This window comes from Psammomys obesus, unplaced genomic scaffold (assembly GCF_907164565.1).
Source record: "Psammomys obesus unplaced genomic scaffold, mPsaObe1.curated_primary_1811, whole genome shotgun sequence".
Taxonomy (NCBI): domain Eukaryota; kingdom Metazoa; phylum Chordata; class Mammalia; order Rodentia; family Muridae; genus Psammomys; species Psammomys obesus.
The window spans coordinates 247,990-319,051 of NW_026590767.1; the positions used below are offsets into that span (position 1 = coordinate 247,990).

General features: G+C 47.9%; 1 protein-coding gene and 1 long non-coding RNA gene across 3 annotated transcripts; one reads left to right on the forward strand and one right to left on the reverse strand.

Moving 5' to 3' along the window:
• Nucleotides 1-25,503: 25,503 nt before the first annotated feature.
• On the reverse strand, nt 25,504-26,570 carry LOC129678219 (uncharacterized). The gene is made up of 2 exons (XR_008720329.1): nt 26,417-26,570; nt 25,504-26,302 (listed from the first exon to the last, which is right to left on the reverse strand). It is a non-coding gene; the product is annotated as an uncharacterized LOC129678219 (long non-coding RNA).
• A 153-nt stretch (nt 26,571-26,723) lies between these two features.
• Nucleotides 26,724-50,235, forward strand: Bag3 (BAG cochaperone 3). Of its 2 annotated transcripts, none has more exons than XM_055608948.1 (4): nt 26,724-27,182; nt 43,128-43,457; nt 44,915-45,316; nt 48,886-50,235. In XM_055608948.1, the coding sequence occupies exons 1-4, from the start codon at nt 26,997-26,999 to the stop codon at nt 49,699-49,701; spliced, it is 1,734 nt and encodes a 577-aa protein (XP_055464923.1). In that variant the 5' UTR covers nt 26,724-26,996; the 3' UTR covers nt 49,702-50,235. The 2 variants fall into 2 exon arrangements, with proteins under 2 accessions (XP_055464923.1, XP_055464924.1); XM_055608949.1 differs by having other exon boundaries at nt 48,889-50,235.
• The last annotated feature ends 20,827 nt before the right edge of the window (nt 50,236-71,062 follow it).

The following is a 71,062-nucleotide window of genomic DNA, read 5'->3' on the forward strand; positions in this document are numbered from 1 at the left end:
AGTATGAAGAGCCCTTTCAATACTGGGACTCTGTGGGGGAACCACTGATACTAACAAAAAGAGACTTGGGAATTTCCGTAGCCATAATGCTTGGGATCGGGCTAGGAGCAGCAGGGACAGCAGCTGGAGGGTCAGCCATAGCCCTCCGGCATAGCAGGTTAAATGAGCTTAGGGCAGCTGTTGATGAGGACATAGAGAGATTAGAGAGCACAATTAGAGAGCTCAAAGATTCCTTACAGTCATTATCAGAGGTGGTGTTACAAAATAGAACGGGCTTAGATTTATTGTTTCTGCAACAAGGAGGTTTATGCACTGCCCTAAAAGAAGAATGTTGTCTCTATGTTGACCATACTGGGGTTGTCACTGAGACCCTAGATAAGGTCAAAGAGGGCTTAGAAAAGAGAAAGCGAGAATGAACCCAAAGCCTAGGATGGTTTGAAGGATGGTTTAATTCCTTTCCATGGATGACCACTCTAATCTCCACCTTGCTTGGCCCTTTGCTAATTCTTCTCCTGATTGTAACCTTTGGTCCCTGCATTTTTAACAAGCTGCTTAACTTCATGAGAGAACGGATTAGTACCATTCAGGTCCTTATGCTTCAACAGCAGTATCAACAATTAGATGTGCAGGCTGAATCTAGCCTGTAATTTTAAGGTTAAAATTATGCCAAAGAAAAAGGGGGGAAATGAGAAATGATACCATCCCAGACTAGAAAGAAAAACAACTGGACCTTGAATAAGGGCCATCTTAGAAAGAAAAACAGTTAGACAATTAGGGCTACTAAACCTTGAGTAGAGGCCAGACCAGATGGCCCTCCTCAGAGGACAGGATGAGCTTATTTTAAGATAAGAAACCTGGGGCAGGAAGGACTGCCCTTGGAAGAAGCTACAAGCTGCCAGCTGCAAAACTGCTATCTTTCTGCTGGAACCGCTGTCTGTGAGTCTCTTTGAGGAGGGAGCAGTTTGGAGTCCCTGCATCGGGAGTGCAGGTCTTGCGAGGCTAGGGCTGGAGAGATGGTTCAAAGGTTAAGAGAGCTTGCTGTTCTTCTGGAGGACCCAGGATCAGTCTCCAGCACAGAGGTTGGTTAGTCAGCTCATAACCACCTATAACTTCAGCTCCAGAAGATCTAGCTCTCTTCTGGCCTGTAAATGTACCTATGCATGCATACATGGCATAAACTCTCTCTCACACCCATACACACACACACACACACACACACACACGCACGCACGCACGCACGCACGCACCCACCCACCCACCCACCCACACATTTTTTTAATAAAACAAGTATTTTTAAAGGTCTACTTGTTTTGTTTATTTGCTTTTTTGTACGGATACCCCTGAATAGAGTCAAAACCCCATGAAAGTGAAAACCCAGGCTCATCCTATTGTTACTTTCTCCTAGCTCAGTGCCTGGAGCAGGGACACTCCACTTTGGTGGAAGGCATGCTGTGTGTTAGTGACTTAGACCCCCGATCTTGTAACACACGCTATCTCACACTGTAAGTTTCCAAAGGAGCCAAAGCCCGGCAGAACCACCAGAGCTGCAAGTCTGACCCTACCCAGCCCAGCACCCAGCCATCCAGGCTACAGTCAGAATGTAAACAGGCCCCAGGAGCCGAGAAGAGTTGAAATGCAAAGCCAGCAACAGCACACCTCCATAAATTGGATTTCCTATTGCTCCTAGGATTAACTCTGGTTCCAGGCACTTCCACTTCAATTAAGATTTGGCACATTTCAAAATACCTCTGAACAGCAGGACACTGATTGAATTTGAGGTGCTGGGAAGCCAAATGGAAAATATAATAGAAAAACCACTAGTCCTTTTACATTGTAGTCAAAAGCTTGAACAAACAACTATTACCACCTCTGATAACGCTCCATTCTGTTCCAAATTAATCTGGAATAAATATAGTAACTTGGGCTGTTTTTAACCTGTCCCATGAGGTGTCTGTTCTGGCTCTTGATCTGAGGTCCCAGTTTGTCTCTCAGCTGTGTTCCTTATTGGATTTGTGGATGTCAAAACTGTGTTTGAATTATTCAAATGGTGGTCTGCATGCATTTTTCAAAAGGAAAATCTCTGAGTCATTATGTATATTAAATCTCCTCTTTGGTCATACAAATTATGGTACACTCATTCAGTGAAATGCTGTCCATAAAAAAAGAATGGTAAATCAGTACTCATTCATATAGAAACATACTCAAGATATTGTGTTAAAGATAACCCCTCTGGGGCTGGAGAGATGGCTCAGAGGTTAAGAGCACTGTCTTAACCTCTTCCAGAGGTCCTGAGTTCAATTCCCAGCAACCTCGTGATGGCTCATCACCATCCTCAATGAGATCTGGTGTCCTATTCTGGGCTGCAGGTGTACATGAAGACTGAACATTATATATATATATAATAAATAAATAAATCTTAAAAAAAAAGATAATGCATATGTGCAGGACATTTCCTTCCTTCCTCATCCCCTTCTCTTTCTGAGACAAGGTCTTCCTACATGGAACTTGCTACACAGGCCAAGCTGCCCTAACATTCACAGAGATCTGCCGGACTCTGCCAATCCCAAGTGTTGGGATTCAAGGAACGTGTTGCCATGTTCATTTTTGTTTTTGTTTGTTTTTTTTGTTTTGTTTTGTTTCGTTTTCCTAGACAGGGTTTCGCTGTGTAGCATTGGCTGTCCTGGACTTGATTGTAGACCAGGCTGGCCTCAAACTGGAATTGCAGGCATGCACCTCCTCACCCAGCTGTTTGTTTGTTTGTTGTTTGTTTGGCGAATATACCGTGCTGGCCTTGGATTCACAATGTTACCTTGAATTTCTCCTACTTCCTGTCTCCATCCCCCAGTTGCTGAGATCACAGACATGTGCATATACTTCCTTGTGAGCACAGAACACTTCTGCAAAGAGACTCAAAGTCGTCTTTGGAGGCAGAGTGTCTGCCGTAGCCACTGACATACTATGTCGGGTGCTTGTTTTCTGTCAGGCTCACACCTCGTGCTTCTCCTACGCACCTGTTTGATCTCCACAGTAATCACCTCGTGGAGACCACCACTCACATATGCAATTGGCAAGAATCCCACACCCGGGGGTCAGCCACTTTACAAACTGGTGCCCACAGGAGGAGACCACAGGCTCCTTTTAAAGCCAGCCAGGGCATTGTCACTCGTGGTTCTGTAATCCTTACCAGGAGTGGATAGGTTTGTGATAAGGGATACTTGTTTGTTCCTGATTGGCTCCAACCCTAGGGAAGGAACAGTTCCCACATATAGCCCCAGGCAAGATGCTGGGGCACTTGCCGCTGGCTGCTTACCTCCTGTATTTTGTTTTGTTTTATTGTTTGTTTGTTTTGGGTTTTTTGTCTTTATTATTATTATTTTTTAACTCATCAAGCAGGAAAGGGGGAAGGGTGGCAAGAATTTTGGCCCAGCTTTGGACACAGTCTCAAAATGGAGTTAGTCAGGTCCTCTCATGTACAAAGAAGACGTTACTATTACCCTCCATGTACAGATTAGGAAACTGAGTCCAGATGAGGCAAATTATAATAATAAATTATAATAAGTAATGTTTTGTGTTTTATTTGTTTGGATGTGTGTGCAGAGAGAAGACAGGGCCAGGAGGAGGCCCTCAGGAAAAGTAACTTGTGATTGTTTTCCTGGTTGTGGACCTTTGGGAGACATCTACCACTGTGACCGCCCAGTTCCCCGAATGCGGCCTTTACCCAGCAGCCCCCGGATAAAACCTATCACTGAACACTAGTGATGTGAGACCTCCCAGGAGCGTTCGCTTGACATCTCCAACAGATTTCCCGTTGACTTGTCATTAATGATTTTGGTATTTTATAAAATTAGGTTGTGTCCCTCACACCACTGATGAAGTTGGCGTCTGATTCTCTACCAGTTACCATGTGGGACCAGCACCCAGATACGGCAGTTTGTTCAGGCCCCTTTTACAAAGCATCGTTTCATAGTTGCTGGTTGCTGTCATGGTTTTGCTGCACTGGGTCTAGAACCCCGGCATCTAAGGTATCCGACAAGCAGCTCACTGCCGACCCGTGCCCAGCTCAGTAAGCAGCCCTCGACAAATTGTGTGACACAGGAAAAAGGAACAAGTATGTCGAGGTGGAGCTCCCAACACATGAAAGGGCGCCGAAAGCTCTCCTCTTCAGAGCTATTTCCACATTGACAATTTTTTTTTTTTAAGACAGCATCACACAACGCAGGCCTGCCTGGCCTAGAACTCACTTTGTGAACCAAGAGATCCACCTGCCCTTGCCTCCAAAACACTAGAATTAAAAGCATGTGCCACACACCCGGCTGGTGGAACTAACCAGCTGGAAGAACGTGATGGCCACCGCCCTATGGGTCTTGGGAACTGTTCTGAAACTCATTCCTGTGGGCTACAGCTGAGTCCTTCCAGAATTGGCTGTATCCCAAGGCTTTTCCTAGGCACCTGGCTGTTTGGCCTCTTCATTGATTGTTCTGCCTCCTGCTGAAGCCTGACTCGGAAACCTAGAGATGGGAGTTTTGAAAAACTAACTTGTATCTCTACAAAATTTGGGAGAGCTCATGAGACTCCATCTTTCAGGTCCTTGAAATCTGTCATCTTGAAGAGAAGACACGAGGGAGATGCTCTTGTGGATCTGTGACCAAAATACCCAAGAGAACAATTGAAAATGGGAAAGATTTGTTTGTTTGCTTGCTTGTTTACATTCATTGTCATTTCGGAGGGTTCAGTCTAAGCATGGTGGGGAAGGCATGGCAGAGAGAGCAGCTTTGTAACACAGTGGCCAGAAAGCAGAGGACCGGAAGGAGCCGGAGAAAAAAATGCTCCAGGGACTGACTTCCTCCAGCTAAGCTCTGCCTCCTCAGGTTCCCTCACAACAGTTCCACTGGTTGGGGACCTACTGTAGAAGAGCTTCATGTCCAAACTGCAGCGTCTGGGCGGTGTGCAAAGAACTTCCAGGTGCTAAAACTGAAAGCCGGGGGTAAAGGTATAGTTACCTAGCACCGCTTGCTTTCTCCTCCCTCCTTCCTTCCCTCTCTGTCCCCACCTTTGAGACAGAACAGCCTTCGTCCACGGCTGGCTTCCAATGTCCTATGTGGCAGAGGATGACCTTGATCTTGTGATCCTCTAAGTGCCGGGAATTCAGCCAGTCTGAGTAGTGCTGGCACCCTGGACTCTCACGCACACTGGGCAGGCACTCTGTTCCCTGAGCTACGTCCCCAGCTACTCTGTTCCCTGAGCTACGTCCCACAGGCAAACCCCTGTGTTTGCCTTTGGACCCTGCACTGCAGTTACAAGCACAAGCACGTTTGCATATCATTTGGTCTGTGCCTGCCCCTCCGTCTGCCTTGAATGTCCTTCCCACCTTTGTTCAAAAGCTCACTATTGTTCAGTCTTGGTGATTCCAGTTGCAATCACACAGACTCACTCTCTAGCCGAGGGAAGGCTTCCATAGCTCCCGCTTTTAGTGCCACCTGTTTCATGGAAGTGATCAGGTCACTGGGCCCTGTCTTTCATGAGGTGCCCGAGTCTGGCTGCCCGGGAGTTGCTCAGTGCATGTCTGGCCTGGTGCAAGTGCTCAACGTTGGTACAGCGCTCTGATCAGCAGGGCTGTGTGCTTAGTGTCCACAGGGAGTCTTCAAATTCCAGTCGTGGGGATTCCTTAGGTAAAGCCGGAGCCTTTGAGTTTGCTGCCTACCTGAGCTTCTACAAGAAGCTGCCCTTGAACAAGTCCCAGAATGGGAAGAGCACAGCTGTAACTTACTTTCTGAGCTCCCAGCCTGCGTGGTTGAAGCTGATTTCAAGAGATGGTTGGGGCACCCGTGTTCCTGGGTTGAACCCAGATGGGCGTGTCTTCTGGCAGGAAAAATGTTAATCCTGTCTTTAGCAGCAGAGATGTCGGACACTCACTTTGTAGTAAATTAGCAAAATAATGTACTTCGGCTTGTGTGTATACGCGGTGTGTGGTGTATGTGTGTGCCTGTGTGGTGTGTGTGTGTAGTGTGTGTGGTGTGTGTGTGTGGTGCGTATGTGTGTAGCATGTGAACGTGTAGCATGTGTGTATGTGTGTGGGGGTATTGCATGTATGTGTGTGGCATGTATGTGTATGTGGGTGCTGCATATGCGTGTGTGGCGTGTGTGTAGGTGTTACATGTGTGTGTCTGGTGTGTGTGGTATGTGTGGACTATGTATGTGGCATGTGTATGTACGTGTTACATGTGTGTAGCGTGTGTGTAGGTGTTGCATGTGTGTGTCTGTGGAGTGTGTCTGTGGCATGTGTGTCTGTGGTGGTGTGTGGTGTATGTAGAGAGGCCAGAGCTCAGCACTGGGTGTCTTCTTCAGTTGCTATCCTCCAAGCTCAGGGAACCTGAGCACATGTCCGGCTAGACTGGCTGGTCAGGGAGCTCCAGGACTCATTTACCGCAGCTGCCCAGCACCCGGGCTGCACTTAGAACCCAGGTGAGGACCTGGATCCAAACCCAGGCGCTTTGGAGCTGCTATCCCTGATCCCAATTATATGTTCCTTAAAGGTTTGTTTTGGTTTGTTTTCAAAATGAAGTGAGAAGAGAGATCAAGGATTTTAAACAGGCGCTGTTGGGAGGTCTTTGTTGGCCGGGGAGCGTGCTGCTGGCTTTCTAAGAGTTCTGAGTGGTTGTTCCTATCACAAAGATCAGGCAGGCATGGGGCACATTCCTGTAGTCCCAATACTTGATTGGTGAGGTGAAAAGGATTAGGAACTTGAGGCCAGCCTTAGCTCCATAGAGAGTTGGTGGGGAGCCTGGATTAAAAAAACAGCCACCAAACAAACAGGAAGAACCAGCCAAAGACAGCGATGTGTGAGGCTGGGGAATGGAGTGGAGCAAGAGCCTGAATTTGTTCTTACCCAGCATTATGTTAAAACTTTTCATGTCATTCAACCCACTTTTTGTTTCATTTGTTTCTCGAGACAGGGTTTCTTTGTGTGGCCCTGACTGTCCTGAAACTCACTATGTAGACCAGGCTGGCCTTGGAACTCAGAGATCTGCCTGACAAATGCTGGGATTAAAGGAGTGTACCACCATAGCCTGGCTCCTTCTTTTTTCATTTTCTGTTTAATATAAAATCTCCGGTATCCCAGGCTGGCCTCTAACTCTGCTGTGTGGCTGAGGCTTCCTCCTGCCTTCGTGTCTCAAGTGTTGGGATGCCACTCTGCCTGGCCTATGCAGTGCTGAGGGCCCAACTCAGGGCTTTGAGTGTGCTAAACAAGTACTCTGCAGGCTGAGCAACATCACAGCCCCTCAAACACGCTTCAAAACCACGCCTTCCCCGTTCCATTGGCAATTGAAAAGTCAAGATTCAGTAACTGAGAGCATTGGGTGATCTTCCAGGGGACCCAGGTTCAATTCTCCGCATCCGCCTATTACTACAGGCTAAGAGGAGTCAACGCCCTCTTTTAGTTTCTGAGGACACTATATACGTGGTGCACAGACTGGCTGAGTGGGATGGTGAGTATCGACAGCCCAAACCTCCCCGGATGCCCCAGGGAATAAAACACCGAGCCGGGAGATCTATCGAAGCAGGAACTCAGTTTATTAAATTAAGCAGCCCCTTATATAGGTTTGGGCCAGGAGGTAGGATTAAGGAAGTGAGGTAAGATGACGTAGAAGGCAAGGTTAAGTGGTGCAAGGAGAGGTGGGCCAGGGACAAAACTCCATGTAACAGTTACCAGGCAGGGTTGATTTTAAGGGGGATATGCTGAATCACTAAGGCAGATATGCTGAATCACTTTTGCCCGGAAATGGCGCCTCTTAAATCAGAAGCTAAAGACAGGTCTCCAAACTCGAGCCAGGCTCAGGTAGATGCAGCAGGCCTTATCAGGCCCAACATGTTCCTTTGGAACAAAAGTTATTGACGGTTGTGAGGTGCTGTGTGAGTGTTGGGAGCAGAGTCTGTGTCCTTTGCAGATGCTCTAAATTGCTGAGCCACCTCTCCAGCTACTACCACCATAACACCTTTTAAAATCCCAGGATGCTGGCTGAGCAGTCAGCCTGCTGCTTGGGGTGGCCATTCTGTATGGAGATTTATTGCCTCCTCAGCAGAGGTCCCCCAGGCAGCTGGGCACAGTCTCTTCTGTTTCTTGTAAGTGCTTCTTCAGTGTAGCACTCAGCCCCTCACACGACAGCAAAAATGAGAGATTCAAGCTAAAGCAGTGACCAGCCACCTGCTCCTCCTGTCTAGGCCCTCTGGGATTCTGTATCAAGTTACAAAAGCAGAGACCCACTAGGGGAGATGTAAGGCTTTTTGGACGCCACGTGATCCTTGCATGGAAGTATTTCTGGGCTCCCTGTACCACCTCTCCATGGTGCTACAAACAGCAAGAGGTCAGAAGAGCCTCTCTGTCCATCAAGAGTGTCGCCTTGCGGTGTCTGAAGCTAGAGCACTGAACAGTCGTCTGGCCCCTGAGCTCAGCCCTGTAAGTCATCCCCAGAACTCCGCCTCGCAGGAGGATTTATATGTGTGCTCTGCAATTAGTTAATGAGCTGTCTAAATGGTATTCTTGCTTCCAGTCAACCCCCACCCTTAGGGTGTAATGGTATGGCAGGTTTTTTGTAAAACAGTATTGTATCCAAATAGAGTTTGCATCAGCAGAGATCACGGTTGCAGTCACCCTGCTATCCCTGGTGGTTCCAAGTTGTGCTAAAAACTGCCTGGTGAGTCCTACCAGGAAGCAGCCAGACTATCTCCACCATTCCAGGGGCTTCTCAGCCAGACGCCACCAGCCCGCTAAGATGGAGAGTAGTAAAAGTGGTTTACGGTCTGGATCGTGTGGGCCAAGGTTTAGAACAAATTGTTTTCAAGAGCTCTGATCATCTTCTTTGGACGAGGACAAATTCTTCCTCACCTTTACAAGAAAACCCTGAAAGGCCCTTCCTCTTGCCTTCTTTTACCACCTTTTTTGGAGACACTAGAGGGTTACGGTTAGAAATCTGAGCACGGGGTCCTGGAGTGTAGCTCAGGGGTAGAGCTAGTATGGACAAGGTGCCTACTACGCACAGAGCTCTGGGTTCCATCCCCAGCGCATCCTTCCTGCACCCAACCGAAAGGTCCTGCCGTAGCTTAACCAACGTCTCAAGCTTCTGTTCCTCTCCTGTACTCGTCAGATGGAGATCGTCGTCATTCTGAGCTTCTTTTCCTGCCGTGCTGATAAAGTATGCTGACGAAGCCAACTTGAGAGAAGGAAGGGCTTCCTTTGAGGTCACAGCTCCAGGCTGCTGACTGTCAGCGCAGGGAGGTCAAGGCAGCAGGTGCTTGAGGCAGCTGGTCATGTTATGATGGCAGCCAGAAGACAGCAATGAGGTCATACCCACCAGAGCTCCCTTCACTTTAATCTGATTTACTCATTTATTATTTATGTGTGCGCGTTTAGATGTGTTCGTGTGTGTACGCGTATGTATGTACATGTTTGTGCGTATATATGTGTATATGTGTATGTTGTGCATGTGTGTGCCTGTGTTAGTGTGTAAATGTGTAGATGTACATGTGTGAGCCTGAATAAGCTTCTGTTGGAGGGCCCTGCTGCTGAAGGTTGCAGCCTCCGTGACCGGACAACTCTCTGAGCTCCATACAAGATGGAGGAGTCCCTTGCCCCAAGGGAGCTTCCATGTTTGGAGGATGTCCCTGAGCTAGAAGCCTGGCTTATCCTAGAATTAGCCTCTGCTTCCTGCAGAGTGCTCTCCCCTGCCCATATGACAGTGAGCCCCCCCCCACACACACACAGGCGATAGGACCATGCTGTCTAATGCAGATGAAGTACACTGTGAGCACCTCCTGGCTGCTTCCGGTTTCCTATATTTTCCCCTCGCCCCTGGGATAACGTTGATCTGCCTCCCTGCAGCTGGTCCCAGATGCTCTTCTGTCGTGCTCTTGGCCTTCTGAGCCCTGCAGCCCGCCTCTGCTCCTTCTGCCCTCGTGACCAACAGTCCCTGAGGGAAGAGGAGACCCACAGCTTCCTGTGTGTCACGTACATGCAGAGACCCTCAGAGACCACACCTGACGGTGCTGAGCCGAGCGTGGGTGCTGTGAGCCTAACTTATGTCCTCTGGAGGAGGGGGGGGGGAGGTGAGGCTTTTGTTTTTGTTTTTCCAGGCAGGGTTTCTCTATGTAGCCCTGGCAGTCTTGGATTCGCTTTGTATGCCAGGCTGGCCTCAAACTCACAGAGATCTGCCTGCCTTTGCTTCCGGAGTGCTTGGATTAAAGGCATATGCCACCCCGCCGGTGCCATTCTTAATCTATGAACCATCTCTTTAGCTCTACCTTCTCCATTTTATACAACCCAGGATCCCTTGCCCTGGAAATTATCCTGCCCAAAATTAAGATGAGTCTTCCCACATCAATGAACATAATTAAAATAATCTCTCGCAGGCATGCCCAGAGGCCGTCTCCCAGTTGATGCCAGGTTCTGTGGACAGATACCATAACACCCAAGGCCATGTAATGAGCTGAAGTACTTTAGAGTTTATCAGGTGTCCTGGCCCATTCCAAGCGAGGTCAACTAACCTCTCATGACACCCTCATTTGGTGTTGTAACTAGACACTGTTATTATCTCTACTTTTAATGTCCTGAAACTGAGTTATGAAGACAACTCAGTAACTTTTACACTCAGAGCAAGTGAGAGAGCCAGGATCCAAATCCAGGAGACTGATTTTTAGGGCCTGTTTTTCTCATAAGGTTTTTATAAGAACACAGTGAGACTCACTAATAAATAGTTACCCCAAGCCAAATGTCACCAACTGTGTTAAGCACAGCTCTGGGAAGGTATTGCATTCTAGCGGGGAGGATTATTCCCTTAGGCTTTCAGTACAACCTTCAAGACAAGGCCTCTACCCCGGTGTGGGCCTTTGTACTTTTTTGCATAATAGTTTAGTTGTGTGTGTGCCAGTTTGAATGTTCCCACAAGATTATCAGTTCCCTGAAGGCAAGATTAATTTCTTGTTCTTATTTGATGTCTTCTAACTCCTTATACATTAGTAGAAATTTAATAAATACTAATTAAATGAATGAAATTTTTGTTATTATATATAAGTGCTTGTACTTATTCTTTAGCCATTATGGTGGTTTGAATGAAAATGGCTCCCATTGACCCATAGGAAGTGGCACTATCAGGAGACGTGGCCTTATTGGAGTATATGTGGCCTTGTTGAAGAAAGTGTGTCCTGGGGGTGGGGAGAGGTGAGGGTGGAGGCTTTGGCATTTTAGAAGCTCAAGCCAGGCCCATTGTCACTCTCTCCTCCTGCTGCCTGCAGATCAAGATGTAGAACTCTCAGCTCCCTCCCCGGCACCATGTCTGCCTGCCTGCCACCATGTTTCCTGCCATGATGACAATGGACTAAACCTCTGAACTGTGAGCCAGCCCCCATTAAATGTTTTTCTTTGTAAGAGTTGTCATGGTCGTGGTATCTCTTCACAGTAATATGTAGCTCTACACCCACTTCATGGTAGCTCGTGCATGCTTGGGGAGCTGGTGTTGCCTACAAGGCCTCAGCTTCCCGGCATGAGCATCTGCACAGACCTCATGGGTGTCTTTGCCACGTGGGGACTGACTAGCTTCCCCTTGAAGCAGGTAATCGTGAACCAAGGATGGAACCTTCGAAGTCTGCTATGCCATATCTTGGAATTCACAGCAATCACTTCTACAATAGCCGAGTAGTAACACATGTAATTTTCTGTTGTTGCCATTCGTTTGTTTTGAAGCAGAGACTCCTGTAGCTCAAGCTGGCTTCAAATTCATTACATCGCCCAGGCTGGCCTCGAACTGCTCATCTTCCTGCCTCCACCTTGTAAGAGCTGAGATTATAGGCAGTATGCCACCATCCCGGCACAAATCAGCTTTATTCAACGTGAAAGAGGATTTGTAGGCATAAGGTTATTGTTGTTAGTATTTATTTTAAAATGATGCCACCCACACAACATATGTTATATGAAAGAGATTTATTGGATGGAGGTGGAGAGCTGGAGAGGAAAAGGAAAGAGAGAGACATGGTGGGGGGGGGGTGCCCCAGGAAAGAAAGAAAGGTGGAGAGAGCAAGAGAGGAGAGTAAGAGAGAAGCAAAGTGGCGGGTTGGTCCTTTTATAGCTAGTACATATGCAGCTGAACTGCGTCTGCCACACACAGGGTGGGCAACACTTGATGACATCATAGGTTCCTAGGCAACCCGGAAGCAGGCTGCCTATAAGCTAACAATTGTGTAATTCAAATGCTGATTTCTGTATCCCCACCCTCCCTATCTGCTTGTAATCCTCATTCTAAGAATCAAACTGTTGTGTCTCACTGTTGTGGAAACACTGCTTTCTAATTGTCCTCAGATATGCTAATAAAAGTTTACAGCCAATCAATTAGCAGGGGAGCGGCTAGGCTTGGCATTCCTGCCAGCCAGGGGAGGAGGAGTTAGAGGAGGAAGGAGGGGAGTCAGCCATGGACAGATGTCCAGGGGACACTAGAGAGGAGCTGGAGCAGAGAAAGCTACGAAGTTCAAGTATCTCTTGGATATATGCTGGAAGGAAACCAGGTTAGTTTAGAGGGTTAAAAATAGAGTCAAGGGCTGGAGAGATGGTTCAGTGGTTGAGAGCACTGACTGCTCTTTCAAATGGACCTGGGTCCAATTCCCAGCACCCACGTGGCAGCTCACAACTGTCTGTACCACCAATTCCAAGGAATCTGACACCTTCACACATAAAATAAAATAAATTATTAAAAAAATAGAGTTAAGGGAGGGTGGGGCTGGGAGGGATTGAAGGAGGAGGGGTCTATGGCTGGGATACAAAGTAAATAACCTGTGATTAATATAAAAAATAAAAATTAATAAAAAAAGAAGAGTTAATAGTGCTCAGTTATTGTGCCTTGAAGCTTATTACTAGATAAATATAGAAGAATCTTAATTATTTGTATGATAGCCGGGTTAAGACAGAAACAAACACAGTTTTATAAAAATAAAGGATTAGTAAGGGCAAATACCAGGTGTGACGATTATCTTATAGCCTGGAGTCTACCAAAAAAACTGGTCTTGGAAACCAAAAACTGTGCAAGAGCCTAGCTGGGCTTCCCTAAGACAAGGGCATCCCAGGAAGCAAGGCCAGCTCTGTGTGCTCTGAGAGATCCTGAGTCTTCTCTCCTGTTCTCTTCTCTTCATGCTACTCAACCGTTTTCCCAGCCCCTGGTTCCTTGCCTCTCCTGACAGTTCTCACATCTTTGCTCGAAGTCCTAAAAGGAGAGCCTGTGGCTCAATTCATCTTTTCTTGGGTCATTATAGGTTCCATGCTAGTCCAGGTTGCTTTCAAAGGGTCCTAGTGCTACTCTAGAAGGAGGAAGATAGGATTCACAGATCTAAAACAGGGACTTCAGCTCTGGACTCTGGTCATAAAAGTCTTGCAGTGATGAAATAGCAGGTGTGACAGAGGTCAGGCTATCTAACCTGTATTGCCAATGTTCTTAGGCATTGTGCCAGGTGGCGGGGGCCACAGGAAGAAAGCAAAGGCAAATAAACAGATTGTTAGCCTCTCGGTATAGAGAGGAAGACAGGCATCCAAATAATTGGCGAGCAATGTAACTACTAAAAGTACCCACGGCATCATGGGTGGAGATGAGCCCTCTCCTAGGGACATGGAGACAATGCCCCCAAGAAGACCCTTGAAGAGATAAGATAGAGTTTGCCAGATGAAGAGAAGGAAGAAGTACATGTCCATCGGGAAGGAGGCTGTGGAAAGTGTTGTGGGAAGCTTAGATGTCACAGGTGGAACTGGAGGATGGGAGCAGAGAAGAAAGCTGGGGTAACACTGAGTTAAGCTTGATGGGTTTAGCCAGTTCTTGGGCTCTGTCCAAGCAGTGGGGAACCCTCAAGGGACCTGCAACATGAATGAGGTGGAATGTGGCTTCAGTGAGTGTGTGGCTATCCTGACAGCAATCCAGAAATGGAGGGCAGGCCTAAGACATTCTTGAACCCAAGGTACATAAAAGTGCCCTCCCCTGCAGCATGGCGCTCATGGGGGACTGGGTTTGGCTCTTTGAAAAGCTGTATTCTCCGTTCTAGAAGGTCACCTAGCTTAGAGGAAACAATGACACTTCTCTGTGGTTTCTGTTAACAGCCATCTCTACAAACACAACTCGACAGGCATCCGTATTAAGCAACGCTGCTTTATTAAGCACAAAAGGGCACATCCTCCTAATGAAAACTTCACTAAAAACCTTAGAAGAGTCTCCTCACGGACTCATCACCAAACAACTCCTCCAACTCCTAAAGCCTCCTGACCACTTCAAAAAGTAGTGTCTGGACAAGGGACCCCTCTGTGCAGTTTAGGACACCAATAACCGTGTCCCAGCAGACTGCAGTTTACACAAAACAGAGTGAAATCTGAGTGTGCTGTCTGTGGACTGTCCTGTTGACGTGTCCCAGAGCCAACTGTGCACCTTGCCAAGTGCCTTAGTCACTGTTCTTTAACTGTGAAGAGACACCATGACCAAGACAACTCTTAGAAGAGAAAGCATTTAATTGGGGGCGTGTCTGCAGTCCCAGAGAGTTAGTCCATGATCAGCCATGATGAGGAGCATGTTAGCAGGTGTGGGGTGTGCTGGAGAAGTAATTGAGGGCTATGCTGAGCCACAGCCAGAGAGAGAGAGTGAAAGATGGGCCTTTGAAACCTAAACGCCCCCCCCCCCCCCAATGACACACTTCTGCCAACAAGACCACACCTACTCCAACAGGGCCATGCCCCCCTAAACCTTTCAAATAGTGCCACTCCCTGTATCCAAATATATGAGCCTATGGGGGCCGTTCTTATTCAACACCAGCCATGTCTATAGAGAGACTTAAAAGGCCAAAGCATATTCTTCAGAGAAATGGCTTGCTTTGGTGAGGACAGGCTTAACACTGCAGAAGCGCCTGCAGGCTGCACAGCCTGGAGATCAGAACTCATGCCCTATGGCCAGTCCACCTGAAATTACAACCTCCTTCTGTGTGACTGTGGGAGAATTCCTTCAGCCCCCTGTACCTCAGTTTTCTAATCTGTGAAGTGGCGATTATAACAGCCTCCCTTTGCAGCTTCTTGTCAGGATTCAGTAAGTATTGTAAGGATTAAGCTCTTGGAGGATATTACTTGAGCTAGAGACCTTGAGTTTAATCTCCAGGGAAGCAGAGGGAGGAGAAGGAGGAAAGGGGGGGGGGGCAAATGGAGAAAAGGAAGAGGGAAAAAAGAGGAAACTTGAAGTGGCATACAGAAAGTTGCAGGGTGGGGTGGGGAAGGACAGACAGCTGGGTGAGATAGGACATTGTCAGGATCCCGAGGGCAGGCCAGTTGAATTGCTTGCACAACATAACAATGGTGGCCTAGCTATAATTTTTTTTTTTTTCACTTAAGGTTATTAACATAGGACAGGAAGAAGAGAAATGGTGCACACTGTTGTGGTTCCTTTTTTTTTTTTTTTTTTTTTTTTTTTTTGTACATTTGGTGTTTGTGTGAGGGAGTCAGATCTACTGGAATCTGAGTTACAGACAGTTGTGAGCTGCCCTGCGGGTGCTGGGAATTGAACCAGGATCTTCTGGGAGAGTGGTCAGTGCTCTTAACTGCCATCTTTCCAGCCCTTATGGTTCTTTTTTAATTTGCTAAAAGCAACGCTTCTTTTTATCCCTGAGAAGAGCTCACACTAAACCAGTTTGGCCTGTCACGGTGGATAGCTACTCCCCGGTAGAAGAAAGAGATCTTCAGAAACAAACAAAAGCACCTCACTAAACCAGCATGGATTTCCAGACAGAACTAAACTAGGCCATGAAAACAAGCTCTTCAAATGTTTCACCCTATTTTTCTGGAAAACAGGGAATGGCTTTGGTAAAATGTTCTGAGACATTTGTTTGTTTGTTTGCTTGCTTGCTTGCTTGCTTTCACCACAATTTGGGGAAGAAACCAGCATTTATTTTTTTTTAAGTGATTTCAATCTTAGCACAAGAGTATGTGTCCAACAGCCAAGAGATGGCTCAGAAAGAACAGAGCCCTTAAAAGTTTAGATTCTAGAAAAGGTCATTACTGGGGACACCCCAGAGGATGGGGCTGCCCTATGTGGTCTGTCTGCTTGTATGTAGACCCTACACACTGACTAATCCACATGGGTGTTCAGTGAATGTAAGACTGTTGGTTCAAGAGCAGGAAGAAGATCCAATAATGACACAGTAATAAATGATCCATTTTTACAATCAAAGTTGATTTACTGTTGTTTTCTTCACCTTTCTTCTCAGGACAGTGGAACCACCAATGTCTGTTTTATAGTTTTATGTATTGTCTGGATTGTTTACAAGTGTGTGTTTTGGAACATAAAGTTCTCAGGACAAAGCGGTCCTCACAGCCATCATTGCCAGAGTCCTGACACTTTTGGGAACAGAGTAAGGGCCTGATTGTGCTACGGACTATAATTCACTAATCCCATAACAGTTACTGCACATCAACTTCTGCCAAGAAGGAAATGAAGTTAGCCACAGGGACACACACGTGCAAAGGACCCCTAATCACGTCCTAAGATGGAGACGTGTGTTATACACACCAGGGAGAGTCTAGTTGCTGCCATGACAGCTGCCCAGGGAAGCATGACTGCCAGGAACACCTGGGGCCCCTTGACTGGCTCCTTCTTGAACCTGGCTCTACACATTTGCTCCTGTGAATGTGTTTCCTGCTCAGAAGACCCTTTCTTCTTCCCCAACTTGTTCAAACTTGACCTTGATTCAGACCCTACTCATTTCCATCTCCTTCTCAACACCTCGATGGAGAAAGGAGGTATCTCATCCCTCATCCTGACACTGTCAGATATCGCCTTGAAACTTGCACTGAGAAACTGTTTTTGAAAAAAAAAAAAAAATGATTCCTCACTGGGGTCTGCGACACAACTAAATGCAGGATAAAAACATGGCACCTCTGAGACTGAAAATATTCTCAGTGGTTAAGAGCACTGGTTGTTTTTGTAGAGGACCCAGGTTCAATTCCCAGCACCCACATGAATATTCATAAATGTCTATAACTCCAGTCCTGAGGGGTCCTATGCCTTCTTCTGGCTTCCCCAGGCACCAGGCACAAAATAAAAATAATTCTAAAAAAGCAAAACAAAACTTGGTGTCTCTGCCTCTGTTTTGTCTGTCTCCTTTTACTGTGCACCACCTGCTTGTCTCTGTAGCATTTTAATCACTCGAGGAGGGCCTGCCTAACTTATTTCATTCTTCTTCAGGGCTGAAGGCACAAGATAAGTTATTGTCCTAAACCTGCCGCCACCTAATCAGTGATGGCCAGGCTGTACCGTGGAGCAGAAATGAGCACTGCTGAGAACCAGACTGTGTCCCTCAAGTCCCCCAAGCCATGACAAGGACTTCTTCAGACCGCCTTGCAGAACTGACACAATGCTCAACCAGACTGAACCTCGGCCAGGATTGCCTAGCTACAGACATTTCTCCCACTCCCGCCCCCTTCTTCTCTTTAAACCTGAGCTCTGTGTCAGTACCCAGAAGGTGACCTCCAGCTCACTAGACCCCTTTAGGCCCTCCTCTGCCCAGAACAATCACTGAATCAAACTCCTTTCTCTGCTTTTCACTGTTGCTTGTCTCTAACATTGATGGGTTGGGCTCCGTGACAGATCCTAGTTCTTTTGGAGCTGTGCGAGCCCACACTTACCCCTAAAAACTCCAGGTACAACCTCTGACGATCATGCAACTCATTTCTAATTAGTCAAGATTTCCCAGAGAAGGGGAGGGGAGAGGGTGGGAGAGATGTTATGGAATTCGCAATGCAGGGCGGTAGGCTTAAGACCCAGGGAAGCATCCAAATATTATCTATTGGCAGAGCCCTTCCTGCTCCAGGAGGTCAGTCTGTATTCTCTTTAAAGCTTTCAGGGGACGGAGTGGCACCTACCTACAATATGAGAGACAACCTGCTTTGCTCTATATCTGTGAACTTATGTTAGGGCTAAGGATTGAGCTCAGGGTCTTGTTCATGCTAGGCAAGGATCCCTGAGCTCAAAATACCACTGATCTACATTCTCAGCCCTAAAGCCTATGAATTTAAATCAGTTCCTTCAAAACCCAATGGAACAGGACAAGAGAATCTCACAGAAAACATCTAGAATAATGTTTACCCAAATAACTGAGCCCTGGTGGCACAACCAAATTGAGATATAAAATTAATCAGCTAGAGCATATCATCTTGAAAGGCACCAAACATGTCCTGGTGTAGCCCAGAGATTACTGAGGTAGTGGGTAAGTCCCTGGAGAATGGAAAACTAGAACACCGAGGAATCAACTGTACCCACCATCTGGAATCAATAGAAGAGGAGGTGAGGCACCAACATCTGTTTGAATCCCACCTTGCTCAGCAGAGATGCCAACAGCACAATCCTGCTGCTTTTCCCATCCTGAAAGCCACCTAAGGACAGATTCAGACAGAAAGTCTGTCCTGCGGGTTTGAACTTAGCCCAACCCTAAGTAGGGGAACAAAGAGGAAAGAAAAACACAGAGGCAGGTTATGGCCCACAGAGAAATCCTTGATTCCGGTCTCTGACATATGTGCCTTCAGCTTTCTCCCAAGCCTATTTTACACACCCAGTGACCCTCCCTTTTCTGTCCAACCAGGCTGACATCAGCCCCCCAGAGATAAACCAGGCTTGGAGAAGAGGTCTGGTGGTTTCTCAGACAATTCAATTCCAAGCTTGAATTTGCAATTCTAAACCCAGAATTTAATTTCCAGGCTTTTCCCTTTGGTTCTAGAGCTGGCTGGTGATTGGGCGGGAAGGGAAAGAAATCCCAGGCAACTGGAACAGGGGTGGGGTGCCCTGGGCTGTTTTTGACAGTCCCCAGCTTTGTGTGCTCCACAGCTATCTGGTGGCCTTATTTCTCTTCCTTATTCTGCATCTGTAAAATATCCTTTTCATTCCTCCTCAATCCTAAAAGAAAAACAGGCGAAGAATAGGGACAGACTGTTCACAGTAGAGGAATCCAAATGTGAAAAGCTGCCCAGTAGCTCTCAGCAGAGCAGCAATGCAAATGAGAGAAAGCACTGGGGAAGAAAGCAGCTCTGTCAAAATCGACCCTTAGCTAGCACAGTCCAACAAAATCTCGAGACACAGGCACCCAGAACTGTCCACACAAGGCTAGCCTCCCCGACCTTCTTGGAGAGGGGTTTAGATATGTATCTAGAATTTTAACATGCACCGACCAGATAGATGACAAAGCATTTCTGCTTGCAGGTATTGGTTGATCTGGTTTGCACATTCTTACAAAAATACCACTCATAGGAGAAGACATGCAGAAGACTTGAGATGTCTGAGATGTCTACCACCTGATGGGCAGTTGAATAAACAGAGAGTACCCTACAAGTACCTGCAGAAGGGAGGAAGATGGGTGTGGCCAATGTAAAATGACTGTCAGGAGATTGGGTTTTTTTAAATATTTATTATATATATATGTGTGTGTGTGTGTGTGTGTGTGTGTGTTCTATCTGCATTTACACCTGCCAGAAGAGGGAATCAGTTCTCATTATAGATGGTTGTGAGCCATGTAGTTGCCGGGAATTGAACCCATGACCTTTGGAAGAGCAGACAGTGCTCTTAACCACTGAGCCATCTCTCCAGCCCCCCTGACAGGAGATTGTTAAGGGAAAAAATGAAATGGAGGCCAGGGGGATGGCTGCACAAACACGAAAGCCAATCCCAGACCCTCTGTGAAACACCAGGAGTACCAAAGTGGCACCTATAATCCCAGTGCTGGGGACGAGGAGGACAATCCTCAGGACTTGACTTGCTGGGCAGCCAGTCTAGCCAACAGGGGAGAGACCTGGCCTCAAAAATGAGGTGAAGGTCAAGACAGCTGATGTCTACCTCTTGAATGTACATGTACAACACACACACACAAGTCACTGATGCCAAAGTACTCTGTGTGCTGTCCTTTGTTAACTAGGAAGAAGAAACACATGGGTGCCAATAAATGAATGGGCCATCTGGCCTGGCCTACTTCCCAGTCACGTAGCCCATTACCTGCCATCTTAGTCTTGCCCTGGCACCTCCTTCTTCATCTGTGTTCCAGTGGTGACCCCTCTCCTTCTGGTTCCTACTCGAGAACCAGAATCCTTTCTCACTGGGATCGTAAGTCCCGCCTTAATTCTCCAGCCCAGCTATTAGCCACTCAGCACTTAATTTGACCAATAAGAAGGTGATGGAGAACAGTGTTTACAACATGCCAAGACAGGGGACGCTTCCTAATAATGACAACCCCAAAGTTCAGACTGCAACCAAAGCAGCATTTCAACACGCAGTGCGCAAAAACATCCAACTCGAAACTACAGAGTGAGACTGACTCAGACGCTGTGGTGTGGCTGCCGTCTGCTGTCTGCCGGCTTCGTTTTCTAGGATCACCCTAATAAACGGCCGACAAGTCTTAAAGCCATTGAGGACAGAAATCTAAAATTGGTGAGTCAGTGAGGCTGCGCTAGCTAGCTCTCTCTTTTGCCCTGCCCTACCTGGAAGGTGCTAAGAGAGAATCCTGCTTGCTTCTTGTGTCGTCACTGATGGTTGCCAGCTGACCTTGGAGCTCCTGGCTTGTCAATGTGCCATTCTGGTAGTCTGATATCATGTGGTGCTCTTCCCATGGGTCTCTCCATCTCTGTGTCCACATTTCTTTCTTCTTTTAAGGATGCCAGGCATTGGATTAGGGTCCTAATTCAGTGCATCCTCGTCTTGCTATGGTCACATTTGCAGGTGGACATGAACTTGGGTGGGGGGGGTACAATCCTACCCAGCAGAGCTTAGGAAGCACAGGAAGGAGAAGAGCTTAGGTAGCCGAGCATTTGTTCCTGGACAGGCCACGGAATCAGACATATCTGCTCTCAGCTTCTGCTCTTCATGCGCGTACCCCAAATGAGTTACAGTAGTTCTCTCGGTATTCTACGGCTGCTCCTCCTTCCTCCAATGGACTCAGTAGCAGTCACACGTTTTACGGCTGTTGGGCAGGTAAGTGAGTTGGGTCCTGGCAATCTTAGCACAATGTCTGAGAGGTTAATGGTCATTGTCAACTTCACTGGGTTTAGAGTCACCATTCAAGCACCCCTCTGGTTGTATCTATGAGGGTGTTTCCAGAAAGGACTGACTGGGAAGGAGAGGCCCACTCTGGACCTGAGGAGCACCATGGGCAGAGGTCCTGGACTGAGGATAGGGGAAAGTGAACAAGTACTAGCATTCTTCCTCTGCTCCTGCCCGAGGATGCAGTGACCTGCCTCTTACTCTGGCTGCCATGCCTTTCCCGTTGTAAGGGACTGTTACCCTCAAACTGTGAGCCAGTAAGCCCTTCCTTAAGTTTAAGTTGATTTTGTAAAGTATTTACAGCAATGAGAAAAGCAAATAACACACTGTTTAATGTGTTTCCTCAACATTTTTTTTTTTTTTTTTTGTCTCTTTTGTGTTTCGAGACAGGGTTTCTCTGTGTAGCATTGGCTCTGTAAATCAGGCTGGCCTCAACTCTCATATCCAATTGCCTCTGCTTCTGAGTGCTGGGATTAAAGGCTTGTGCCACCACTGACCAGCTTCCTCAACATTATTAAGGTTGGAAAATGGGAGTGAGAGGAACATTATTAAGGTTGGGCTATGTTGTGTCAAAGGCTTTTCTTCTTTTTCTGGTGCGTTTTATTTTCTTAAGATTTATCTCTGTGGAGGGGTTATCTGTGGAGACTAGCAAAGGGTATTGGAAGCCTAGGGCCAAAGTTACAAGAGATTGCGAGACCTCAGTGTTGGTGCTGGGAACCAAACTCAGGTCCTCTGGAAGAGCAGTAAGTGCTCTAAACCACTAAGCCATTTTCCAGCTCTGCCACCAAATTTAGGCATACAACATTGCACTCTGCATTGGTGTGCTGTCTGCTAAAGCCAATTGGGCAGTCTTCCTCCTGCCCTTGAGCTGCTGGCCACACTCTAGATAAGCCTTAACCTCCCTGCCAATGCCAGCCACGCCACCGTCCTGCCCCCCCAGGCTCAGCCAGTTCTCTTCTGCCACCCCAGCTTGCCTGGAGACTATCCCATGCCACAGTGTAACTCCCTGCCTACTTTGTCCCCTCCAGACTTCAAGGCCTGCCCCAATAGGGTGAGAGAGATGACACGCTGGTTAAGAGTGATTTTTTCAGAGGACCCAAATTCAGTCCCTGGCACCCACATATTTTGGCTCACAACTGCCCATAGCTTCAGCCTCAGGGATGCCCTTTCCTGGCCTCCATCATGACAAGTACATACACACGTTCACATAAAAATAAATTGTAGTCTCATGTGATAGTGACCGACTTTAATCTTAGCACTCAAGAGGCCGAGGCAGGTAGATCAACTTGAGACTAGCCTGGTCTACACAGAGGGCTCCAGGCTAGCCAAGGATACAAAGTGAAACCCTGTCTCAAACAAATCAAAGCAAAATCTGTACAAATAAAACAAAACCGCAAAGGAAACCCCATCATTTACAGTTAGAACACCTAATTCCCTGGTTCCTGTCATCCCCCCCCCCCCCCCCCCGCCACGGGAAGAATGCAGAGAGTGAACTATCACAACAGAACCATCTCTGATTAAAGGCCAGATGGTTGTCACAGGATGTACCTGCCACAGGAGGTCAGAGAGTGCAGGGCAGTGATGCAGGGGCACGCACCGGCTTCGGCTTTTAATGACAAACAGATGCAACGTTAAGAGCGGCAGTCTGAAATGCTGCAGCTGAACCGCATTGATTTCTCCCCTCCCCCTCCACCAGAGTGCATTTATAGAACTTATCCCTAGTCTCCAGAGCATAACCAGACCGGACATCTCCACTTCCCCACTCTTCCCTCACACCTTCTGCCTGTGTCTGGCTCTCCCAATCTATGTCTCCCACCTATGCATTCTCCAGATGCCCTGGCCTTCCTCTGCTGGGCTGCCCACTATGGAAAGGGCCCGTGGCAGGGCGTGGCTGGAGAAGGTGTGCCTGGCTGCATCGACTCTGATAGCGTCTCAAAGGCAAACAAACAAATATCATTTGAAATGATCAATGTTCTGCATAGATCCGGGAGAACTGGCTGTTCTCAATGCCAGCTCATGTTCCATTAGAAATGTATTCAATCATCCAGGCACTGAAGTCTTTTGGGTGACATTTTCATTTAAAAATCATAGTTGGGCTTGAGCCCACTTGTCTGTGACCTGAAGTATGAGTCAGGCCAGCTGGGAGCCATCACTGATAGGCTGATTTAGATTCTTCCATGGTAGCTGCCTGCTGCTCACTGTCTTGGCTTTGAGAAAAATCGTGTGCATAAAGCTATGCTTCTCAGTTACAGCTTTTTACATTTTTTCTCCCTTGGTGACTAGTGGGACTGTGCCATTGACTCATTTACCTTATGTACTGAATGCCAGTGTGGGCTCCAGTCAATTGCTGAAATTCAATCCCACCTCCATCAGGCAAAGCTCCTTGCACGCTAAAGTCAAGCTGCCTCATCTGTGAAAAGGAAATTGTGTGCTGCCTTGCCTTGGAGCTACTCGGAGCACTGTTCCAGTTTGTGTCCCTCTGTAACCCTGGCAGGTCTTGAGCTTTTGATCCTCCTGCCTCAGCCTCTTACGTATCTGGGATCAAAGATCTCTGTCAGGTCTGGCCGGACTTGGGCTCCGTAGGAAGGAGACTGTGACATGAAGGCCATGGATCGGGAGTCAGTCAAGAATCATCTTAAGAGCAACACAGAGAGACAGGCTGAGCTGTGGTGCAGTTCTGAAGAAAACAGCACCCCAATCCAGAAGATTGCAAGAACTGGGCTGGTCCATTAGCTGTTTTTGTTCAGGGGCTGGGTAGAACGGCCATTGGTGGATCAGTTCATCGGATGCGGGCTATCTCAGAAGAAAGACTGACCTGGGACAAGGTGGTTTTCTTCACTTAGTCTAGACCCCAAGACAAGATTAGTGTGCATTGTAGTGGGCTCATTACTAAATGTCTAAGCCCATTTCCTCATCCATGCAGGTTTTAATAAAAGTTCCTATCTCACTGGACGTGGCGGTGCATGCCTTTGATCCTGTCACTCAGGAGGCATGGACAGTCCAACCTCGGCAGGTTTGAGGCCAGCCTGCTCTACAGGACAGAAGGGCTACACAGACCCTATCTCAAAGCAAGAAAACAAGCCTGTGTTCTTTTGGCACTGTTGGCAGAGAAATGGGACAGATCCTGATCTCTTCTTGCAGCAGAGGGTAGAACCAGCTTCTCATTTCTGGAAGGAGATCCAAGCAGCATATCAGAGCTTCCACCATAAAGATCAAATGTGATAGCCCTGTAAAGTCATTAACATGGGACCTGAGATGCAGTGATTGCCCAATGAGCAGTAGCCATTACAGCTGTTGTTGCTTTAATAATTATTATTTACCACACACTGTGCCGAAGGATAGGGACACAGTGGTGATCAAGATCCTGCTCCTCGTCTCAAAAATTCAGCCCATTAAGTACATCAAACAAACAAGCATTTACAATGTAAACAATCAGTAGGGTGGGACAGGATGTGGATGGGTCATGAGGTTAACGTGTGTGTGCGGTGGGAGGGGGGGTGAAGGAGAGTGGTGCCAAAGGCAATACTGGGAAAAGCCAAGGTGGGCAGGTGACCGAAGGGGATGATGGCGTGGACAGAAGGGCTACCCTGGTGGAGGAAGCAGTGTGTGCGAGAGTCACGGTGCAGCAGCGTCAGCTGCGGGATGCACCAGGGAGAGCGAGGAAGACTCCCCTGCGCAGCAGACCAAGGAGAGTGGGCTTGGTGGATTCTTGAAAAGGCCTCTCTGGCGGGTGTATGGGCAAGAGGCTTAGAGACAAGATCAGAGGCCATTAGGATCCAGATGAGAGGGCAAGATGACCTGGGTAGGCTGGTGGGACGGAAGAAAGACAAGAATCCCAGGGTCAAGAAATGTTTAGGAAGTTGCAGTTGGACGGTAGGAATAAAAGGGCAGTTCAAGGACAAGGTGTGTGTGGGGTGCTGAAGAGATGACCAGGAAGTTAAGATCTTTTGTTACTCCTACAGAGGACCAGGTGCAGCTTCCGTATCTGAAACTTCAGTTTCAGGGGATCCAACACCCTCTTCGGAACTTTGCAGGCACTGCACACAAACAGGGTACATACACACAAGCAGGCTCATGCATGTAAAATAAACAAATCTTTCTTTAGAAGAAGTAGCCTACCTAGGCATGGTGGTGTATACTTTTAATCTCAGTATATGGGAGGCAGAAACAGGTGTATCTCTGAGGTTGAGGCCAGACTGGTCTACAGCCTGAGTTAAATGACAGCCAAGGCTACATAGAGTGACCATCTAAGAAAAAAACCACAGCCAGGAGGTGGTGGCGCATGCCTTTGATCCCAGCACTCAAGGAGGTGGATCTCTGTGAGTTCAAGTTCAGCCTGGTCTACATGGCCAGTTCTAGGACAACCAGGACTACACACACACACAAATCTGTCTCAAAACACCAAAAGAAAAAAAAATCACTTTGTATGTACTCTTCAATAAACATCCATTTTTATTCCTTTATTGAAGATGGACTCTGGACCCAGCCATGTACTGGTGGGTTCAGGTATAAAGAAGCAAAAGACAGACACTGATCAGTGAATCTAAAGAGTCCAGACCTTTCAATCGTACGATAAACCAGTTCTGGCTTACACATTAGTGTGTTTGGTGACAGGAATCAGTCCTTGAGTTGGTACCGTGTTAGTACTCATACCAAGGTTTTGGGACTTCAAAGTTTGCTAAGGTCTTTGGAAGTTAAAAATAGTCAGAACACTCTAGTATTTGCTACAGAATAAAAATCTGAGGGAAAGAGGCCATGCATGGTATCTTTGGGGGTGCCAGCACAGTCTCTGAATCTAACCTGGGAAATCAGGCTCATTATTAGTTCGAGTTTCTGAAGTAAGGGAATGAGTCTGCAGGCCTAAGACCCTGAATTGGGCAATATTCCCTCTCTCTCTGGAACCACTGGGAACTAAGAGGGCAATGGGATTAGGGGTCGGTTGTCATTTAAACAAAGTTGCAGGGTTTGGTTTGATCTTTCTTTTCCTAACCAAAGTCCACCTTTACCATTAAAACAAAAAGAAACAAACAACAAACCCACTCCAAATCCCAGAGTTTTAAGTTTTATGTCTTAAGGCTAATCAGGGTGTGAAAGTGTCTATCCCGGAGCAGGCCACAGCGTAGACATCACTTCATTCCTTTGTTCTTCCGTGTTCCTAAGCAGGCAGGTGGGTTTCCACAGCACTTTGTTGTGACGTCAGATCAGCATTCCAGAACTCCGGAGAAGTCCTAAAGCCCGCGAGAGAAAGTTATTAAAACGTCACTGCAGGGCTCTAGCGTCTCCGAGTGTTATCGTACTTGGGCATGGGGGCGTAGGAAACTTAAAGATGATTTAGTCCTTACACAGAGGCTGTGCAACATGCGCCCGACCCTCGTACTGCCAGCCCCGGGACATTCCACTCGGCACGAAGGAATTGCGGTGAGTTTGGAGACCAAAACCAGCCTGGGCGCACAAGGACACCGTGCGCGCCCACTGACCGCGGGACGCACAGGCCCCGGGATGTCCGGGGCCTGCACACAGGACAGCTGCAGGGAGGGACAGCCGGGAAAAGATGAGAAGGAGGGGCGGTGGCAAATCCCCGCCTCCGATCCCTCCCACGGTCCCGCCCCGCCGCGATTATAGCCTATGACTCAGGGCGGAGCTCCGCATCCAACCCTCGGCGGCCGCCAAGTTCTCTGGATGGGACCAGAAGTTTCTAGCCGGCCAGTTGCTGCCTTCCCCTTATCTCCTCCTTCCCCTTTGGCGGCGAGGAGGCTATTTCCAGACACTTCCACCCCTCTTCGGCCACGTCACCTAGTCCTTTAATTCATAAAGGTGCCCGACGCCGGCTTCCCGGACACATCGGCGACGCAGAAGTGCCCGCACTCCACGACCTCGTGACCTGCGCCCCAGCTCCGCGCCCCGGGCGGACCCCAACCCAGCATGAGCGCCGCCACCCAGTCACCCGTGATGCAGATGGCGTCTGGCAACGGAGCCAGCGACCGAGACCCCCTGCCCCCGGGCTGGGAGATCAAAATCGACCCGCAGACCGGCTGGCCCTTCTTCGTGGACCACAACAGCCGCACGACGACGTGGAACGACCCTCGCGTGCCCCCCGAGGGCCCCAAGGTGAGTCGGGCTAGCCGCCCGTCCTCGACGGTCGAGCCAAGGCTACGCGGGTCACCCCGCCCCGCGCCCTGCTGCGCCGGGATGGTCCCTTCCCGTATCCGCCCGGGACAGGCGTCGGGCCCGGAGGAACCTCGGAAGGGCCGGCCCTGGAGGGTAGCCAGCGAGGTGCGGCCCGCGCGGTGGCATCGGGTGCCTTTCAGAGGGCGAAGGGCCGACGGCCGGAGGTGCGGTGCGCCGGGTCCCCGGGAGGGGCGACCGGCTGGGTGAGCGGCCGAGGCCCAGGCCAGGCCCGGCCGCCGCCTCTCCGCCCCGCGCCTCGCTCTGCGTCCCGTACCGGTGGCTCATGGCCAGGCTTGCCGGGCCGCCGAATGGGAATCCTTTGGGGATTTCGCCCTCAAGTTCCGAACTTGGTTCAGGGTTATCTTGACTTTGCTGGATCTTAGGCGTAGAGTGCCCCAGGAGGCTCAAGTAAATAAATCCCCCCCCCAACCCCCGTATTTAAAACTAAACTTGTATTATTGGTTGAAACTGCTTTCAGTTAGAGGGTGTACTGTAGCATCAGAAGACTATTACTTTTTTTCTTTTTTCTTTTTTTTTTTTTCTTAAAAAGACACTTTTTCTGACAGTTTGGAAACTAGAGATCCGCGGCATGGCCTCGCATACTTAGCCATTGCCTTAAGATATCGACTCACACTGGAGAGAAGGAGAATGTATTTTTAATGGCGTAATTCTTCCTTGTTATCGTTGTATTAAAATACGGGAAGTTTATTACCAGAAACAGCTGAGGAGTCTTGTGAACACAGCAGGTGTATGCTTCCTTTGTGGTATATCCAGGCACGTGTTCTTCAACGTCAGGAGCAAGAACGTTTGAAAATACAGTTTGGAAGGAAGCCTGGTGTGGTTCAGGCCTGTCAGAACCCAGGAGGCAGAGGCGGGATGATCTTGAGTTCAAAGCTAGCATGGACTACATAAACAAGAGTCTGTCCAAAAAAAATTAATAAGTAATTAGATTTGGAATGAAGCCAGCCTGTGTTGCAAAATGAGACACTGTCTTTAAAAACAAAACAAAACAAAACAAAAACAATTAAATCTTGAGTGAAGAGCTTACAAATACAAATTTAGGTAGGATTTTTTTTTTCTTGATTTTTCCAGACAGGGTCTCTGTGTAGTGTGGCTGTCCTGGAACTCACTCTGTAGGCCAGGCTGGTCTCAAACTCACATCCTGTCGATTTCTTCCCAATGCTGGGATCAAAGGCCCGCACCGCCACTGCCTGACTAGGTAGGATCTTATAAAGTATAATTAACAAAAGCCATACTTAGTGTACTGATTAGTAATAATTTATGTAAGTTTGATCTTTTAAAAATGAAAAGTTTAGTAAAATAAGGACACTTAAAGACTCTAACTTGGGCCTGGCATAGTGGTGCACACTTTTAATCCCAGCACGAGGAGACAGAGGCAGGCCGATCTCTGAGTTCAAGGCCAGCCTGGTCTAAAGAGAAACCTTGCCTCAAACAAACAAACAAACAAACAAAAGAAGAAGAAATACACTAACTTATTGCTGTCTGGAAAAAAGAAAAGCAGTTAAAAAGTTTATCTATTATTTGAAATTTTCAAAAACTCGACCAAATTAAAAATGTTTTATAATTCATTATTTTAGAAAATTCTACTTTTGTTTTTATGCGTGTGGTGCCGGAATTGAACCCAGGGCCTTGAAAACGCCAGACAGACTCTTTTCCTCACGACTCTTGCTACAGCTCGTGTCCAGCACTGAGCCACATACTTGGTACTTTACATTTACAGGGAATTAATTGTATATTTATTCCTGGAAATTATTAGCACAGGAGGCTGTAATTTGGGGTGGGCATAATTGTATGTATCTTTGTGTGTGTGTCTGTTTCAGCCATTATTGGTAAAAGTTCTCTTTCAGAACTAACCCTCTTTAGACTGTATGGGAAGCAGAAGCCCCACTATGGCGGACAGCTATATTTGAGACCTCCTTCCTGTAGCTACAGGCACAGTCTCAGCCTGCTGTCACCCTGTGTTGAGAGTGAAGATTAAGTTTGAGCGTGTACATGCCGGTACTCAGCCAGCACATTGGAATCTTGCTGTAGCCACTAGGTAGATGCTTTACACTGGATTTTCGTAAATCTGCGCCAGGTAAAGACAAAAACAGCAACAACAAAAGCCAAAAGGAGTTAACATTGTTCTTACACTAAATCAGATGTCTTGGGCTTAAAAATATATATATTGAAAAATTCACCATTTTAGTTTTAAACTTGAAATGTCCCTAGTAGTGTCCTGCTTTGCAGGGAATTCAAGTGTGTTTTTGAAGGTCACCCACCTAGCACCAACAGCAGAGAGAGGGCCAAGTGGGCTGACAAGAGGCGTGTGTGTGTGTGTGTGTGTGTGTGTGTGTGTGTGTGCACGCGCACGCGTGCAGAAGTCAGAAGGGGCTTGAATTTCTGTGAGACTGAAGTGTGAGACCTCTGTGCTGTGCTAGCCTGGATTTTGATGATGGGTAGTGATGAGCTCAGGAGAAGGGTTTTCTTTACCAAATCAATTACTTGAGACAGACTTGCCGGCATGGTCCCAAAGCACAAGGAGAAAATGAACATTTCAGTTGAGGAGCCAAATCCCTCAGTCTGGGCTTCCCTGCTTTCAAACCCAAGCTTTGATGGTCCCAGAACATCTGTGTGACTGGGGCAGTTTCACTAACTTGTGTTGCACCTTACTGGGGGCTACCAACTGGGAAAAACCTTTAACGCTTATATATATATATATATATATCAATTTATATATATAAATTGAGATACATATCAAATCTATCTATCTATCTATCTATCTATCTATCTATCTATCTATCTATCTATATTATGGATGGATGGACGGATGCTGAAGTGTACAGGTGCCCTTAGGGCCCAAAAGGGTGTCACATTCCCTGGAGCTGGATGGAGTTCTAGGTGGTTGTAATCCAACTTGTGAATGTTGGGAATCGAGCTCAGGTCCGTTTGGAGAACAGAAAGCACCCCTAACTGCGGATCCATCTCTCTAGCTCCTGAAATAGGTTTTTGAAGCATGAGAAGGAGCTCCTGCTTAAAACAAAGGCCTATCTGGGAGGAGCTGAGAGACCCTCAGAGCATATCTGCCGTGGCTAGGAGATGCTGTCACTCCATAGAGGTCCCTTCTCTGGATGCTTGCAGTCAAAGCTGGTAAAGATGAGGCCTTCATGGAGAGAAGAAAACCACTCTCCCTTTATGTTGTATTCTGTCTTAAACGTTGTCTTCTCGGGGTTGACTTTTGTTTTCTCTGAAGTGGTTAGAGCAGATCTCCTACCCCTGTTTTCATAATAAACACCCTTGGCGTCGCCTTGGCCCATCCCAGCTGGAGGCAATGATGTCCTCATGCAGACACCTTTGTAAGCAGCCACTCTATGCCTCCATCTTATTTCTCTTCACACTTGGCCTTTCCACCCATCAGGGAGGTCCACACAGGCCGAGGGCTTTCTTTAGAGAGCTTAATGTTTCCTTTGGAGACTGGAGGTGCGTGAACCCTCGCAGCCCCTCCCCAGGGAATAAACAGGCCAGGTACTCTAGAGTGCCCATCCCTTACCAGGCAGACCAGGCCGTCCTTCCTGGAGCAGGGCTGCTCACCTCTGTGGATATGAGGACCATCCCGGCAGTCTCCAGAGTTCTGTTTTTTAATTCAGTTTAATTCCGTGTTTGTGCGACACACACATCACAGTCAGAGGACAACTTGGTAGGAGTGTCTGCATTCGGTCTCCTATGCAGAACTTGGGCCCTCAGGCTTGGTGGTAGGTGCATTTACTCACTAAGCCATCTTGAATGCCCTCCAGGGGAGCATTTTGGAATATACACTGAGGGGCTAGAGAGATGGCTCAGCAGTTAATTGCACTTGCTGCTCTTGCCGAGGACTTGAGCTCATTTCCCAGCACCCACATCCATGTGGCTCACTCCAGTTCCAGGGAATCTGATGCATATAGGAAACCAGACATAAACCATATATAACCTGATAGGTATGTAGACACCCATAAATAACAATGATAGATCTTTGAAAAGAATGCACATTGTAGTTAGTTACTTGCCCCAGTCGACTCCCACCCCATGTTGAATCAGATTGCCCAGAAGAGGACCCAGAAGTAAGTTGTTAAGTTTAGGGGGCTTTCTGGTGATCCTGATTCTGCCACGTTGGTCTTGAAAGCCATAGTGGTCCCTGATTTCGTTTGGCACAGACGGAGCCGCCTGCCAGCACTGCCGGAGCCTGACTGCTGGGGTGACTCTGGGTGTGGTGTGTATGCCTAGGGAGCCTAGATACTTTTGTGCGCAGGGACAGGGTGGCACAGTGGCAGGGTGAGGAGACCACCCTCCACCCCAAACCTGGAGCCTTTGCCCCCCTCCCTCTTCTGTCTTCCAGCATCCCTCACCCACTTTGGCAGATTGTACTTAGTTCTGTGAGAGGGAGAAACATCCTTTCTTGGGAAATGTTTTGAGTTATGATTGAAGTGGAAAGACCCATTTACTCTGCTTCAGGCTCAGCAGAGCCTCCTGTTAGTTCTTTCTAAGATGAGGTCATTTTGCTCCATCTGCATCGATCACAGGCCAGAGCGCCTCTTAGCAGAGTCAGGAAGTGAGCGGCTCTTTCCACATACCCCCCCCCCCCCAGCCTTTCCAGCAAGCCGCAGTTAGGGCTGGAAAGTGGTTTGGTGGGAGGGGATGGGAGCCCGGCCACGTGCCTCAGAAGGGTGTTCATCCAAGACCTTCATTTTCCCTCTAAAGAACAGCCTGTGTGTTTGGCTTGCACAAGAACTAACTGCACCTTGCAGGACACAGTCTGTCCCCCATTTTGCGAAGCAGATTCGCCCTTTATGAGGGTAGAGTTCATACACGAGAGAACTGTGGCAGTGGTTGACATTAGCCAGGGTTGAGAAAACTTAACATCTTGGATGCTGTTGGAGCTGGTGGTGAGTCAGAAAGCTTCATACCACCCCGTGAGGCCTGATTAGCGTGGTCCCTGTTTCTGGAATGGCACATGGTTTCCTTATATAAACCGCTCCACATGTTTTCTTACTGTTAATCGACTTTTAAAAATTTTGTTCTGGTATCTTCCATCCAAAATAGGAAACCATATATAATCCAGACCTGTTCTTTTTTCCCCCACCCCCCTTCTATGTTTTTAATGTGGTCTTAAATATATTAGAGGCCTTATGTAGGAAAGCTGAGAGCTGAACACAGGTCTTGCTTCTCAAGAGCCTTGGAGACTCTTTAGTATTGACAGGAACCCAGGAGAACCCTCATCGGCCCAGCTGTGCTGTTCTCCAGCTCCCTTCCCTTGCTTTACACACAAATCTACTGCTGCCTGAGGCGTTAGGGACTCCTAGCCAGTCACCAGATCTCCTCATGACAGGATTTTTCTGTGTAGCCTTGGCTGTCCTGGATATGAGCTTTTTTAAAAAAAACCTTGTCCCTTTAAATACTCCAGACAGCTCTCCGAGGTGGAAACTATTCCATGACGCAGAGGGATGTACCTGCCTGTGGCTCCAAGAAAGGCTGGCCTGGCATGCCTGCTCCTGGTCCTGTGGAAGAGTGTCAGGCATATTTGCTTGCTTCACCTCTCATACGGAAGCAGGCTGCCCCTGCCCTGCATAGACTCCACGATGCTCTAACTTGCATCTCTTTTCTAAGTGGTGGGCTTTCTTGCTTGGTCCTTTTGGCTCACAGCCCTGCTGAGTTGTTCCAGGCAGAGTCTGTTTCTTCTCAACCTCTCCTTGCCTAACAGAATCTGTGGGCGCAGGATAATGGTTCAATGAAGTATAAACAAAAAGTGTGTCTTAAGCTCTTTGGCAGTCCCTCGGTACAGCCGTGTTGTCCCTGAGCTCCCAGATGTCCCCCAGGAGCTTGTCCCATTAGGCACTTTCTGGATGGCCTTTTCTGTTCAGAGGCCAGTGCTGACTCGCTGGGTCCACCCTTGCAGGTCTGGAGAAGCTGTTTTGTTCCCATCAGTGACACAGCATCTTCATCAGGTCTGTACGGAGGGGCTGAGAGCCCACAGCAGCCAGACGCCGCAGATCCGGAGCTGTGTAGGCAGCAGCAGTGGCCTGGCGAAGGAGTCTCACCATCTTCTTGTGGCTGGCGGGAAGATCAGATGCCATATATAGAAAAACTGTTTACCATCTATCCAGAACCACCTAGAATCACAGATTGCTACCTGTCTGCATCTCTTTTCCCAAGCTCCCTGCATAGGGCTGTGTCCTTCCAACTTTCCTACTGAAAGTTTCTTAATGTTTCTTGGAAAGCAGTTCTTCCTATTCCAAAGGAACTTCTTCAGGATTCACCAAAGAAGTGTAAGGGCTTTTCCCTCAGTTACTTAGAAAAATTTTCTTTTCTTGAACAGTGAATGGATAAGTAAGGAATGGATATTTGAAAAGCCAAGTGGTGGCTGGGCTTGGTGGTGCTGTAAGTAATCCCAGCACTTTGGGAGGCAGCGTCAGGTGGATCACTGTGAGTTTGAGGCCAGCCTGGTCTACAAAGGACAATGAAGGCTAAAAGGGAAAAAAGAAAGAAGCCAAATGGTGGGAGAATTAGAAGGCAACTAAATGCGTAGAAGAAAAGGCATTGGTGGATGCTTTAGCCTTCCGGGTTAGGTCATCAGACAACCCCCCTCATCCATGAGGTGCAGCTGGGGTGTCTCCCCCCCCCATAGCACCCCTGTGCCTGGTGATGGTGAAGTCTTTGAGCCAGGGTGAGTCAGAATGGAGTGAAAAGTCTTTGCTTGCTGCTGCTGCCTTGGCTGGGCCAATGACTCAGCACAGAGCTGTCCCTCCCTGACTTGGAGCACACCCAAACTGAACGTTCAGGTCTGAGCCTCAGCCCAGGAGGAGTGAGATGCTATTCCTCTTGTTTTTTTTTTTTGTTTGTTTGTTTTTTTTTTTTTTTTTTTTTTTGGCCTGGGGAAGATAAAGGGTTTGAAGAGAGGTCACAGGCATCATCCAGGAGTGGCAGGCAAGTGGCAGGGAAAAAGTTATGTGCCCAGCCTTACAAAAATGGGTTCTGGGGTGTTAAGCAAATCACATGCCCTCCATTAGCCTGTTTCTTCCGTAAGAGGGCACAGCAAGCACCACTCTTAACAAGGTAGAGAGAATCAAAGGAGACAGTGAATGAGGGTGCTTCGTTCAAAGCCTATGGACAGTTCCTAGAGATGTTTGCCACGACCCGTGGGAAGGTCTCTGAAGATAGGCGCCCAGCTGACCCTCCCATATAACAGACCTGGCCGTGCATGGGTCTTTCAGACAACACATAGGCCTGAAGTCTTGTCTCTCACAAGCTTGACTTAAATTTGGCTGATTCTCCCTTGGCTGGTGTTCAGATAGCCTTGGAACACTGTAGCGGGTCAGGTGAAGGCTCTTCGTCTTCTGGAGCCTCCATCAGGCCTCTTTGCTCGGTAGGCCTGTTGGTTTATACCAGGGACATCAAAGGGGAGGGGCTACCACACCGTGCTGCATGGAAGTCTTCATTATTTAGCCCGGGTTCCTGGTCGTCTCTGCAGTCCTGAGAACAGTGCCAGGCAGGAACCGGGAGCCCCATTGATGGCAGGAATGAAGGGGGGAAAGGACTGGATGGGAGTGTTTACCTTTCGTCTGGAACAAGACCTTGGGAAGGCTGTGGAAATGCTCAAGGAGTTCCCCCTTCCCCCAATCTCTTTAAATTCAGTTTGCTTCCCGGAGTGGAGCTTCGGGTACTTTTCCATCTGCATTGATTACAGCAATTTTTTTCCTTTTTTTTCCCCCCCAAGAAGAAGCAAGTACTTGATTTTTTTTTTTTTTTCTCCTGAAGTTGTGAGCTTAGGAGCTGAGTGCCTCTTGATTGGACTTCTCCACAGAGCTGTGCACCAGCATGCCTTGTGACTCAAGGTCCATCCCATTCCTTTATCTCAGGTGGAATACCAGAGGAGGGGATGCTGGGGGCTGGCTGTGGGTTCCCAGGAACTCCCTCCAGCAGGGGAAATACCCAGCAGCCACTGCTGGTTATACTTGTTCTAGAACCATATGTGGGCTCCTCTGAGGGATGCGGTGAGAATGTTGAGGTGGTGCCAGCAGATGCTCTGCTCCCACACCAGCCTTTGCATACCCTGGCCTGGCTTTTCTCCCCCTTAGTCTCTGGATGTGTGAGGAGCCCCCGTTCTATGCCTTTACATGCCGTTTCCCAGCAGTGAGGTAGCAGCTGGGAGAAGCGTCTTCTCTTTGGGAGAAGACGGTTCAGGACTTGGACTTTTTGGGGTACTGAGTTGGTTCTGTTCACTTCCAGGTCAGTTCTCAGCATAGACGGTGGCATTCTTCCTAACTGGTCTCCTAAGAGTGAGACGAAAGGGCTTCTAGTTACCAATCATAAGAGGCACCAAAGAACTGGGTTTTGTGATGACAGGCCAACTCTTAGTCTATCAATAACTGTGGAATGAAAGCTTGTGATTGTGTAGGGCAGGGAATAGCTCACTGTTTGTTTACAAAGACTTTCTCACGCCTGATCTCACTTAAGTCATTCAAAAACAGCCAGTGAAGGTGGCATATTCCTATAATCCTTACGCTTGGGAGATGAGAGGCAGGAGGATCATGAGTTCAAGACCATCCTCAGGTACATAGCAAGTTCAAGGCCAAACTGACCTATGTGAAAACTATTTAAAACAAAACAAACACAGGCTTGCTAGGCCAGAGCCTAGCCAGTCCTGAAGATACCTGATAAACCAGGGTCTGATGAAAGCGGAGGAGGTCCTCCCCTATCAGTGGACTTGGAAGGGGGCAGGGAGGAGATGAATGAGGGAGGGTGGGGTTGGGAGGGAATGAGGGAATGGGATACAGCTGGGATACAAGGTTAATAAACTGTAACTAATATTAAAAAAAAATAAAAACGAAAACCGAACAAACATGAGGAACCCCCTGTCAGGTAGGGGAATTTTGCATTACAGGTTTCATCTTCTAAAATACACAAGGGCATCCCTTTTATGAATCCTAGGCTAAAGTGTTTTTCTATTTGAATAACTGGCATATCAGAGCAGGCCTCTGGTCACCTGTGACTCCCAGTTTTCTAGCCAAAAGGTTTTTTTTTTAAAGATTTACTCACGATTAGTTTTAATTAGGTGTGTGTTGTAGGTGCAGGTTTACACATGTTGAGTGCAGTCACTTGCAGAGGCCACAAGAGGACTCTGGATCTCTTGGAGCTGGAATTACAGGCTACTGTGAGACACTAAATGTCGGTGCCCGGAACCGAACCTCGGTCCTCTGTAATAGCAGTGTGGAGTCATCTCTTCAGCCCACGACCTTACCGGGAGTCCCAGACAGAACCTGTCTCTTCAGAAGTGCTGTGAACGGCTTAGAGTGGCATGTGGGTCTAGGTTCTCAGTCCACATTTGCCCGGCGTCTCTCAAGCCCCCAGAAGCAGTGGCGAGCCAGTGTAAGAACTCAGGTGGAACTAAGAATTTTGAGCTTGGCTGTGGGAATGCATAGCTGCTTATGTGTCACATCCGTAGATAAGTCATTTATGTGGCCCCTCAGACCAAACAAAAGGCTGTGATGGGTCACGGAAGCTCAGGTGGCTGCGGAGGGGAGAGTTCTGTCATGTGTCCCCTGCCTGGTAGAGGCGAGCCAAGCTGCTTCACTTCTGCCCTGCTTCACTTCTCCACCGGGAAATCTAGGCTCTCTTTCAAGCCTCTGCCTTTCTCATTGGTGTTAGATGTTCTGAAAATTCAAAGGCTGATCTGGACAAGAGCCCTTTCGGCCTAAAAACCCAGTTAATAGAATGGGTGCTCTACTTAAAACTCCCGGGGCGCGCGTTGGGAGCGCTGACCACTGCCACTGCTCCTGTAATGGGAACTGTGGTTGAAGGCATCAAGCCCACCTTATTAAGAGCCAGGATCCGAGGGCCGCCTACCTAGTGTGTCGGGAACCAACTCTTCATCTGTCCTGAGAAAATGAGTAGGCCAGCTCATGCATGGTCTGCTGAACATGGATGTACCTAGCGGCTGTTCGCTCCACGCCGCTTCTGAGATATGAGGGTGGGGGTGGGGCTCAGCCTTGACTTAGTTTGGGATATAAACCTTTGGGGTACTTTGAGTTCCTGCAATTTCCGGTACATACCTCAGACCCTTACTTCTTCTTACCGGCCCCCTGGGCCCTCTTACCCCAGCTGAGTAAGACTGGCTTGCGACTGACGTAGAGTCTTCATCATTTTTATTTTTATTTTTACTGGGTGCTCCATTGTCTCCAGCAGTCTGAGAACTACTACTTTGTAGAATATTCCTGGACCACCCTGAATTTTATAGCTAAGAAAACCCGGGCCCCAGGAGGGTGTGCGGGCTGCCCGAATGCCACGTGGGTGGGGCCAGAGGCAGGCCAAGGGTAGTCTTTTGGTCAGTAATTTTTTTCACTTACTACAGACATGCAGACAAGCCCAACGCTCACTGAGCTCAGCCTATCTTCAGGCTTTCTTTAATAATAATGTTTTGTGCCTAAAAGGGCATATTTTGGCTCCTCTAGTATTGCTCTTTTTTCTCCCCTGATTTTTTATTCTGGCCGTCTCATGGAGTTGTTTGGTGCCCTAAGATAGACTTTAATGCAATATGCAAACAACAGTGAAATGAGCACATTCGTTTATAAGTTAATGTAGGCAGATAAGTGGAAGTCAGACCCTGAGGCTCTCATTCCCTAATTAGATTTTGCATGTCTTCAGCCAAAGATAAGGCTAAGGAGCTGAGCCGCAGGGAGGTTCCCCGGAAAGAGGGGGAGGTTCCCCGGCTTCTGCTTGGTAGCCGTGCTGGTGCCCAGTCCCTGTCGTGTGCTGGCCCCATACCGCTTCGCCCAGCCCAGATGGAGATTCCTGGGGTCCTCATTGTAGTCGGGGTGTTAGAGGTGATGAGTCTTACCTGAAAGATGCTGGTGTGACTAAAAGGCTGACTTTGGATGTGAGCTTGAGCTTGGGGACACCTCCGAGTGAACTGAAGAGATATGTTTATACAGTACTCAAGAGGAATTACAAGTGTTACACTTTTTTTTTTTTTTGTCATTTGTGCAAGTGCACGTGCACACAGACACAACAAGACCAAAGAAGGCCCAGTGCACCTTGCTGTGGCTGAAGTTATTGTTGTGCTGGATGTGTTACTGACCTATTCTGTGAAGTCATTTGGCTCATCAAAATACTTCTTTCCAAACAAAACCCACCAGAGGGATAAAGGGGAGCCTGGAACTTCTTGGGTGCAGCACTCTTGGTGACGACCAAATGGCATATGTGAATGAATAATTCACACAGATCCAAGAAACCCAGGACTAAAAGGAAAAGCAGCCTCTGGCCAGGCTTTCCTGAATGGCCATCCCTGCCTTCCAGCTGCTGCCAGCCAGCAGTGCCATTCTCAGCTGACTCCAAGCTCAAGACCAGAGTCTTGGTGGAACCTCCCACTTTTCCTCATGTCCTTTCAGCCACAGAGGACTTCCCACCTCCTCTCTTCCCCAGTGAGCTCCCCTGCATGCTCTCACTCCCCACTTATCTATGACTTCTTCCTACACGTCTTGATGTGCTTTAGTTGCTGCTTTTCTTCCATATTGTTATGTCTCCTTTTTGGTTCCTCCTGTCCTGTCGAGGCATCTATTTATACCCTCCCCCTCCAGTCTCATTTTGCTCGGTTTAGCATCTGCTCATGCTCACCATCGTGGTTACCTCCTGACTTCCTCCCTGGACCCAGACCTACCACTTCTGGAAAGACTCAGGTCATATGTTGCCTCTCCTGTCTATGTCCCTATGTGAGCTGGATGGGGCTTCCTCCTTCTCTCCCTTTGCTTTTTCAGCTGAGGTACAAAACACAAGTGAGCTGGATAAGAGGCAAGGTTTTCAGTGCCTGTGATATAGGGGTGGCCTCTAGAAGCCTCCACAATCTGGCCTGACTCTGAGGGGCATAGACTGGGCTGGTGGGGTGGGTGGGCTGTGACAGGGGTGGGCAGTGAACTCACTGTAGTTCAAGGCTGCAGAAGAGTGGAGTATTTAATTGAGTCTGTATACAGACCCAGGTATATACACCTCCCAGATACAGAGAATATTTTCATTAACCCAAGGCTCCTTCCAGAACCTTCCAAGACACTTTTGCAGGTGACCACGTAGATGTCTGTCACCATCAGTTAGCTTTGTCCCTCTGGGTTTCTTTGTTGCTCTTGTGTCTCTTCAGGGAGGGAACTCTGATTTGTTCAGGACCTACTCCAGGTCCCTCTTAAGTGTGTTTTATAAAACTTCACCCTGCTGGGCGTGGTGGCTTACACCTTTAATCCCAACACTCAGGGAGAGGAAGGAAGAGGCAGGCGGATCACTGTGAGTTGAAGGCCAGCCTGGTCTACAAGGAAGTCCAGGACAGCCAAGAGTACACAGAGAAACCTTGTCTCAAAAACAAGCAAATAAACAAAAACCCTCACCCAGTTACGACTACCTACAGCTTTTGCAGAGGACCCTCATTCAGTTCCCAGCACCTATAGTCTGTATAGTTGCTGTAGTCTGCAACTACAGCTCCAGGGGATCTGATGCCCTTCTCAGGTCTCACCATAGTCAATATTTTTAAAAGACCAGGTGTTGCGGGCACACCTATAATCCCAGGCAAAGGCAATCTGATCTCTGAGTTCGAGGCTAACCTGGTCTAGAGAGTGAATACCAGGACAACTGCGGTTACACAGAGAAACCCTGTCTTGAAAAAAGAAAAAGAAAAAAAAAGACCTCAGTTGTGGAGAGATGGTGGCTTAGCAGTTAAGAGCCCCAGATGTTTTTCCAGAGATTGAGCCCTAGCACCCACATGGCCGCCCAGAACTGTTCGTAACTTCAGCCCCTGGGGATCCAGTGCTCTCTTCTGGCCTCTGAGGGTACAGTGTACGTGCGGCGCACATTCTTGCAGGAAACAAACACTAAGGCATACTTTAAATTAAAAATAAAAATAAATCAGAAAGCCGGGCCTGGAGTCACACCCATGTTCCCTGCACCCTGGTGGCTCAAGCAGGAAAATCAAAAGTTTGAGGGCAGCCTGGGCTACCTGTGAGGTCCTGTCACAAACAGGCTCATTCCGGTTATGTAGGGTGCTTGTTGCCTGTTTTTGTTTTATAGGAAAGGAAACCAAGGCTTACAGAGGTAAGGGAAATATCCCCTCTCACTTTTAACTAATGGTGGTCAAAATGAGCTCAGATTCTGGGCAGCCTCCACCGTGGGAAAGCCCCATCTTTCCCTTATACCTCAGCTGCCCCTGCTTTTCAGGTGAAAGTGTTTCCTGTTTGTTTCATGCGTTAATTTGTCTAGTTTTTGAACAGGGTCCCATGTAGTCCAGGCTGGCCTCAAATTCAGTGTGGAGCTAGAGACGACCTTGAACTTGTGATCCTCCTGCCTCCACCTCCCAAGTGCTGGGGTTATAGATGTGCGCCACTGTGCCTGTTTCATATGATACTTAGGGTTGAACCCAGGATTTCCTAGTCCAGCAGCCTACCAACATGAGCTGCATGCCCAGACCTTTAACTTGTCTTCTAAACTCCTTGTTTGATGACCAGCAAGACCCCAGGGGGCCTCTCAGAGTGGTGGCTTGATGTTCACCAGAAGTTGAAGAAGAGGCTAGCTCTGGCTTGCTACATGTCTGGCTATAAGGAGTAGGTCATGGAGGAACAGATTGTTCATGGCCAGAAGAAACAAAAAGCCCCAAGCAGTCCCCAAAAACATATGACAAGACTATGCAAAAACCTTGATTCCAACTGGAAAGAAGGGCACCTGTCCCTTAGAGTGAATGCTTTGCCTAGAAAATATAACAGGATTCTTTGTTGACTCTTGCCAGTTCCCTCTGGTGCATGCCTCATGGCAAGAATTAGATTCTCTCTGTGAGGCCTGGATCTACTCCCAGCTCTTGGGTGACCTGAGAGTTAAACAAGCTAAAATAATGCTGATGTCCCGAGCACGTGGGTATTCTAATCTGAGAGTACCAAGTGCCTGTCTGCCCCTTTCCCCAAGGACACAGTGACACCCTCGCCTTTTCTGTATTTTGGAGGCCCTCCAGGGGCAAGGTCTCAACAGGAGAGAAGCCATGCATAAGCCTGAAAAGGCCACATTCCAGGGCCAGCCACTTAGCCTCCAGACCTGTATATATAGATATAAATCATGGCAGAGTTAATGGTCTTTGGTCTTTTCACCGAAAATGCAAAGCAACCCTCTGAGTCCGTCATTAGTTTTTTTTCCAGTTCTGCAGCTGTAGAAATTACACCCTGACCTCACAGGTCCCCAGCTTTTGACATTTGCTTGCCCTTCTTTGGGAGCACTGCATTGCTGAGGAAGGCCCGCTCTCCCAAATACCGACCTAGCTGGACGCGTGCAAGCGTACAAGTGACACAGCACAGCTCCCCTGGTCTGTGGAAGGACTCTTCTGCTCAGGAAACAGTTGGAGGCTGAGCTGCACAGCCTCTGGTTGAAGAGAGATGTCATTGCCCAGTGAGTGGCTGGCTGGCCTCAGTGTCTGAAATAAGATCTCCCCTGAGGTACATCTGGAACTTGGCCTTCTCAAGGGTCCCAAAATAGCCAGGCCTCTAAAGGGACAACTCTGTGAGAGGACACAAGAAGAACCCCCCGACCGCTCTTGGCCCGAGCAGGGCCGACTTCACGGAAGGGGGAAATGTTCTGTAGAGCTTTCTTAAAGCATGGCAAGGACAAGTTTCCTGGGACCACTGAGGTAGACAGCCACTGTTGCCGAGGAGAGGGATGAGCTCAGTTCCCTGCTGAGCACAGAGCACACGGTGGGACGGGTGGATAGAAAATTACTCAGAGGAGACAGCTGATCAAAAGAAAAGGGGGTTCTGACCAAACAGGATTCTTTTGAGCCAAGGGCGATTGACATCTGCAGGGAAGGAGGTGGGGTGGAGCTGGGAACCTGCTCAGCTGTCCAGTGGCAGGCCAGGAGGGCGGGGGCTTCTGCTCGACCTGACGTAGCTGTTCTTTTGCAATAACTGGATTTTCCGTGGAAACGGCAGAGGTGGGCCTAGGAGAAGGTCCAGTAGCCTTGCTGTAAAGTTTAGCCAGGCAGAGACGCTAATGAGTTGGCCTTGCAAGGCGGGTACGATTAATCCGCCGAATTTGTTCTCTTCTTGCACCACTGCTGCATTCCTGTGTATCTCCCCTTCTTGCAGCTTGTTCTAAAAATATTTCCAAAGAAGCTAGCTCCTGAAACACAGGCAGCACACACACATACACAGAGAGAGAGAACACAGAGTGCACACAGCACAGAAGCATACATGCTTCTCCAGAAAGTTTGTCAAGTGACGGTTTGTGTTTGGATCAGATACAAACTGTGTGGATGGGAAATGTGAGAGCTTTATCGGAATCTCAGAAGTTTGCTGCAGTTTAGTAGTTGGAGTTGAGTCTCCCCGGGACCACCTGGCTTCAGCCTCTGAGGGTGTGCAGAGGCAGCTTGCTGCCGTCTGCTGCCCTACTGCTGTCACCTGGGAAAAAACCCGTCTCACCACTGGGGGAAACTGAGACCTCCCTTGTGCTTCAAACAGATACTTTGACTTCCAGATGCACCTCGTCTTTTTGTTGTTGTTTTGTTTTGTTTCTCCGGAGACAGGTTTTATTATATAGCCCTGGCTAGCCAGGGCTCCAAGTCACAGAAACCTGTCCACTTCTGCTTCTCAAGTCCAGGGATTAAAGGCGTGCACCACCATCCCCAGGACCTATAAACCTTTAAACTGTCTGACACAGTAGATTCTGGGAACCCGGAGAAAGCAGGGCCAGGGAAGCAGTCCAGGCCCCTATGCTCAGCTAGCCTGGCTAAAGTGTGAGGCCCAAGTCCCTTGGGAAGGTCAGAGCCCCTCAGCACCCCCCCCTCCCTCCCAGGGGCCTCACTGTCCTGTTTCTAACCAATCTTTGTTTCTCCTTACTTTATTTTAGGAAACCACATCCTCTGCCAATGGTCCTTCCCGAGAAGGCTCCAGGCTGCTGCCCACTAGGGAAGGCCACCCAGTATACCCCCAGCTCCGACCAGGCTACATTCCCATTCCTGTCCTCCATGAAGGCTCTGAAAACCGGCAGCCACACCTTTTCCATGCCTACGCCCCACCTGGGGTGCAGCGGTTTCGGACCGAGGCAGCAGCGGCTGCCCCGCAGAGGTCCCAATCTCCTTTGCGAGGAGGCATGACAGAAGCCACCCAGCCAGATAAACAGTCCGGACAGGTGCCAGCAGCTGCAGCAGCTCAGCCCCCGGCTGCCCATGGACCTGAGGTAAGAAGAGACCTGGTTCGTGCTGGGCCAGATAGCTACCAGGTAGCACACAGGGCTCAGGCCAGCCCTGCGGCATAGGTGGTTCTCTGTTGCCAAAGCAGCTGGTGGCCTCACATTGTCCCCCGAATCTTAAACCTGTGGTTTTCATATGGCCAGACATCGCACAGCTAATGTTTGGAGTAAAGGAATTGGCACCAAGATGGTAGCTGCAGTGGCTGAAATGCGTAGAGGTAGAGGCAGTTCAGCCAGGTGCAGCTGCCTGTCTTCCCAGATGAGCATTCCTTATTCACACGGGGCTCTCTGCTTCAGAGAGAGTTCTGAGTTATTCTGTTTAGATCTTTCGGGTACATTTTGGACCTATGCTGGGGATGAAGTCAGGACGGCAGCTCTGTCTTCAGAGCGCGCCACTGAAGGAAATCCAGCATGAAGTCAGAAGGGTGGCAGCTCTAAGACTTGAGCCCTGAAGCTCAGCGCTGCAAGGTTTGGTACTAGGGGAAGAGGATTACTCATTCATTCCTTTCTGAGCTGAGACCTGGTAGGGTTCCTAAGTAGCCAAACCCTCTCGGTCATCCTGTCTGCAGCTCATTTCCTGGGCCCACTGGCATTGTTCTTGTGTATAAGCCCTCATTTCCTGGTTGCGTGGGAGTCCTGATTGTTTCTGACTCCTACATCTATTCACGCTTGCCATCCTGGGGTGAAAATCATAGTTGATTTTGAGGTCTCTCTTCTCCCTGAGAGCTGCACTTCCTATGTCTGTCACGCTCTTGCAGTACACATCAAAACGACACATCAGAGATCTTAGAAAATGTAAACTAACAAGGCCTTTAGTGGCAAGCCACCAGGAGAGCCATTTTCTTCACCTTCTGGATAACTAGAAGGTCGATTAGAAGAGAAAGGGATCTGGCCTGCACCTAGACACAGGCAGCTCCCAGATGCTCCACCAAGTTCTCCAATAACAGGTTAAGAGGAAATAAGGGGACATTCAGTAACAGCAAACACGGTGGACCACGCCCTCCCTGTGCACGCTGCTGCCTGCCAGGGCCTGTACACGGATGCTTTCGGTTAATCCTCAAAGCCTCCCAGGGAGGTGGCCAAGCAGGCTTCCTTTTTCCTGTTTCAGGAGAGGCACAGAGAACTGTTGTTTGAGCCTTTTTATTTCAGAGATGTGGGCGCCTTGAGCGTGCTAGGCAGGTGACCTGTGTCCCCAGCCCTTCTAGTCCTTAACACTGTATCTGTTAAGTGGAGGGGTGCTGGAGATTGAAGCCAGGGCATCAGACACACTGAGCCCTTGCTCCCTCACAAAGGAACACACCGCCCTTATCCTCACTTTGAAAATGGAAACGTTTATCGCAGGAGGGCTTTGGGAAATGTGTTGTCCCAGCCAAGTGGTGCCCGGTGGAAATGTCGAGTGCCAGGGTCATTCACGGCACCATGCCTCTACCCTTTGTCTCTTCCAGCGTTCTCAGTCACCAGCGGCCTCTGACTGCTCGTCGTCATCCTCCTCAGCTAGCCTGCCCTCCTCCGGCAGGAGCAGTCTGGGTAGCCACCAGCTGCCCCGGGGCTACATACCCATTCCCGTGATACACGAGCAGAACGTCACCCGGCCGGCAGCCCAGCCCCCCTACCACCAAGCCCAGAAGACCCACTACCCAGCCCAACAGGGTGAATACCAGACCCACCAGCCTGTGTACCACAAGATCCAGGGGGACGACTGGGAGCCCCGGCCACACCGGGCAGCCTCTCCATTCAGGTCACCTGTCAGAGGCGCGTCCAGCCGGGAGGGCTCTCCAGCCAGAAGCGGCACACCGGTTCACTCCCCCTCGCCCATCCGTGTGCACACCGTGGTTGACAGGCCTCAGGTATGGAGTCGGGTTGACAGAAATACAGATGGCTGAAGCAGGCCGAGGGGTTCTGCCGATGCGCTGGGATTCCTCAAAGCCCTGCCCTGTCAGCTCAGGTGTAGCTAGACACAAAGCAGATTTCTAGAAGTTGCTGGTCCTTGGTGAAAAGGCAGGACAGGGACTATTGAACCCTCAGGACTCTCTGCAGCTTTTTCTCGGCTGATTGCTCCCTGTTGCAGCCGCTCTAGGGGAAGGGGGGAGAGCGTGGTAGTACTGTCACCCAGGGTTGTCGTCCTCATTCCTATGACCATGTTCCTTGACGTGCACCACACCTTTCCTGGTCTCCCCACGGCCCCACTCACATTCCAACCACAGGGTGGTCTCCAGTTTAAGAGGTACATTGTCTCCCTTTCTCTATTCTACAAGCCCATTCTCTTGATCCCTCTGGGCGTTTGCCCAGGCTAGACCTCTTCTATAGCATACCAGCGCAGTCCCTTATCTCCCTGCCCTCCAAGGGCTTGGCCCAGCTGGTCTCTTCCCAGAAGGCGACTCCTTTCTCCATGCTTTGCACGAGTTCCTTAGGGTTCAGTACCTTACTATTCTGTGCAAACCAAATGATCCTCTTAACTCTTAAGCTCTGAGCCTGACAGCAAGGAACCATGTCTGAGACATTCCCCTCCCTTTACATGAGGGCCCTGTGGTCCCTGGCTGATGGACAGTAGTGGGTAGCCACTCTGGTCTGCTGGATAGCGTGGGCACAGCCCCGCTCACCCTCCGGGGAAGCTGGGGAGAGGTGTCACTGAAACTGAACAGCCCGCAGCTTAGAGGGGGACACTCAGTGTCCTCAACTGTAAGACGAGATGAATTATTCCTTATCATGGTTTTTAAAGTGAACGCTCCCTATCTACAAATGTGAAATATCTTTTTCCTGCAAACAGTGGTATTGTCAAAGTCCCTGAAACAGAAAACCCTCATCTTTTTGTGTTAGCACGTGTGTGGTGTGCATGCATGCCTGTGCGTGATACTTGTTTTGTGTATGTGCATGCACATCCCTGTGAAGGCCCCGGTTGACTTGTCTTCCTCAATCGCTGTGCACCTTTTGTGTTGAGGCAGGGCCTCTCACTGGAACCCAGAGCTTACCAGAGCAAGCTAACTAGTCTAGCTAGCTTGCTGGCTCTCTGCTTCCTGAGCGCTGGGATTACAGGTGGACTGCCACACCCGTCCAGATGTTATGTGGGCCCTGAGGGCCCAAACTGTGGTTCTCACATGTATACAGCAGGTGTTTGACCTGCTGAGTCATCTCCCCGGCACTCTCTTTAGCTTTTCTATTTGGAAACAATATCCACCTTTCTGAAGAGCTGTAAGACTCCTAGAAGTCCCATGTGCCCTTCACCCATGCTCAGTGTTTTGTTTTGCTTTGTTGAGACAGTCTCTCATGCAACCAAGGCTGGCTCCAAAGTTGCTCTGTATCTGAGGATGACTTTGAGCTTCTGATTGTCCTGCTTCTATTTCCCTGGTGCTAGGGTTACGGGGTGCACTACTGTGTCCAGTTTACGTGGTGCTAGTATCGAACCCAAGGCCTTTTACACACTAGTCAAACACTGGCAGCCGAGCTACATCCCCAGCGCCCCCTCCCGCCCCTGTTAATGCTTGCCTCAATCACTTTCTGTCACTTCTTTCTTAAGTATCATGTACTTATTTATTTTTATTTTATGTATATTGTTATTTTGACTTCATGTATGTCTGGGTGAGAGTATGAGATTCCCCTGAAACAGGAGTCACAGACAGTTGTGAGCCGCCATGTGCTGGGGATTGAACCCAGGTCCTCTGGAAGAGCAGTCCATGCACTTAACTGCTGAGCCATCGCTCCAGACCTCATCTACTTAATTTAACTGTATGAGGCTTACTTGCAAATAGGCCCTTTTACTCCTGAATACTTCAGCGAATATTTTCCTAGGAAACAACCATAGTAGAATGGTTCCGGAAATGTAATATTCTTGCAATGGCATTATCCGGTATACTATCCACTTTCAGATTTCATTCCCAGAACTTTCCCATTTTGGGATTTGACCCAGGACTGCAAACAACGACATTAGGCGTCACTTCTCTTTAGTTTCTGGAACTGTTCCAGCCTCTCATGCTTTCATGGCCTTGACACGTGCCCTTTCCTCCGTGTTTACCCTTGTACAGTGCTTTTAAAACCCAAAGTGCAGGGGCATGGTGAGTAGTGAGGGCTGATGTGGAGCAAAAGGCATTCGGTGGAGGAGCTTGCCAGTGAGGTAGCATTGAGGTAGCACGCCACTCAGGATCCGTGCTTGCACTTAGTCACCTAGAAGAGAGTGCCCATTTGTAGTGAGAATCTTCCTCAGGCCTGCCCATCTTTCCTCTAGTCAGTGGGGAAGCATTTCATCCTAGTTTGACCTCTGTCGACATTAATCTTGGCAGCCTTTCTTTTATATCTTGTTCAAAGAACCGTTTTTAGAGCTTTCAAGGATTTAACTTCTCTGAACATTAAAACTGAATTAACGTTTTTACTTGGGGTTAGAATAGGGCAACATTTCTTCCCAGTTGATAAAACTGGGGCCATGTGAGGGTTTTAGAGTCCAGGTGTTTATTCTCAGAGATGCTGGAAGAGCCCTGCTTGGTTACCATTCGGCACGTAGTTCATATTTTAAAATGTGACCATGACCTCCAGTCCCGGAAGGGCTGTGCAGCCAGAGGCCAGGGTTAAGCATCAATATGCAGGGGCCGAGTCTTTGAGGGTTAACTATTTTGAGCATCTTGCTTATTTGAAAACAAACAAATAAGCAAGACAAAACAAAAACAGAACTGAACAGAAACCACTGGGTTTTTAGAAGTCACCCTTGAAAGGTGCCCGGGGAGTTGAGACTTGATGCAGCCGGAGCTGCGACAGGGTCTCCGGCTGAGGGCTGAGTTGGAGTCACTCGGGAAGTGCTCTGAGCGAACGCCAAGAGCAGCCCGAATGCTGCTTCACTCATGAAAACTACAGGGGCTCGCTTTTCCTTGCCCACAAGGCTGCCGTCTTCAGGAGGCAGCCGGGTGGTGAGCCGATCACTGCCAGCTTGGCAGATAACCTGTCACACGCACGAGCACCACCTGGTTTGTATTTCAGCTATTGGCTGATCTTAAGAATGCCTTGCTAAGGCATTGAGAGATGGCTCAGCTCTGCAGAGCTGATGGCTCTCATTACCCGTGAGGGTGTCTCACCACTGCCTGTAACTCCAGTTCCGGGAGAAGGGCACACGACATGCATATAGTTCACATATACATAAATAAAAATACATTAGATCTTGTATGAATGTGGTTTTCTAGGCTCAGTGGATAAAAAGCCTGCCTGGCAAGCCCGACAGTCCAAGTTCAGCTCCTGGAACTCAAAAAAAGATGGCAGGCCAGAACTCCAAAAGTGGTCCTCTGGGGGCAGGGATGGGGAATGTTCCTCTGAGACCCACACGCACACCATGGAACAAATGCCTGAACACACCCAATAAAGTTAATCCTTGCTGCTTGCCATTAGCTATAAAGTATTGCTTTAGACAGCTATTGAAAGTTTTTGTCCTCTTTCTCAGCAGCCCATGACCCATCGAGAACCTTCACCTGTCACCCAACCTGAAAACAAACCAGAAAGTAAGCCAGGCCCAGCTGGACCAGATCTCCCTCCTGGCCACATCCCCATTCAAGTGATCCGCAAGGAGGCAGACTCTAAGCCTGTTTCCCAGAAGCCACCTCCTCCTGCTGAGAAAGTAGAAGTAAAGGTCTCCTCTGCCCCAATTCCTTGTCCTTCTCCGGGCCCTGCCCCTTCAGCTGTCCCTACTTCCCCCAAGAATGTGCCTACAGAACAGAAGGCCGCTCCCAGCCCGGCCCCTGCAGAAGCTGCACCCCCCAAATTAGGGGAAGCTGAATCCCTTCCAAAGCATCCAGGCGTGCTGAAGGTGGAAGCCATCCTGGAGAAGGTGCAAGGCCTGGAGCAGGCCGTAGACAACTTTGAAGGCAAGAAGACTGATAAAAAATACCTGATGATCGAAGAGTATTTGACCAAAGAGCTGCTGGCTCTGGATTCCGTAGACCCCGAAGGACGAGCTGATGTCCGGCAGGCCAGGAGAGATGGCGTCAGGAAGGTTCAGACCATCTTGGAAAAACTGGAGCAGAAAGCAATCGACGTCCCGGGTCAAGTGCAAGTCTATGAACTCCAGCCCAGCAATCTTGAGTCCGAGCAGCCGCTGCAGGAAATCATGGGCGTGAGTGCCACAGCAGCAGACAAGGGGAAGAAAGGTCCTGAAAATGAAGATCCACAAACTGAAGGTCAACAGCTGGAAGCCAAAGCAGCCGCACCTCCAAATCCCAGCAACACAGCCGACTCAGCTGGCGACTCGGCTGCTCCCTAGTGTCCTGTTGGAGCATCAGGACTGACTGACAGTGTGCTGTAGAGACTTTTAAGTTGCATGCACTGTGGGACTTGCTTTCAGTTGGTTCTCATTATTCATAGCCACTTGGTATGCAGTAATTAGCGGTGGAGGTAAAGCCACTAACAAAGGGTTGGTTTTTTTTTTTTTTTTTTTCTGTATTATCTGTACAAATAAAGAAGTTGCCTGTTTCAGAAGTCTAGCCCCTCTGCTTGTTTTGGGGGGCCTTTCTGAGCATGGGTACAATGAGTGAGCCATGGCTTTGAGCTCTCTTTCTGTAGCTCTGGACTGAAGGCGTTTTGGGGTTGGGGGGTTAGGCAGAGAGTTACAGGAATATGAAACCCGTTTTTGAGACATGTTGCCCTTTTGATGGGATAATCTTCATCTCATTACTGAAATAACTAACTTTAGCTAGAATGAGATGTGCAAGGCGACATAGGAATATCTATACGTTGGAATGGCTTTAATGTTAGATTTTCAGGGGGAGGAAAAATAAAGTGATTATATAACTCTCAAGGTGGTTTTTGTGGTTTCTGAAAGTTTCAAGAGTGCAGATAGCATGAAGGTTGTTCCAGGGCTGGGAATGTAGCTCAGTGGGTGAAATGAGGACCCCACATGTTGAAAGTTGGGCACAAGTAGCCCCACAGGGCTGTCACCCCAGTGCTAGGGAGGCAGAGACTAGGATGCCCACAACTCACTAGTCAGCCTTGCTCGATGAACTAGTGAGCCACAGGCTCAGAGAGCTTCTGTCTCACAAAATGAGGTAGAGAGCAACTGAGGGTGACTCCCCGTGTTGACCCCTTGATCTCTCTTTTTTTTTTTTTTTTTTTTTTGACCGGGTTTCTCTGTGTAGCCTTGGTTATCCTGGCTTTGTAGACCAGGTTGGCCTTGAACTGACAGAGGTCTGCCTGCCTCTGCCTCCCAGAATGCTGGGATTACAGTAATACCCCACCATGCCTGGCTATAGTGGCCAGGACTGCCAAGGCTAGAGAGACCCTGTCTCAAAATAAATTCCACTGTCCAAGAGACTGCTAAAACATGCAGCCTATTACTGTTGTTCCCCTGTTGCCCTCCAGAGGTGAGGTAGAAGGTAAGTCTGAATACATCATGCCCTTCAGAAACAGGACCCAGAGGCCTCTAATCTGGAACTTACCTGAATGCCCCTTCCCTGAGGACTGGCTTTCACAGAAACAGAAGGCACCATGCAAGCTTCCAAAGGAGGGAGGCAGCCAACAGTCCTGCCCTGCTAGGATGCTTATGAACCACGTCAACAATCAGCACAGCTCAAAACCCTAAGGGTGAAGTAGTGGTGCGCATATCTTGGTGGTAACCAACAGCTCTCCGGTTGAATCTGAGACCTCCTCAACGAGAGAAAGAAAACATGCTTGGTACTGGAAACCTAGGCAACTACTCAGTGCCAATGAAGTCATGGTTATTAGAGGAGAACTTACAACAACTGCTCTATTAAACCAGCATAAGCACTAACTGCATTCTAAATATTTGTCCTTATACCCACAGATAAGTGTAGTCTTCAGCCTTCATCAAGGAAACTGCAACAGTAGACAGCTACAGAAAACCTCAACTGATCAAAATGCAGAGTTGTGGTGTTCAGGCCTAATGGATACATCTACAAAACACTTCCTCACCTGAGGTTCAGGGAAAATTGCAGAGGACCAGAAAGATCCTGAGATGAGGATCAGGAAGTTTTCTGTGTGATTGTGTCTCCTAGTAATGTCAGAGGCTACACCCATAAAGTCTCACCAACATGGCTGCCTAAACATAAGCTGAACACAAACAACACTAATAAACATGACAAAGTGGACAGGGACAACAAAGGAATATGCAGACAAAGCAAGTTGTATTTAGGGATGTACTATATATACATATACATGCATGCAGTAACAACGAAAAAAATAGGTCATGAATGTGAAGGAAACAAAGGATCTATGGGAGGGCTTGGAGAAAAAAAAGGTGTAGTTGGAGTTTGCTACTTTGTGGGTTCTTTTCCCCATCTTTTATCCCCCTGGATTCACCCCATATCATTAGTCAAGAGAGAAAGGACAGAGGGGGGAGAGATCCTTGAATCTAAAACCCCAACACCACTCCCACCTCCCACCAACCCCACCTATCAGGGCTCTGAAAAGTTCCCAGAATTCCAAACGTCACACATCACAGAAACTCTGCAGCTGGCAAAACCATGGCTCTGCACGCTAGAGCACAAGGCAAATCGAAGTCAGCTGCTGTGGACAGTCCAAGGCAGCCCCATATCCCCACACCTGGGATTGAAATGAAAACACGTTCTTACAATATTTCTGTGTTCTTTTAAAGAAACCAAAATTCCAGATTTCTCACTATCGAAGAGTTGTCATTATAATCACAAAAGGAAAAAAAAAAAAAAAAGTAAAGCTTGGGAAAGATCATAGCCACCCTGACCCTCGACCCCTGTGTGGGGATGTGTTCAGTTTTCTGCCTTCTTTCTTCACATACCGCCTACCCAACTTGCCAAATGATGGAAAGGAAGAGAGGGACCTGAGACATTGAAACACGCGTGTGTGCTGACTTCAGAGCCCCACGCTGAGCTCCTCATGACTATCCTGAGGTTAATATTGGTGCCTGACGATGCCACACAAAAATACACACTGCTGTACTTGCCACTCGTAGCTTGCTGAGAAAGGCTGAAGTCATGCTGGTGGGGTTCTGCCAACATCATTCCCTCACCAGGGGAGGGAGAGCCAACATGCCAGGGACTCTAGAAACTCAACTGTAAACAGAGAAAGAAGCCTTGCTGGGTATCATCCTCCACTTCCCAGGATGGGAGATCAAACCAGGAGCCTCATACAGGCTCCTCCCACTGAGCAAGAGCCCCAGTCTGCCCATGCTGTAAATCAACTAAAGACAGGGGACATCTCTGCTTAATTCACCCAGACACTAAGGTCCCTGGACTTGGATTTTTTTTTTTTTTTTAATCATGAATCACAGTGATTTGATCTCTAACACAGTTGACTGCTTTGGCCCATCCAAACCAGATATAATGTGGACATCAACACAAGCGGCTCCTAGCCCTGGATCTTGCAGGAGACCACGAAAACTGCTGGCTGCAAGGAAACATAGCTGTCTTGGCGCCGTAGGAGCTGGGGGCAGCAGCACTGCTGAGTATCTGGTGTCCAGGGACCACGGCTCATTTAACCTAAACCTCCGTACCAGCTGGAGAGCATTGTAGCTCAGAGTACAGGCTTGGGTTGCTCTGAGCTCAAATCACAGCTTTACAGTACGTACATGGCCAGTTACGGGAGTCTCTTTCTCCCCAGGTCCCTCACTTAGATAATAGGGAAATGATTCTATGAATTCAGACAAGTGGATTCTGCAAGTGGTGCCTGGCAGATGACAAGGTTAATTGTGGTCAACATCCTCCTTCAATACATTGAACAAATGCCGGCCATACAGCCAGGAGCGGGCAGAATTTGCACAGAGATCCATGTCATGGCATCTCAGTCTTGGGCCAAGTGGGACTGGTGGTGGATTAGTTACTTTCCTCACTGCTGTGGCAAAATACCTAACACAAACAGCTCAAGGAAGGAAGGAAGAGAGAGGAAGGGGGGAAGAAGGAAGGGAAGAAAGGAGGGAGGGTGGGAGGAAGAGTTTATTTCAGGTAACACATTCAGAATATAGTCCTACTTGGTGGAGAAGGCATGGTGGCAGGATCTCAAGGTGGCTGATCGCTTTGTGTCAGCCATCAGGAAGCAGACAAAAATAAATAGTGGTACTCAGGTCCATTCTGTGTTTTCAGTTCCAGAACCCACCCCAGGGAATGGGGCCACCCAATTTCAGAGTAGGTCTTCCTATTTCAATTAAAAGAATCTGGAAACTCTCACAGGCATGCTCAGAAGTATGTTTCCGTGGTGATTCTGATCCCATCAACTTGACAAGATTGATCACCACAGTGAGCAAGGACTGTTGTTGGAGGATGGTCTGACGCTGATTACTGGCCCTCAAGATCTGGTTACTGACCGCCAGATACACCCACCCTTGTTTGTGTAAACCTGCCTAAAACATTATACCTGATTGGGTCATTAAATGGCCTATACCTGGGCAGGGCAGAATGGGGTAAGCGTGGCTAGGTTTCCAGGCTTTTGAGGCCAGAAGAATCATGAGAATCACAAGAGACAGACAGATGAGAGAAGGAGGAGGATGCCTTGATGGGTTCGCCTAGGGAGAAAAAAACACAGGGGCCGGGAGGAAGGGCTCCAATAATGCTGTGAAAAGGCCCGAATGAAGAATAAAGCAAGTATTTATAAGATTATTCATGGAAGATAGGATAGTTTAGGAGGATAGGATGAGGATGAAGATAGGATGGAGATAGGATGAGGGCTGGGAGATGGACTGTGAGGTGATTCAGATGGCATAGGTAGAAATATCTGCCCAGCCCAAAGTAAATAAGGCAATTATAAAATCTAACAGGTGTCTGTGTCTTATTATTTGTGATAGCGGGTTAGATAATGCCACCGTGATAATCATAGGTCTAATAATAAACTATATAGTGCAACTTTTTTTTTTTATTTACTATGACCGACTGTCAAAGGGACACAGAATTCTGAGACTCTTCACCTCTTCCAAACTCAGAGTATTTGGTTCTTTTTTCTTCAATATATCACTTCAGAATCCTAGGGGATTCCTTCCTATCTCGGGCGCAGCAAACCACCTGGGCTGCAGATGGTCCCTGGCTTACCACGGTCTGAGTCATCACAGGAATGCAGGATGCACTGAGTAGAAGCTATATGTCAAATACTGAATTTGGATCTCTCCCTGGCTTAGTGATGTGTGGTACAAATTTGGTGTGTGATGCTGTCAGCGACGCCATGCAGGGCAGCTGCAGCGAGCCACCGCTCCCGCCAAGCCACTCCATCGCAAGAAGAAAATGGCCAGCCAAGCGATGCTCTGTATTATTGTTTAACAAGTATGTGCAGGAGGTTAGCTGAAGTAAACACGTTTCCTTTCTGCATGTTTACCTGGGGACCGGAGAGAGAGCTTAGAGGTTGAGAACACCGGCTGCTCTTCCAGAGGACCCAGCTTTGATTCCATGCACGATGGCTCATAACCGTCTGTCACTCCAATTCCAGGGAACCCAATCCAGTTGAGGGCATGAGGCACACAGCGTTATACACATGTGGAGGCAGGCAAACACCCATTTCCATCAAATAAAAATTTAAACAACAACAAATCTCAGCCCTCCACACCCCATGTCACACACATGCACACACAGTTGTGAGCCGCCGGACATGGCTGTTCTTAACCCCTGAGCCATCTCTGCAGCTGCTGACACAGCATGTGACAGGTGTTCCGGGACTAAGGTGACACACACTGAGAGCCTCGGGCGCCCTGCACCCCTCACTATGGTGCTGGGCTTTCTTGTTGCCCTTCCCTTTCATCTCTTTGCTCCCACTCTCCCCTTCAGCCTTCCTTACCCTGTACCTCGTATTCTCTGAGGCCCAGTTCATTACGAATTCCTCCTCATGTGGGCTTTACCTTCCTCCTCCTGGTTTCTCCAGACTCCTCTTGTCCTTTGCCCTAATTGCCATCACCTGATAGGCATCTTCGCTCATCTTCTGTGTAGGACTAAATCCCTGAAGGAAGGCAGGTCCAGCTCCACACTGCCTTATTTCAAGTGCTGTATCAGCTTGACACAGACGAACTCAATGCCTCAGGGCTCTGAGAACCTGCTTAGCATGTGCAAGGCTATAGGCACAACTCCATTAACACACACATACACACACACACACTTTTTTAAGCGAGCACTTTTTTCCTTGGTCTGATGGGTAGGGTACACTTGTTCCTGCTGTGGTGTTTGCCTATAGCATTCGTCCTTTGGCCCCAGCCTGGAAGCTTAGCCAGGAATCCCACTGTGAGCAGAGCATTCCCTAAAATCCCCCTGTGAGTGTAACCCACCCACCAGCCTGCCGCTCTGTAACATTATACAAATGTAAGCACATGCCAGAGGCCTAAGATCCAGGCCTGCAGTTTATTTTGGGACGTGCAGGAGGAGCCTGTGGGAAAATGTTTGAACGCGTCTTAGTCACTAGGGCAAATCTCTCTCCTCCCGAGTTCCAGCATGTTTTGAACTTTCTGAGAGCACAGGAAAGGCTCAGGCAGGCACACACTCCCAAGTGGCATGCCCTTCCTGCACTGTGGCTGGGCCTTGGGCCTTCTGCCACGTCCTCCTGGCTCTGAAGCGGCTCTGATTCAGGGCAGGGCTGCACCTAGCTCTGGGAAGCCCCCAGCGTGGAGAAAAACAAAGCGGATCTCCCTCGATACATAATTCAAAACAAACACAACAGCAAAAGCAAGAAGAGTGTAAAGAGGATCTCGGTTCCCCAGGTTAAAGTTTGCTGGCTTTAATGAAATTTAAAATTTCCTCCAGGTATACAGTGTGTGTGTGTGTGTGTGTATGAGCATGTACGTGCATGACAGGACATGTCCCCATTCCCCATTTTCTGGGACTTCAAATCTGCTACAGACAAGGCCACAGAATAAAAACCTTAAAAAAATAAAAAATAATAAAAAAAATCCCTCTAGAAGTTTCTGGAACATTTCTTTGCTCTCCTTGACTGTGCCAACCTGGGCCAGCCTGGCTCACTGGCAGCCCAGAGGCTACATTTTTTCTTACAGACTCATTGCTAGGGAAGACCTTTTCTAGCCTCAAGAGAAACTCTATCCCTAATCCTTCTCTCCTCTCGCCTCCTCTCCCAACTTCCTCCTTCCTCTCCTTAGCTGCCTCAAAGCAAATACCCAAAGCCCAGCCTAACGCTCTTTGTTAGCAAATATCTTGACAGAGCCGCCTACGTGAATCCCGGCTAGACTCCCACCGCCTACGCTGTCCTCTGCAATCCGCTCATTCTCCCTTCCCACTCCACTGAAACCTCTCCTCGTGGGCACACGCACAGTCGCTGCAGATCTTCTCCAGCTCTCCTCCCCACTGGACTCTGACTCAGCCATCCTCCCGCCCTCTCAACCACCGAATCTGCCTAGCACCCTTCCTCTCACCGCAGGGCCAGGGTGAGTTTCAGGGCAGCTCAGCTAGGGGGTGGAGCCCGTATTCAGTCAAGCCCTGGCCTCCTACGGTAAAACAGGGGTTTAGGATGGAGCAGAACACATGCCTCCGAATCGCTTTAAACTGGGTGTAGTGGTGTGTAGCTGGAATCCTGGCAGTCAGGAGTTGAAGGAAGGAGCGGCAGGAGTTCAAAGCCATCCTCAGCTGTACAGCAAGCTTCAAGACAACCTCTGCCACAAGAGACCCTGTCACAAACCAACACAGATGTTTATTTCTCTAGAAAAAGTATGTCCCGACTCTGGTGCCCAGTCTCCTTTTTCTCAGCCCGCATCCACCTTTGGTCAGTATCTCTATACATTCACTCAAGAGGATGAACATTTACCAGCCAGCATCCTTCAGGGACCTAAAGTTCAAATCCAGAGGGCCCTCTGAGTCCACACTAAGCCAGCTTTACGCCAGCAGTGTTCCCGTGGTGGCGGCGGGGGTGGAGGGTGAGAGGGTGGGATGGGGGTTATGAGATACGGGATTTCAAGGCCACAGAGGCTAGCAGAGTGGATGAGAGGCAGTGCCGCCACAGGTGGGGGCTGGAAAGAGACTGATGCTCAGTTACTGCTGAGGGGAGCACGGTCCAGTGTTGGGAGAGATTTCTAGTTTCCAAGAAAGACAAGAAATCTGTTCCGTGAGATCTCTCCATTTAAAAAATATTTTTAAATGTTTTAAAAGAGCTAGTCAGACCCAACAAAATCTGTCTGCAAGCCAGATTCAACCCAGGGCTGCCAGCAAAGAAGCTCCAAGTTCCACTATTCTGTAAATATTTAATAGTCTCCAACCCCTGCTGTCCCGTGTCCCCCCCCCCCCCCAGCCCTGAAAGTGCCGAGAGCAAAGTCTGTAACTTGGACTCTGGGACAGCCAGCTTGGGCTGGGACAGATGGCCTAGAGAGGTGGCAGCAGGGAGCTTGCTCTGCTTAGCTCTCAGTTGTCTTCTCCACCTTGCCACACACCTTTTTTATCTGTCTCTCCCCAACCCACGAGGGGCCACCCTCCATTCTGTAGCTGCCTCCAGGATCCCACGTGTAAACCGGAACCTCTCCCAACCCTGACACCCCCTCTTTCCTGACCCCCGCTGCTCAGCACTAGTTCTCAAAGGGGAGTGGCAGAGAGTTGGGCCCTGACAGTCAGGTGGGCTGGGCTCCAGTCTCACTCAGCTTCTTCCCTCAATAATTGGCCACACCCTTAACCTTTTAGAGCCTCAGTGTCTCCCCTAGTTGATTTGAAGGAGAGAGGGACAAAAAAAGAAAAAAAGAAAAAGAAAACCCCAACTTATATTTTTATTTATTTATTGAGTGCCTGTGTGTTTACATAAGCACACACATGCCACAGTGCTGGTGTGTAAGCCAGAGGATAACGGCGGGAGCCAGTTCCCTCCATCCTCCGTGTGTGTCCAGCACTCACACTCATGAGGTCAGCCTTGGTGGCCTCCATCCACTGAGCCATCCTGGTGGCCCCATATGTTGATCCTTCTGCTTTGACTCTCAGCTATAAATCCAGGCAGGCTCCAGGCCTGGAGCAACTTCACAGCACTCAGTTTCTTCTCTTCCTGTCTTTAGTACCCATCCCTGTCTGCAGCCTTCCCTCTCAAGCCCAGAAGATAACTTCTTCTTTTTCTTTTTGAGAGAGAGTGTCTCATGTACCCCAGGCTGGCTTTGAATTTCCTCTGTAGCTAGGATAGCCTTAAACATATGATCCCCCCTGTGTTCCAGTGTGTTTTCTGTTGTGGTGATAAACATCATGATAAAAAGCAGCTTGGAGAGAAAAGGGTTTGTTTCCTCTTACAGGTTAAAGGTCGTCCTGGAAGGAAGCCAAGGCAAGAACTGAAGGCAAGAGCCTGCAGTAACAACAGAGGAGCTCTCCTTCCTTACTTCTCCTTGAGTCATGCTCAGCAATCCTTCTTAAACATCCAGGCAGACCTGCCTAGGAATGGTTCCGCCCACGGTGGGCTGGGCCCTCCTGTATCAGTTAGCAGTCAAGAAACTGTCCCACAGACATGCCCTCAGGCCAATCTGATAAAGGCAATTCCTCAACTGAGGTACCCTCTTCCCAGGTATCAAGTTGATAACCAAGATTAGCCATCACACCAGGGCTCCACCTCCCAAATGCTAAGATTACAGGTGTGTGTCATCATGCCCAATTTATACAATGCTTGGGACTGAGAGACCAAAGACTTAAAAATCAGTAGGTATTATTTTAAAGTTTAAAGCACAGGCCTGAACTAAGGCTAGCTGGGTGGAGATATATCCAGCCACCTTCTGGGAAGGGTTAGCCCTAATGCCCTGAGAAAAAGAACTAACCTTACTGCATCCTTTCCCCACCCACTAGAGATACAGTTGCTAGGAAACGGGCCCATTCCCCCTAGGAAGGGACGCCAGACCATTAATGGTTTGGGGGCCTTCCTATAGCCAATCAATTCAAAATGCAACATCCCTTTTCTGTTTCGACAAATAGATGCTTGCCAGGCAGGAATCCCCTATTTGGGCCTGCTGGGAGGGATTGGAATCTTTAAATCACCCAACTAACCAGAGCACAAGGCTCTTAGGCTCTCACCGCTTCGGCCGTGGGCGTGTGAGCCCAAGCTGCAGCTTGTAATAAAAAGATCCTGGTGCGTTTTGCAATGGACTCAACTCCTGGTGGTGGTCTTTTAGGGTATTGCAATTCGGGCATAACAGGATTAAACCTAGGGCTCAAGCATGCTAGACAAGCATTCTGCCAACTGAGCTATAGTCCTACCCACCTGATCCTGTCCCCCCCCAGTGTGTGTGTGTGTGTGTGTGTGTGTGTGTGTGTGTGTGTGTGTGTACTTAATAAGACAACGTTAGCTGGGCACTGTGGTGCATGCTTGTGAGCCTAGCACTCTGGGAGACAGAGGCAAGTGGATCATTGTGAGTTCGAGGCCAGCCTGGTCTACAAAGTGAGTTCCAGGACAGCCTACACAGAGAAACCCTGTCTTGAAAAACAAATAAACAAACAAAATCAAAAAGGGCTGCTGGAGTCCAGGCCTACCTCAAACTTACTGTGTAGCCAAGTGTGGTTAGACTAGAAATGCTCCCCATCAACTTCTCATCGGTTCCCCTTGGAGTAGCACTAATTGACAGGGATTAGGAGGTATGGCCCTGTTGAAGTAGGTGTGGCTTTGTTGGAAGAAGTATTACCGCTGGGAGTGGGCTTTGGTGTTTCAGATGCTCAAGCCCAGTGTCTCTCTTTTCCTGCTGCCTCTGGACCCGGATGTAGAACTCTCAATCGATTTCTCCAGCACCATGTCTGCCTGCATGGAATGGTTCCGCCCACGCTGCCACACTTCCCAGCAAGATGACAATAAACCAAACCTCTGAAAGTATAAGCAAGCCCCAGTTAAAAGCTTTCCTTCGTAAGAGTTGCTGTGGTCCTGGTGCTCTTCACAGCAATAGAACAATGACCAAGACACCAAGACCTTAAACTCCCAATTCTCCTGTTTCTGTCTTCTGACTGCTGGGATTACAGATGTGCATCACCATACCTGACCAGGCATCTTTTCATAAATTAATCTAGGCAGGGATTTTGTAAAAGAAAGAAATAGGGACAATGATTGCCCTAAAGGACTTAATTTTATTTTATTTTGAAGGTCTCAGCCATGGAGCCCAGGAATCAGGCCGGCTAGGTCTTAAGAGGAGAAAGAGATGTCCCTTCTTTCTCTGCCAACACTGAAGACAAGCCACCCCGGGTGCATGGATGATGCCATCCGGGTGACACTTAGGTTGGCACCACTAGCCATTTCAGAGAGGTGTCTTTCGGGAGGATGATCTCAGCTAGGGGAGCCTGGCAAGCAGTGGCTTCCGAGATCTGGAACTCACTACTGGTAAACAGAGGACTGTGACAATAGGGGTTGAAAGAGCACCAGCCCTGACACTCTGGCCAGGTGACCACTGGCCATGAGTCACTTGTGAGGGTCCATGACATTAACATATCAAATGATAATGATTAAGGGTGTCAGTTCAATTACAAAGCCAGGACACAAACATACCCCTCTTCATATTTCCAAATAAAATGTAAGCAAATCCCAATCTAAGTGGAAAGTTGAGTTAAAAGGAGTAGACACACACACACACACACACACACACACACACACACACACCCCACACCCTTGCACTTAGTCTCAGAAAACCCCAGTATACCCTGATGTCTTCCCATCATTCTTCTGGTGTTATAGGAAGGGTGCACAATGTGACAGAGCTTGTTCCTGAAGAAGTGAAATAGAAAGCAATAAGTGATCAGGGTAGGTCCCATGGAAAGCACACAGAGAAATGTCAGGTATGTTTATACCTTGTCCTGTTTGAGCTGCACATTCCAGGACTCACTTAGCTTCAACAGATCACAGTGGCACTCAAGTAGACACTACAGATGCTCTCAGTTACTGGATTGTCGATGTTGATTGTGTTTGTCTGTTTGTTTTTAATTCTGGAGGAGAAGTGTATATTTCCTTGTGGTTGTATGAGGTAGAATGTTCTAGAAAGCACAGAAGACTTAGATATGCCAACAGCTATATTGGTACATGTTTTGAAGGTCTCAGCCATGGAGCCCAGGAATCAGGCTGGCTAGGTCTTAAGAGGAGAAAGAGATGTCCCTTCTTTCTCTGCCAACATTGAAGCCACCCAGGGTGCATGGATGATGCCATCCGGGTGACACTTATCACCCGGATGATGACCTTCATCTCTTACCTCCTTTAGTCCTTGTGTAGTCAGACTTCACAATGGCTTTCTGTGGCCCTCCTCCCTTCCTCAGTGCTGAGGGCATCCATAGTTCTAGGCAAGTGTTCTGCACTGAGTCACACCTCAAACCTCATCTCTCTTTATATAAAACTCTTTTACTTCCTCTCCAACTGTATTTGCCTCAGCTCTGCATTGTTGTTGGTTTCTTTTGCTACTTAAGACTTCCTTTAATTCCTTTTCACAAGTTGGAAGCTTAGCTGGGTGGGGTCTTGCCCTGAGGGCACTTCTCCTTTCATCCAATTTTGAGACGGGCCTTCCTTTAATTATTTTATCTCCATGTGCTCAGGACTTGGCTCCATCATTGCATTTTCTGGTTCTTTTTTCTCCTCAAACTGTACTTTTTTTTTCTTTACCTTACTTATTCCTTTTTCACTGTAGATCTGCATGAGAAGTAGTCACTAATAGCCATGTGACATGGTTAATACTTAACTGTCTTGAAATCATCTCTGCCACTGACATTAGTCCAAAACTTTTCAATTTAGTTTCAGGTAGATTCTTAGGACAAAGGCATAGGACAGACATATTCTTTGCCAAAATCACAAGCATGATCTCTAGGCCACTTATTAATATTCTTCCACTCAGAAACTTTTTGAGCTATACCTCCATAGACCACATCAACCTCAGCACCACCGTCTTCCCTGCTCCTACAAGGATGGCCTATTAAGCCCTGATTAAAACATCCAATCGATGTTTTCTAGAACTGAGAGACCAAAGACTTAAAATCAGTGGGTATAGTTTTAAGGCTAGCTAGGTGAACACATGTCCAGTAATGTCCTGAGGGGAGGAACTAGACTTACTGCATTCTTTCCCTGCCCTCTAATTATACAATTGCTAGGAAATCAGCCCAGTTCTGACCAGGCCAGAACTGTTTGTAGTCTTGGTGCCTAAAGTGGACCAATCATTTCAAAAGTTAATTTCCCTTACCCGATCATGTAATGCCAAAGGATGTACATCACTGTTTGTGTTGTTTTTTTTTTTTTCCCTTAAAAACTGTACCCCTAGACCTCAGGGCTGCATTCCTCTCCTGTTTCCACAGGAGGTTTGTGTCCTGTGTTCGAACATGCATACATAAAAAAACTCATGTATTTACAGCGGAATCTATTTGGGGTTCGTGAACTGGGCATAACAGAACAAAATCCCAAAGTTTTCCATGTTTCTCCAAACAAAAGTGTGGCCAGGCCTATCAGCAATACCTCACTTCTGGTACCAACTTCTTCCTGTCGTAGTTACTGTCCGATTGCTGTGAAGAGACACCATGACCAAGGACACTCTTATAAGAGGAAAAAATTTAATTGGGGGCTCTCTTTCAGTTTCACAGGGTTAGTCCACTGTCATCATGGTGTGGAGCATGGTGGCAGGAAGGCAGGCATAGTGCTGGAGAAGTGGCTGAGAAGTTTGCATCCTGATCCTAGGCAGCAGGCAGAGAGAATGAGAGAGAGAATGGGCCTGCTGTGGGCTTTGAAACCTCAAAGCACACCTCCAGCAAAACACCTCCTCCAACAAGCCATACTTTCTAATCCTTCTCAAATAGTTCCTCTCCTTGGTGACCAAGCATTCAAATACACAACTATGGGAACCATTCTCATTCAAACCACAACACAAAGTCTTAATTTTCCAGGTTCATGTATGCTACAATGTATATCCCATTCTTTTGTTTGCTGAATAACATCTGATGTATGGATGTTCACTCATTGGATGATGGACATTTAGACTGTTTTCATCTTTTGGTAGTTTGTGAGTAATATTATCATATATATTCCTACACACACACACACACACACACACACACACACACACACACACAGATAGAGGGAGGGAGCGAGAGAGACAGAGGGGGGAGAAGAGAAAGAGTGCCAACTAGGAATGGCATGGGCTTTTGAAACCTTAAAGCTTGCCCCATTGTCACACCTCCTCCAATAAGGCCACACCTCCTAACCTTTCCCAAACAGTTCCAACAACTGGAACCACGTATTCAGATATGTCAGGTTTTGGGGGGCCATATTCATTCAAGCCACCACAGATGTGCTCAGTTTATATGACTCCAGATGTAATCAAGTTGATAATCAAGATTAGCAATCATACCACTGAACGGGCATGCTCTGGTGCTTTGTATGTTATTGTTAATTATTTTGCCCCCATGAGGTCTGTTTGCTATCTATTACAAGCAAACACTCATGTATCCCAAAATGATGTTTGTAATCCTTGCCTTCAAAATATCCCTAATTGGCTGAAAAAATTAGGGATCACACCTGGGGAGGGAAGACATTAGGGAGGCGTGGACAAGGTATGAATATTTGGAGTAGGAGAGGATCACAGGAAGGAGGAGGAGACAGGTTCAGGAATAGCATAAAAAGGAGAGCTACCATGGTATAATATTCTTATGGAATGTACCCTTGTTCATTCAAATGCTGATGTCTTTACCCCTCTATCTGGTTTCAATCTGGACATTGCATTGTGATGCTTAGTCTAAGCATCACCTGTCTGAAGTTTGTGTAAACAAGCCACCATTTGTTCTCTTTGTTGTCAATAAAATAACCAGCGCCAATGCTGTGCAAAGGAGAGGATAGGGTGAGGCATCCTAGCCAGGAGGGGAGAGAGAAGAAGCAGGAGGGAGAAGCAGAGGATCTGCAGGAGAATCCAGAGGAGAGGTCTTGGAACCACGTGGAGAGATGGCCTGGACCTAACATATGACTAAAAGCAAGTATAATGGTTTATATCTGAATGGTAGGAAACTATGTGGGTTTAGAGGTTTAGGATGGCGTAAACATTGCCCAGCGTTGTGCTCTAGGTTAATTAAAATAATAATAAAATAATTTAATAATAATTAAAAGAATCTAGGTTAATTAAAATAGTCTCTATGTGGTGATTTGGGTATACAGCAGGTTTAGGAATAACCACTGTTTAACTCCAGATAAATCAATAGTAAATATTAATACCCACACAGATGTGTAAAGAACCATGTTCACGGGTTGGAATGAACTCTAAGAATGTAGAATGGCCCAGATGGAAAGCATGTGCCAGTATTTTGGGATTATGGATGGGAAGTAGTTTAGGGAGAAATATCTGCCCAGCGCCAGAGTGAAATAGCGCTTATCTAAAATGTCTCAGACGTTTGTGTCTTTCATTGATATTGATATAGGCATTAATAATAAACATTATTAGCATTTATATTTTCTACAACATACCTATTGGCATTAGTTTTTTTAAAAAAAAACTTTTATTTACATTTTTTTTTAATATTTTTTTCTCCTTACTCCACCCCCATCCCTTCCAACATCTCAGCACCAGGTAGGAGAGAGAAAGCGTTAGTGGAAGAGGGAGCGCAGTTCTCTTTCTTAGCTGCTTCCTGCTGGCTTGGGTCATCTTGTTCTGTGGAGCCAGGATTAGGAATCTAATCCTCATTTCAGGAGAACTGCAACTTCTTGTCTCACTGCAACAACAGCAACAGGAGCTGAGGTGAGGGAAGCAGCAGCAGCCTTGTTCTTTCTTGGAGCTCTAATCTCTGGGCTCTGGCATTTGTTCTCTCTCCAGAATCCTCAGATTTAAATGATCTGCAGCTGGTAAAGAGCGCCTCTCAGAGCCTGCATGAGTTTGCTGCTGTGGACCATCTGAATCAGTCCCACATCCCATACCTGGGACCAAAACAAAAATCATGTTTATATCCACAACACACACTGCCCTCTGACACAGAAGCAGTTGGTATAATTTAAAATTATCTCCCAGTTCATTGCTAGAAACATTAAAATTTTTGAGAGAAATTTGGTTAATTATCAAGTAGCAAAGTTCCTTCAGCAAAAACAAACAAACCCCAAAAGATGATTGTCTGTGGGGGTCCCTGCAAATGCTACAGATCGTAGGGGCATGATCTGCATGAGGCAAGAGGGAAATCCAGTTCTACATGGCCAGTGTGGGGTCAAACTTATAGAATATGACTCTGAGTAGTTTGTTTTTGACATATTTAAGGCCAGTACAACTTCTGGAAAAATAAAAAAAATTTCCTCCTGACAATTATCACAACAAAGCTGAAGGCATGAGTACATCTAACTCGTTCACAAAGTACATGCGTTTTGCAAAATATTTGTGACCACTTCCATAAGAATGGGTCCTATTGACTGAAAAACAATGCTCAGGATAAGGGTCTTGGGAGAAAGATGTGGAGATTCAGACCAGGGACAAGAGGCTGAGGTGCCTATTAACCAAATTGGACTTAGTCTACAGGTTCTCCCAGCATCCCTCAGTCCCTACCTGTTACAGGGCATGGCTGGCATACCCCACCCCTACTCTGAACTTTCCAGTCGAGGGGCTGGGCTTCCTCTCCCCACCCCCACCCCAAGAGGCTCTTCACTATATAATCCAGACATTTTGGTTTCCTGCTTGCTCTCTCCCTCTCTCTCTCTGCCTGTCTTTCTCTCATTCTCTCATTCTCTCTTTCTCTTTGTGTGTACACTCTTTCTCCCCTATGGGATCCTGCTGTTAGGATCTAAGTTTGGCATTTCCAGAGAGCCTCTGAGCTTGGTACAAGATGGTAGACTCCCTTTTCTCAGCTGGATTCCCTCTCCCCCAGATCTGGGGAATCCCAGATCGTCTATGAAGCATCACCTAGCCCTCAGGGAGATAACAAGCCCAACCCTTTCCTGATAAGAAACCTGTTAAGTGTGCACCTGGGGTTTCCTGGAAACACCCACCCTATGCTAACGAGAGGTCTTGGCGTCTTGGCTTTCAACCAATGACCTTTCACCGTTCCTGGCGTCCTTCCCCCACCCACAGGATAATTAAGTACTGCTCTCCCCTTTATAAATGAAGTATCCCTGGCACTCCTTATCCCCAGCAAATCAAACATATTCTCCCTCAAAACTCCTCCCACTGCCCAAGGTTCCACACAAAATAAATGGGCCAGCATCACCTATTTCACCACGACTGCTGAGACTCACCGTTTATTCTGGGAAGGGCAGGCTTCTCTTCTCCCTGAAGAATATATTGCTGGACTCTGAGGGGTTGACCGCTGGTGTGTCAGGCATGTGCTGCTGGCCGCCACAAGCTCTGCCATTCCCCAGCATGTCAGCGCGGATGGCTGCCACCATTTTCCTAGCGCCACTTTGCCCACTCAATGCCCATCTGCAGGAGCAAGCAGCCGGCTGCTCTCGATTGTGTACCCAGAGAAAACTGGGCTCCCGCCTCCGCCTCTCTTGGTTTTGGAGCTCTAAGGGAGCCTCAATTACTGGCTGATCACATTGCCACCTGGCTTGGGCTCTGGAACCCTGAGCTCCTTTGATCTTGGGTTTCACCCTTTTCCTCCTGGACCCTGAACTTCTACTTCCGGTTTCACTCTCAAGAGGCTGAAACTTCCTGGCAACGCCTAGGCTACCGCTGGATGCATGGTGACTTCCCTGGCTCTGGTCCTTGGGACCAGGGTACCTGTCTGAGAGCTGCTCCCAATAAGCCTACCTTACTTCATACTTTAATTTGGCTTGAACTGGCTCATTTTGTGGGCTCAAAGAACATCCATCGGAAGATTCTGAAGTAAGCATCATATAGTAGGCTCTTTTTCAAAGTACATGGGATCTCTCTAATAAGAATGGGTTCTACTGACTGAGAAACAATGCTCAGGAGTTTGGGATAAATAACATTTTGGGAAGCTGGGCAATGGTGGCCCACGCCTTTGATCCCAGCACTTAGGGAGGCAGAGGCAGGTGGATCTCTGAGTTTGAGGCCAGACTGGTCTACAGAGTGAGTTCCAGGACAGCCAGGGCTACACAGAGGAACCTGTGTAAAAAAAAAAAAAGTCTGGGTGGTTTAGGTGAGGTTGGCTCTACTGATAGAAAAAAAATCTCCAGGTTACTAACTATATTTAATACCAGCTTTCTGGACAGAAACGTGTAAATTCCTTCCCTGGAAATGAAAGCCTGCAATTTTAATGTTCCTGGTTTCCCTAGTGCTACCTGTGAGTAGGAAGACCTTGTGCTCTCTACTATTATTCTAAAATATACACGTTAAGCCTTCACAATGTAAACCTCCCGAGAGCATTGTAACTCCTCCGCTTTGATTCTTTGCTCATTGTGTTTAACCGTAATAATCAAGATATCGGAAAACATATAATTGTACAAGAAATGAAGCTGAGTGTGGAGGCTCCCTCCTACACAAACGAGCAGGTAGACTGGGAGCTTGAAGCTGGCTTAGATTCATAGTGAGACCTTGTCTCTAAATAGCAAAGCTGGTTGTAGTGGTGCGCACCTTTAATCCCAGCACTCAGGAAGCAGAGACGGGTGGATCTCTGTGAGTCCGAGGCTGATCTGATCTACAAAGCAAGTTCTAAGCCAGCTAGGACTACACGTGAGAAGTACTGCCTAATAAAAAAATAAATCAAAACAAAGCAAAAATAAAATGAAATCTCTTTACCGTTTTATGGACAATTTTAAAGAAGCTGGGCTGACAGCAAGGGTATGTAAGAGAGGCTAACACCCTATTTTAGGGTGGTTTCCTAAAATAGCATCAGTTAGTATAAAAGATAAATGGCTGTAATCTTTCTGTGATCATTGGCAACAAAAAAAAAAAAAATTTTTTTTTCAAATACCTAAAACTTTAGCAAAGATATTTGAAGGCTTGAAATCTTCAGGTAAACTGATTTAGGAATATAGATTAAGGTCACTTGTGACTTTGATCGGCCTTGACTGCTAAGTTAGGCCCTGGAGTCCTGAGAGCCCTGCTGTCCCTCCAGCATCTACAGGAGCTCACTGTGTGGTTTCAGCAAGATGGCTTCCCCTCAGGTTCATGAAATCTCTTCAGTTCTGTGAGTCTCAAGGAAGAACTGCAATCAAGCTTGGAGGCCAGCGAATGCCACACACTGGCCAGTAGGGGGCGAATCCGGCCAGTGCCTTCCCTTTCCCCCTACCTTTGTGATGGTTGGTGGGCTCCATTTTAAATGAGCCGCCAGAACATCTTGTATTTTTCACAACGGAGGTAACATGGGAGCAAGGACATGGGCTTCACTGGAATATCAAGCAGAGGAAGCAAGCATAGGGTGTGGTGTTGACTACTGGAGCCCAGTCAGGCACTGTTCATTCTTTCACTCCATGAATAAATGGTGAAACCACCCTTACAGGAACAGAGACAGGGACACATCCCTTCAGCTACCAGACTGAAACATTGCCTCCCGTGCCCAAGTGGATTTTCTCAGGATTCTCATGCTGGGAAAAGGAAAAGGCTGAAACATGGTGTCAGTCAGAGGGGGACCTTGTTTCTGGAGGAAATGTCATGCAGCACTGACAACTGGTCAGGCCACCTTGCAGGAGAACCTGAAGCTGAGACGGCAATGCTGGCTGAACTCATGCCTTGACGGACTGCTTAGCCGTGTGTACCGACAGCTCTCTAGTTAAATCATGATCTGATGTCAGGAGCCCTGAAGGTGGAGTTGGTAGGGGAGTCACTGCACCTCTTTGTTCCTTTCACCACGGTGTCCATACAGACTAAATCTCCTTCTGATTTTCACCATCAACTTGCTTCTTTAAGTGGCCAACTGAGGACTGGTGGCTGGGCCTGGCTTGTTAGGGCCTTCAGGGCTCAGGAACAATGAAACACAGTCATTTTCTAAAACTGGGGAAATTAGTGGATTAGAAATAGTCTAATCCACAGACCCATGAGAGTTCCATTCTGATAATAGAAACTGACTACACCCCCCCCCCTGAAACATGGGGTACAACTGCAGGTTTCCTAGCAAAGTAAGCCAGACTTTGGGGGGAAAGGTGAATGTTATCAGCATTTTAGTTTCATCTGTATTCTTTTCTAAGAAACAGGATCAAAACATGACAAATATGACTCCTTCTAGGAGACATCACAATTTTCCCCCCTAGATGAAAAAAAAGAAGAAGAAGAAGAAGAAGAAGAAGAAGAAGAAGAAGAAGAAGAAGACGACGACGACTTGGGTGAGTTTCTTACATAACTAGAGACTCCAGAGGCCACATACACACGGACATACTCCTCAGAGCTCTGGTGCTGATAGCAATGATAAGTGAAGTTGCCATCACCATTCTCCTTCTGGGGACTAGTGATACTCTCTTCCCAGCAGAAGAGAGACAACCCAACCGGGCAGAGGAGAAACTTCCAACAACACAGTGTGGCCTGGAGCCTGTATCTGAAAGACTATAGAAAAATAGAGATATAATCCCTAACAATGGATTGGCAGATCAGCCCTCTAATAAAAAACCACCAGTGACTAGAGAGATGGCTCAGAGGTTGAGTGCACTCGCTGCTCTTGCAGAGGACTGGGTTTGGTTCCCAGCACCCACATGGTGGCTCACAACCATCTGTAAGTTCAGCTCCAGGGGATCTGATGCCCTTTTCTGGCCTTCAACATACCAGGCATACATATGGTGCACATATACTCATTCAGGCACACATACAATATTTTTTTAAAAGCCAGAAAAACTGGTCAAACACACAAGCCTGCCTTTGAAGGTGAACTTCCAACTGGTGAGGATTTGAGGACTAAGACCCTGGAGAAAGGGCTCAGCAGAGCTTTGTGTGTTGAGGCATTTTGCCTATCTGAAGAGGCAGAGACGTTTCCAGGGTCTCAAACTGTGGATTTTGACCCCTTTTGGGGGGGGTTGCATATCAGATATTTACATTACGATTCATAACAGCAGCAAAATTACAGTTATGAAGTAACAACAAAAATAATTTTGTGGGTGGGGGGACCACTACCATGTGAGGAACTGTGTTAAAGGGTATTCAGCTGGGACTTGCAAAGGACCTATGGGAAAAGCAAGTGTGAACACAGAAACCTCACCAAAATAGCAGCCTGGATTCTAATCAGCATAATTTTTTATGCAATTAAGACTGGGCTTCTCTATCTTAGTGTCACCAACACTGACAGTGACCTTATCAAAGCACAGTTCTTTTGTAGATTGTCCTTTGCATTGTGGCTTAACAGCATCCCTGACCTTTAGCCACTAGATGCCAGTTGCAAATCCCCTTCCTTAAGTCAGTCTGACTCCAGACATTGCCAAATGAGTGTCCCGTGCCGGGCAAAATAGCCTCTTAAATTCAAAGCCATCTTTCTAGCCCTGTAGATCTCTTAAAGTCTGAGTCCTGGTATGTAGCCTAGACTGGCCTTGACCGCTTATGGCTGTCTGTCTTAGCCTCCTGAGTGCTAGGATTATAGTCATGAGCCACTGGGCCTGGCTTTCAGACATTCCCTTTTTTTTTTTTTACTACCTCCAAAAACTATCCTGCCCACTCTGTAAGACCCACCTGCACTTTGGGACAGGTGCTGTCTGCTTTGGCAAAGACTAATCCACTTGGCAGCAGGGAGAGCCTTACTAATTAACCTGAGAGTCTCCAGCAACAGCTTTATTCCTCTGCCTTTGCCAGGGAAGTGCAACCAGGGCCCCCAGATGTAAGAGTCCTGTGGCTTGGGGGCAGTTTCCACGTTGGAAGATAATAAAACTGAATATTCAATTACTGTCCTTACTTGCTTCTCAGAAGTAGTCCAGAATACAGGAGT

Bases quoted from the DNA above. Each gene is read 5' to 3' on its own strand.
- Bag3 (XM_055608948.1), top strand. From the start codon at position 26,997: ATGAGCGCCGCCACCCAGTCACCCGTGATGCAGATGGCGTCTGGCAAC. The intron at 43,458-44,914 runs GTAAGAAGAGAC...TGTCTCTTCCAG, and splicing joins CGGCTGCCCATGGACCTGAG to CGTTCTCAGTCACCAGCGGC. The intron at 45,317-48,885 runs GTATGGAGTCGG...CCTCTTTCTCAG, and splicing joins CCGTGGTTGACAGGCCTCAG to CAGCCCATGACCCATCGAGA.